General features: G+C 40.0%; 1 protein-coding gene across 1 annotated transcript; it reads right to left on the reverse strand.

Moving 5' to 3' along the window:
- Positions 1 to 7,054: 7,054 nt before the first annotated feature.
- On the reverse strand, positions 7,055 to 32,222 carry ptpn5 (protein tyrosine phosphatase non-receptor type 5). Its single transcript, XM_060838438.1, has 10 exons — positions 32,161 to 32,222; positions 25,293 to 25,591; positions 19,976 to 20,162; positions 18,165 to 18,249; positions 17,009 to 17,088; positions 15,792 to 15,929; positions 12,393 to 12,503; positions 11,127 to 11,290; positions 10,616 to 10,729; positions 7,055 to 7,251 (listed from the first exon to the last, which is right to left on the reverse strand). Exons 2-10 carry the CDS (start codon positions 25,529 to 25,531, stop codon positions 7,158 to 7,160), a joined length of 1,212 nt encoding a protein of 403 aa, XP_060694421.1. The 5' UTR covers positions 25,532 to 25,591; positions 32,161 to 32,222; the 3' UTR covers positions 7,055 to 7,157.
- Between the last annotated feature and the right edge of the window lie 39,867 nt (positions 32,223 to 72,089).

The raw sequence follows: 72,089 nt of genomic DNA on the forward strand, positions 1-72,089 counted from the left end.
AACTGGAAATTAATCTGTTCAGACTAAATTTTCTGCTCACATTTAATTACAAACACACCATAGGAATGACAAGCAGGATACAGCAAATACAAGAATTAACATGTGAACAGGGTTCAGTAGTAACAATACATCTGAATAAACTACAGCAGAGTACAAAAATAATTTGCTACAATGTAAAATAGTTTCTCAAGTCCTTTGTTATTGTGAAAATTGTAATATGCAGTTTCAACAGCTTTAGGAATAGGAGTTCAAAACCGTTCAAATTCTTGAAGTGAAGATTTCAGCAAGTGAGTTCATACACAACCTGGACAACATAACAAATGGTAGGGAGGCTTAGGAACAGCTAGGACAATACAACTAACATCGGTCTCCGGTTACCTGTCGGTAATCAGAATCCACATTCTCCTTCAACCCCCAGCAAAGGAAAGATAGACTTAACATATTATTACATAAGCAAAAGTCATGCATTTATTTAACATTTGTCATCATCTTGAAGTGTTTCAATGAATGACACAACCAACTAGTTTAGAGTTTTGAAGTGTAACAGCAATTCTATGCATCTCGAGATGCCACACAGTAAACACGACAAATGGTTACTTAATCTGATTTTGCCCCAATGAAAAAATGTTAGCATTCAGGACAACTCCCTACTCTTCTTCAGGAAAAATGTTCTCTGTGTAAATTCTTTTCTAGAAACTGTGTAACTTAGTACTGCACTGAGTAGTGTTTTTACATTTAATGTCAGTTTTTAAGCTGCTGGAGATGACTGGCACAGGTTTATAGATAAAGGCTGTAAGTGATGCTGTGCAGGTAATTATGTCATTATTGCAGATATGTAGCAAGTATGAATGGCATTGATTGGTGCTGGTGTAAATGCACTGGCTGGGCCAGTCTATAAACAAATCAATGCTGATTGTTTATGATGCCACCAGTGGCTGGAACAAGATGGATGTGGGTGGCACAAACTGATGGAACAAGATGTAAGTATTGTGACTGATGTACAGTAGGTGTGAATGGCAGAGGTTAATATATGGGGGTGCATGACCCAAAACTGTCAAATGATGAGTTTGCTCTTTTTCTTCTTTAGTGGAAGTCCACACCAGCAATGTGGACTTCACCAGTTTCCTCATTTCCCCTCCCCCCAACCCCATCTTACCCCAGTTTCAACCTGCCAGCTCAGCACCATCCTCATGACCTGTCTTACCTGCCAATCTTCCTTCCCACCTATCCACTCCATCCACCTTTCTGACCTATCACCTTCATCCCCACCTCCAACCACCTATAGTACTCTTAGCCACCTTCTCCCCAGCCCCACCCCCTCCCATTTCTCTCTCCACCTCGGAGGCTCCCTGCCTCATTCCTGATGAAGGGCTTTTGCCCAAAACATCGATTTTCCTGCTCCTCGGATGCTGCCTGACCTGCTGTGCTTTTCCAGCACCACTCTAATCAGCACACCAGCAATACCAGCACTTTTTAAAAATCAATCCCACTGGCATTTTCTAGAGCAAGAGTGGATGTCACGGGTTGGATTATTGTTTCCTTTCTTAGAGGTCATCTTGAATTCCACTTGAACATCTCATGAGGTATCTACTAAAAATCTAAACATATCTGGGAAAGAAACCTCTAATTGCTTCCCTGAGCTAACTCTTGCTGGGCTACAGTTGCAAATGGAATTAGACGCTCGATGTTCAGGTGATTTTGTTTGAAGTTGGACTCAGTAGCTCTTTTAATCATCAGAGTTGGCTCAGCACAGTTTAATCATTAGATCCTATCTTCACCCAATATCCATAGGAATTCTTGCCTTCAGGGATTGTTGATGTTTTAGATGACTTCATAAGCTTACAAACCTATTTGACAGACTCGAACTCCTGCTATCTGTTACTCTCTCAAATAAGAAAGAGTGAACAAGAAACAGAAGGGCAGAGACAATGATCAGAAAGAGTTACAGAGTAAGAAATAAGCAGACTGTTACAGGCTAGAGACAGAGTTAACACAAAACAGATAATTATATGGGGTGGATCTACTGAGTTTTCAATCTATAGCAGCTTGGTAGGCCTCTGCAAGTGTAAATCAGAAAATTCTAGATGCATTGCCTATAATTTTCCAAACTATTTTTGTTTGGTTTATTAATTTTATATTAAGTATTATTTTTCTGGTGAACTGTTTACAAAAATTGGTTCTGCAAGTTCCTAACAAAAAAAGTGTATCCTGCTATGAAAAGACTGGAAATAAGGAGATGAGATTGCAACACAACATTTCTATCTTTCATTCTTTCTTAACTTAGGCATTATCATCATTGTCATTGTAGTTGAGTTTGGCAAACTCTGTACAGATTAGTAACTGAAATGGGGATCATGTGGTCAATGTTATCAATTTACAGTGAAGCCAAAGTTGTCTAGTGAATTTTTATCTGTCCTGGGGATTACAGCGTGTGTTGTGAGGAAGTGTGACAGTAGTAATAATGTTTACAGCATCACTCACCCAGGACCTCTAAATGTGATATCTGTAAAACGTTCTGTGCAGATTAGTATTAATATTGAATGATTCAGGAATGGAAAGATTGGATTATAGGAAGTGATCAAAGAAAAGACACATTAGGAGATGTGACTGCTATTTTTAGGACTCAGAAGGAATTAGATAAATTGATTATGACGATCTTTTTCATTTATTCAGGTCAGTAAAACTGGATGGCATGCCCATCCTTGAAGGAAGGTCGGTTGATAACTAATTTGTGGAAACATCATTTTAGTGAGCAAATAGTTAATCCATGGAAGTACTTACCAGGGAAATTTTAATTTCCTTTTACCTACAAATATATTTTAAAAATTATAAGGCGAGCATTTAGCACAGGTGGAAGCAGAAAATGGAGATTCATAGAAATGCAAAGTTAATTCTGCAAAGGCTGACATGATAGAAATTAAAGTCAGACTTTACATAGATGCAATTATCAGACACTGAAAACTTTAAGATGCTGAATTTTTCTAAAGATTTTATAGTCATAATGGTAACTCAAAATACACACTTTATTTGGTTATAGTTTATTCAAAGATATATCTGTTGCAATTAACATTGTAATCGTTGCCAAACACCTTTGTAAACTTTTTTTATTTGTCTGTCAAATATTTGATAGAGTAGCATTATTCAAACTGAGAAACATGATTTTTTTTCATCAAATTGCCACAAACATATATTTACAACTAATTGTTTTGGTTCCTCTGTTCGTGCTAGTGGTTGCCTTGCCTAATTACATGCTGGCACATGAGCAGAACTGAAGTCAGTGGGAATTGGAGGAAGTCAAGAGTACGGTGCTGGAAAAACACAGCAGGTCAGGCAGCATCCGAGGAGCAGGAGAATCAACGTTTTGGGCAAAGCCCTTCATCAGGAAGGGCCTAGCCTACAGAAGTGGAAGAAACCTCTCCATAGTTTGCTAATACAAAGGAAGATATTTCTAGCTGTTGAAGATAAGTCTCAGCCCCAGATCTTTACTTACAGACGTTCCTCAGGATGGTTTCCTAGACCTAACCATTCTCAGCTGCTTCATCAACGATCTTCTTTCCAACATAAGGTCAGAAGTGGAGACATTTGCTGATGATTGCACAATGTTCAGCATCATGCACAACTCCTCAGAGACTGAAGCAGCTCATTTTCATATGGAGCAAGACCTGGACAACATCCAGGCTGACAAGTGGCTAGGAACATTCATGCCACAAAAGTGCCAGGCAATGTCTAGCTCCAACAAGAGAGAATCTAGCCAATGCACCAAATCATTACTGTCACTGAGTTCTTCCCTGTTAACATTCTGGGGCTTACCATTGTCCAAAAACTGAACTGGATCTGCCATACACAAACTGTCACTTCAAGAGCAGGTAAAAGGCTAGAATTCTGCAGTGAGTAACTCACCTCCAGATTCTCCATTGCCTTGACCACCATACACAAGGTACAAGCCAGACGTGTGATGGAATACTCTCCAATTGCTTGGAGAGATGCAGCTGTATCAATTCTCAAAAATACAAAAATGTCACCATACAGGACAAAAAAGCTCTTACCACATTCTCTTCCTTCACCACCACCAGCACAGTGTACCATCAACAACAGCTCAACATGGCTCCTTAGACAGCATCTTTGAAACCTGTGACCTCTACCACCAAAAAGACAAAGGCAGTAGATGCATAAACATCAGTCATCTGCAGGTTGTCCTCCATGCTGCACATCATCCTGCCTTGCAACTAAAATGCTATCCCTTCACTGTTGTTGCATCAAAAACCTGAACTCCCTCCCTAACAGTACTGTGGATGCATCTACACACCAAGGATGCCAGCTCACCAGCATCTTCTCAAGGTCAGTTTAACATGGGCTTTGGCAACTATGCCCATATCCCAAGAATGAATAAGAAAAAGTGAATCTTTTCACTGAAAACTGCCTAATATTAGCTAAGATGGCAATTCTTCACATCAGCTTCATCTCTAGGAGATAATTATCTGAAGAGATTGCTGCATATTTAGCATGAAGGCTACTTATCTATTCCTTTTATCGTAAGTTTTCTTGCTAAAGTTCAAGATGGTGGCCCTGAATGTTGATAATTGAATTACTGTTGAACTCATACCAAGAATCAACATCAACTATTCCCAGCTCAGATACAGCATGGGTAAAATCAGATTAAAAGTTCTTGTATTGAAAACTAAAAATGCTGGAAATCACAGCAGGTCAAGCAGCATCTGTGGACTGAGTCTGATCTGCACAAGATGACTCTTCATCAGCCTAATTATCATCCAATGATTCATCATCAGAGTCTTCATCAGCTTAAAGCTTCTTGTATATTATCCAAAAATACATCCGATTCTCAACTTGATACGAATGCCATACACTGCACCAATATCGTTTTTCCATTTCCCATATCAACCCTCCTAGGGGTTTCACTTAATGACATTTCCAATTTTTATTAATGAAGAACAGTTGTGCTTAAGCATTTTGACTTGTTTTCCTGTAGGAGCCTCCTGCAGTGAGTAGCTCACCTCCTGATTCTCCAATGCCTTGATCACCAGACTCAAGGTCCAAGCTTTCAATCTTTCAATCTTTTATTCTGGCCTGAATTTGAACCATAATCATACAAATGAAATAACAATGGGCCATACTTTTGAAACCTTATTGTAACAAATGCAAAGTTATATTTCAGAATTACTACCGATAATAACCCTGACACTGCTCCAGTCATGCAGTACAACCTGTATTATTGATGGATTGGATCACAAGTTAATTTCTCAAAAATTCAGTAAATACATCCCTATTGTTAATTTCAGTGTGACCTTCATATTTTGACACAAAGGACATTGGAAACTCATATTTGTTTTGTAAGTTTAAAGTCAACACAAAAGGGGGATTGAACAGAATATCCCTTCCTCAAACTTTATTTTGGCATCTCAATTCTCTAAAATTGTTGAAACATTGCTATGTCAAAGTTGAACTTTCACCTCAGGTTTTTAAGCAAACAAATAGCTGGAGTTTTGTTGTCATGTGCAGTGGCCATCAAGTTGAGACATGAGTCTCATCACTTATCAAACTGAAATGTTGTACTTTCCCTGGTGATAAGCTATAAACACTTCCCAATTACTGCAGTATAAAGTTACTCTCTGAGGAATATATCTACAGATCTCTAGTAATGAGTTATTTCTCTTTGTCCACCATAACAGGGCTACAGAGCTCACCCCACATTAAAAGGCAACATACTCATGTATTTGTGATACGTTTATTATTTTAGCTGTATTCTACTCAGTTTGAATGTTTTGACCTATCTTTTATCGGAACCCCAAATCACCCAGAATAATTGCAGGCAAGCCAACACCAACAATAAAACAAATCACTTCCCTTCAAAATTCCCTTCACCTTCAATGGTTTTAGTGGATGGCCATGTCTTCCAACATTGCTTTGGTTATCTGTGATTCTTCCTCCAGACTAACACAACCTCATGTATGTGTCTGGGATTGGGAATGGGATCAAAGCTATAGTTCAAAGCATATCATCCTGCAATAATTTTTAATACGATTTCAGTTTGGACTAAAATCATAATATGGGTGCCTATAGAAGATATTTAGTTTACTTTCTACAAACTTCCACATGTTTCAACTTGATAAAATGACAGAAGAGTCATTGCACTCTGAACAGATAGTTCCAAAATAACATGTGGAGAATGTAATAATTTGGATAAAACAACAACAAATAACAAGACTCTGATATGTATAACTCAACCATTCCCTTAGCCAAAAGTGGTGCTTAGCTCAAAGAGAAAACAGTTACCCTGACAACAAAATACACAAGCATTTAGAACTTCTATGTACGTAAAAATGCCATTCAATCAATTTTCTGGCATACAATGTGTAATAAAATAGATTGAATTAAAATCCTTTTCATAATTATACTCTCAAAAGTAAAAGTTATTTCCTCTCATTAGAGATTTCAGAATCTGTTTTACCAAAGTAAGTGAAGTCGAAAGAAAAGAATTTAAACTTACATAACACCTCATCCTGATTTTCATAAACAACCCAAACATACACGGCAATTACATACACAACAATTTCCCACAACATGCTGAGTTGAAAATGCAGTTTGTTTCTGGTGGAGTTTGTGGAAGGAAGCTGGGATGGAAGAACTCCCTGATCTTCGGACAGTGTATTGGGAATTCAACATCTAACTGAATGCCTCACGTTGCACGTAATATAATCCCCACATGTACTGCGTGGGCTAAATGGCCTATTTCTGTGCTGTATGTCATATGTAAACTGATATACGTGATCCAATGGAGGGAGAATATCAGTGATCTTGGCAATGTAAATGTTGCTTTAGAAACTGAAGTGAATTACTTGCAACTCCTGAGAGAGTGACAGATATCTATCTATTCAGGCATGAACACAGATATACACATTTATGATTGTTTAACTTCTCCACAATCGCATGAATTGAAAAGTTGTTCTTTAAAAATGAAATGACTCAAACACTAACATTCATGATGTCCACTTCAGTGACAATGAACCATTCTGTTTGTAAACCACATACCCACACAGTTAGCATCAGCTTGTTTGACAAATGACATGAAAACATATTGGTAGAGAGTCAACATTTTTGTGCCACTTTGGTCCATGGCTGCTTGGTTGGCAGGCTGTCAGTTATTCCTCTGCTTGTTGAGATAGCTGTCTCTCACACAGACTCAGGGCATGGTGCACAAACTGGTACTGCTCACAGGTCTGGATCATGCCTCCCCTGAGAAACAACACAACATTCACGTCATGTCAGATTCCTGTCAGCATCCACAATCCATCTAATTTATTTGAAAAAATAAACTCAGATATCCAGGCTGAACGAGGCTGAAAAGGTGACCTGACATCATGGTCATCAGCCTTGTAAGAGATTAAGGTCGCAGTTTTCCTCGCCTGAAGAGACTGCTCTCCTTCCTGCCAGCCATTCAGATAGGCAGCAGCCATCTAGTCTCAACTGTGTTACTGGGAATGGGGGCCACCATAGGACTGCACCAAAGTGAGGACTGCAGATGCTGGAGATTAGACTCGAGACTGTGGTGCTGGAAAAGCACAGCAGGTCAGGCAGCATCAAGGGAGCAGGAAAATCAATGTTTTGGGCAAAAGCCCTTCCAAAACATCGATTATCCTGCTCCTCGAATGCTGCTTGACCTAATGTGCTTTTCCAGCACCACAGTTTCGCCATCATAGGACTGCACCTGTGAGTTGGAGTGGTTTTGGTGGGATCGCTTAAGCAGGCCCTGGCAAGTGGAGTAGAGTGTCCATGATCACCAAATCAGGGGTGGAGATGAAGATAGCAATCATAAGTGATGCCTTCTGATATGTCATCTGATTTTAAGCCCCATGCTCATACTGCTAGCTCACTCCCAGAAGATCAGAATAATGTGGATCCTGTTACAGTATGAGAAAACACTAAAGGATCATAATATGATCTAGAAGATTGTCATCAGTCAGGGATAATGTAGAGTAATAGGTAGAGGGGAATGTGTCTGGGTGGGATAATCGTCAGAGGTTCAGTGTGGACTTGTTGGGCCAAATGGCCTGTTTTCACACTGTAGGGATTCTAATTGTGTAGGCTGCAACTCAGAATAGACCATTTTGGAGATATTGCCCAAAGTGCTGGGTAACTCATTTCAGCTGACAGAATGATCCTTTGGGAATTTAAAAAGGCATATTCAAACTGGCACTTCCTAGCATTAGGCCTTTTGTTCACCCTGAGCCTTCTGCAGCCAGTTTGGCCATGAACGAGGTCATAACACAATGGGAATGTCACTGAACCTGGAATCCAGACTCACTCAGGCTAATATTATGGAGTTAAAAATCACAACACCAGGTTATGGTCCAACAGATTTAATTGGAAGCACACTAGCTTTCGGAGCGACGCTCCTTCATCAGGTGATAGATTACTATCACCTGATGAAGGAGCGTCGCTCCGAAAGCTAGTGTGCTTCCAATTAAACCTGTTGGACTATAACCTGGTGTTGTGTGATTTTTACCTTTGTACACCCCAGTCCAACACCGGCATCTCCAAATCATAGTATTATGGAGACATTCATTCAGATCACACTACAGCAGCTGGTGGAATTTATGTTAATAAATACATTTGGAATATAACACTAATCTCATGGCCATGAAACTGTCATTGAAAGTTACAAAAACATCCTTTCAGGAAGGAAAACTGCTATCCTTTATTAGCTTACATATGTGACTCTAGCAATGTGGTAGTGGCAAGTTACTCAGTCTCAAAGGTCAAAGGGACAGTAATAAATTTTGGCCATGACTCATGATGTTCTTTTTAAGTCACTTCCTGATCTCAATCTTGAACTCCTTGTTTTATTCATTTTCAGCACAACAAAAAAAATACAGAAGGACACAAATTTATCAGGGATCAATTGTGTCTTGCTTCTGTCTGGTGTTAATAGCATTATTATCTGGCATTAAAGTCAATGTAGATAAATGCATTTTGAAAGGGGACTCAAAGTAGGTGTTGGTTTCATGTTAAAACAAACGGGAAAATTGGGAGGCCTATGGCGTTTACAAGATCTTGATTGCATTTTAATTTGGGACTGGTTGGTGCATTTACAAGAAACAGTGACCCACCGACTGTGCGACTGGCTTACTTTAGTAAGCCCCGGAAGAGCAGAGGACCAGTTGTGAGTGTAGTGGACCAGGAGTGAGTAAGCAATCAGGAAGGAGGTTATAACTAGGAAAAAGATGGTTTAGCAATCAGGAGAAAGAGGGGGTGTTAATTGAGCGAGTAATAAGTGCTGGTTGATAGCAGCTCTTGCTTACAAAGAAAAACAATGTTGCAAAATTTGTCTTTAATGGCACCCTGTAGTGATAAAGACCCCCTGGGGTGGTAGAATGCATACCTTGATTTCTAGGCATCTGTGATCAAACCAGTTCAATCTAACATGAGTCTCAAACAGCTTATTCGTATTAAGGGATGTTATGCTGCCATCAGGCTTTGTTTGCATATGATTTGGTGTTTAAGACAAATGGTGCATTTCTGGCTTAGTGTCTACAAGTATATTATCAGAATGTTGGATATTCTTGTGTTAGCTTTACACTTGCAAGGTGGGCACAGCATCATCCATTTTCTAGGCTCAAACTTTATGAAATGAATGAAATAATTTTTATTTCTCTAATCCACTGCACTTGATAAATCTGTGTATAAACATTTACTATTTATAAAGGCTTGAAAGTCCGAGTAACAAGAATGTAATAAATTGTTTCTGACTCTGTTTGATTCTGAGATCATGTTTCTTTAAAATAAAATATAAAACGACTGATAACAGCTACACTATGGAACTTTCGCCCTATATAAGTTCTTTATATTTACCTTCCAGCTTGTTTCACAAAATGAAATAATTGTTACACAAAACAAAACATACCTCCTACTGAGAAATTGAGCCACCTATAAGCCATAACTGTTGTACATTTTCACATGAACAAATGTTGTTATTCTAATTACTCATACCTGTCTCTGTTGGCAACTGTGTCTCTATGCAGAACTCTTACCAATTAAGTACTTGTTAACATAGAAATTCTTTCGAAGTTTATTTATTTATGACTTTTAAATCATTTTGAGAAATGAAGTAATGAGACATTTTGTCACATCATGAGGAAAGTTACAATTCCCCCAGACAGAATTGTACAGATGGACGAAGGGACTTTCAATACACTATCAGTTATGCTGTGCCTGACAGTCACAGCATGCTGCAATCTCCAAAAGTGTGAAATATGGTTCTTATAATACTAAGTCACACATGTTTCCATTCGATTTACTGTAGAGCGCAGACTTGATATTGTGGGAACATGCATCTTGTTATAGAGACTCAGACACATTAGCCTCTGTACAAATGTAAATTTTCTTTTACAGCTTGAGGGAATGTTGTTGTGTATCTTGCCTTTCAGAGCATTTCCCTGTAAAGATCTCCAATGCAATGTGTACATAATATTGTGACTCTGCCTGTCAGTTTGTCTGCTGTGCGTCTGTAATCTGCACACGCCAATCAGTCGGCTTGTTGTAATGTCTGCTTTATAACATGGAATGCGTTTTACAGCTTTAAATGAATGAGTCCACTGACCTGTCTATCCTTAGCTGACAGGTTGTCCTCAGTATATCAACTACACCAGCATACTTCAGCTCTCTGTAACAGATGCTGGTGGCAATGAAACAGCCTGTCCTTCCAATGCCGGCACTGCAATATAATAGCAAGAGAATGATGTAAACATCTGTATTCACAAGAAACCAAAAGAGTCTAGAATTTACATGACTATAAGACCAAATAGATGAAATGAAAAAAAAACCAAGAATATGGTTGAGAATCTTCTCTTCTCAGGGAATCCAACTGAATAAACATTGCTAGAGATCTCTTCTGACTTGGAGAAAAGCAGGTAAAGGCCAAAGTACATGAAAAACACAGAAGATGGTACAAATGAGAAAGTAGTGACTGACTCACCATCTTGATTATTAAATGCTGGGGAATGCAGGGGAGAAGATCTATGGTTTTAAGACCAGAAGACGGGATGATTTAGAGTTGTAAATGGTGCAATGACTTTTGAATCTAAAATTATCGCATAAAATTGTCTTTGTACCTGCAGTGAACTATCACTGGTCCACTATTGTCCTTCTTAGCTTGCAGTCTGGCCTCTTCCACCTCCTGAACCAGCTGTAAAAGTGGACGAGCATTATCTGGTGTCTTCTGATCAGGCCATGATGTGTACCAGTAGTGCTTTAAATGTCTTTCCTCTGAACCATCCTGAAATTGGAAACATGTGCAATGCAAACTTATGTATGGTGGGGTAACAAACCTGCAGACCTTAATACATAACTTAAATGCGATCATCCACCTCACCTGAGCTAATGCTATTGTTAGTCCTCAGGCTGCAGATAGATGCTGTCTGTAGCTACAACTTTCTCCCTCTCTCATCCTTATCAGACCCTAACACCTGAGAGAGTGAGGCTGTTAACACATGGCTGCAATCTTCGAGGAGAAAGTGAGTACTGCAGATGCTGGAGATCAGAGCTGAAAATGTGTTGCTGGAAAAGGCAGCAGGTCAGGCAGCATCCAAGGAACAGGAGATTTGACGTTTCGGGCATAAGCCCGTCTTCAGGAATCCTTTTACAGCAACACTTTTTCAACACATGGCTGTACTCCATTTCCAGTCCTCCTCTCCCATATATTGCTAACAACATTCTCTCCACTTCCAACAGCCTCTGCCAATGCCCATACCAATGGCCCCTCCCTGCCAATAGCTGCTGCTAAGAGCCAGCGTTGACCTTTCTGTAATTCACCATCTTGTTATACCTGAAAAGGCTCTAACGTTTGTAGTTCCCATGCACACTTTGCAAAATCTGAAAGCTCCAGTAAGATTGCAGTTATTTGCATGCTTAACAGGTTTAATTATTTTCCTGCCACTTCTGTGAAGCACATCCACTTTTCCAATGAGATTTCACATCCAATCGCATTGTAAAGACTGAGCCTTTGACCTGAGGCCTTCAGTTTCAATATTGCATTTTCTGTCACTCAGCCACCTTTATATACATCCCACCACTGTTGTTTTATTCTGTGAGCTTTAACATTACTACAAGCCTGTTGTATGCAATTTTATCAAATCCCTTTTGGAATTCCAAGCATACCAATCTCTCTGGCTTTTCTTCATTACTTAAAACCTTAAATCCTAATATCCACAATTGTCACAATGTGAAGACAAAGGCAAATACGTTTGGGTGTGAAACAATGACAAATAATTTTTTAACAGTCAGAGAAAGAAGTTAATCTTACTGGTATAAAAAAAATGGAAAATGTTTTCATCAATACTATTGATCCAACAATGAAGTCAGAAATGAATATTTTTCACCTTTAGGGTGATGTTTCTCAAACTGTAGTCATCTGCATGTTGAACGCTGTTTACGATCACTTCGATCCCTTGATAATTGGCTTTAACCTCAGGCCAATACACCGTACATTTCTGAAACGGGGAATGAATTTTAGAAATATCAGTTGACTCAGAAGGCCATGAAGAGTTAAGAACTCAGATTTGAAATCTGAAAGCTTTGTCAAATACATATGTTTTTTCCTCCCTGAATAGGGGATTTCTCATCCATATTCAGTGATCAGGAAGGTCTAGTCATCACCTCAATGTATTGAATTATTAATTTGTGGTAAGGGAGAAGTGGGATCTTAGTACAGGAAAAGAACAGAGGCTTGGCTGGGTTATTAGTGAGATCATTTGGCTTGAAGTGGTTTCCACTCATTGACTCAGGTTGAATTGCTGGTCTGTGCTAAGTCAGCATTACCAGGAAGAGAGTAAGTAAGTAAAACTCCATACCATTGATTAATGTGATAATAAAGTGGAGAAAAAAATCAGGCTTTCCATTCCTGTTAGTTGTTAACTAATGGCTCTTGCTGGGAAGTACATTTGTTTAGATAAATATGGATTTGAACACAGGTATAATACTGCCTCCATGGAGTACTGCAGCAACATTAATTGTGTGGACTCAACTCTTCAAGAATGCCTAATGAGTGTTATACAGGGAGATGGTTGCAAACATGGATAGCAGACTACTGAGTCATCAAAGAAGTACCACACTTATATGCATCTCATTTGATATCCACATGCATACACTGTATAATGTTCAAATCTGTCAACAAACTTATAATGCATGAAAATGAAGAACATAGCTAATTGTCTGAAGTTAATAAAAATTGCTACCAGAAATCTGCAGAGTGCCCAGGAGAGAAATAGATTGGGATGAGAAATTTTAATGTCAAAAACAGGGTTGAATTTGGGAGGCAGTTAATACATTAGAAACATGATTCTCACCCTGACTTACCTTGACCCTACCCACTTCCAATTGTAATGAGTGGGAGAATGGGATAGAATGCAGGCATACAGCCACTCCTGGGAAGTGGGTGAGCACTTTAAAGATTGTAATGAGGAAAAGAGTATCATTTGTACGTCCAATTTAAAATTTAACTCTGACCAGCAAGATTTCAAATGCTTCTGGAATTCTGTCAGCTAAATTGAGGCAATGCCTCAAGGAAGTAAATGCCGTTGCACTTAGCTGCTTGGTACAGTATGCACTTGAAAGTACACCAGCTCCTCCAATTTCTCCACAAGGCCTTTGATCTCCATTTAAGATCACATTTCTTCTCCTGAGACCTCCAATCACTTCTTTTCTCCAGAGACTTCGAACTTTGTGACTCCAAACCTCTGATGCTCCAATTTCTCATCCCAAGTCTTATGAGCTGTCCACCAAAGTCTCCAGTACCCCTCAATCCTCCCACTAAGACCTTGTTTCTCTAATTACCTCTCTCAGAGCTCATCCACCTTCTGCCCAGAGCTTTTAAATTTCTATCTTAACTTCAAGACCGGCCATGCATCTCGTAGAAGATCCCATCCGAGTGGCTCACTAAGATCCAGATTCTCCCCTACTCTGACTACTCTGATTGGAAACCCCTCATCCAAAAGTTGCATTCAAAAACAGCAGATTTCAGAGGGACACCACTCACAAGACTTCAATCGGTTCGTGAAGTTAAAATTCTCGCCACTTTTCCTTCCCTTAAACCTGACTGTAAAGGTATGAAGGTTGAAGATGGAGAGATCAATGTAAGGAGAGAAGTTGAAATTTAAATGGGAACTCATAGAAAGCTGGGAACTGTTGCCAATAGACAGAATGTTTTCAGCAATGCAGTTTCTCAGGATGTACTTTGTTTCTATATGATATAAAGATCACAACTTGAAAAGTCTGCGCTCAGGTTTTCAATGAATTATTGAAATATTATTCTTTTTTTTAGATTATTTCTCAACATCTTAGCTGTTTTCAACTTCTGTATCATTGTTGCTGTCTTCTCAGGCAATGTTTCGCATCCTCTTAGCAATTTCCATCACTTAGTTCAAGTGGATTGCAGGTCATTTAAATCTCCCCAATTTCTCTCCCTTCTTCTCCTAATTGTAAGAAGATGCTGCTTGATCATTCAATCTTTCTTTGAAAAGAGCCAACAAGTGATTATTTGTCAGATTTCTCATTCACTGAAAAAGGTCTTTAGGTCTCTGTAGAGACCTTAAGCTCACATGTCAGTGAGGTACATATTTGGGTTACCACAGCTAACAAATATTCAGATTTTTAGCTATTTGTGAACAATGCAGGCTTGTTCCCTCTGTCATCATCTTGAGTCAATAGCATTGCAGAGTCTTGGTGGCAGAGGCTTGTAACTAGCACTCTACCTGTACACTTTTGGAGAGTGTAGCTTAGGAGAGGGGAAAGGAAACTAATAAAAAATGAAGTCGACTGTATTCCCTCCCAGGAATGTACCATGAATGAAAAATATAGCAGTTGATTTATAAGGTTTTCTTGCACTTAGGTGAGGAGGGGGAATTTAAACTCACCCACCTGGTAGAAATTGCATTTCTATAAGCCAATAAAATCATCCATGGAACTTAATGAAGACCCCCAATTTTAACCTACTCCCCTGAAAAGAGAGGAAAGGACATGTAAATTGGGTCCATGGTCATTTACCTGATATGGCTTTCCCGCCAGGACATGAAAGGAAAACTCAGGATCAGCGAAAGTTCAAGTAGGAAAATTATTTTACATTTATCGAGTTCTATTGTGGAGCCAGGCATTGCACCTGCTCTAGATAAAACTCACCTGATTGTCAGAGATAGTTTCTGTGGTCTCTGCTATACAACATGCCATGCCCACTTGCTGCCCAACTGCTTCTTCCCTTCAGCTTTGGGTGGCTGGTTAACTAAGGGCATGCAGGTAAGTCCCACCAGTTAAATCTTTTGGGTGTCATGTTGTTAAGGCTGGGACTGTTGCCAGTATTGCAGCCCCTGTCACTGTCAAAGAATCTCAAACATAACTCTCATCACCAATCATAGTTGGATGCTAAGTACACTGAGATATAACAGTTAGGAAGGAACAATCCCTGTTCATTTGGAAGTGGTAATCATGGGCAGTGCTGAAATTGTGCATCTATAGCTCCTTTCAGTAGAAGTTGCATGATCTTCACATTTGAACACTGATTTAATTTTGCTCTTGAAATAATACTTGAACACATAGATGAGACTGGAAGGCAACCAAGACTTGTAGGATGACAATAAGAACGACTTCAAAATAAGATGATTGTGAATAGAAAGTAAACACAAATTTGGACAATTATATGTGCAAATTAATGTTTTCTCATCAAAAAATCACATTCCTCTATTTGAAAATAATGTCCAAGTCTATGGTGCTGATTGTGGTAATAATACCTCATTCTTCTCCTCTAGGTTTGTGATCATGACAACAATGGTTGACCGCTCCTGCCAAATCATTGTCCAAAAGTCTGACACTGTGTTCACAGTTGGTCCCTGAGTGGCAATGTACACTTTTTCCTCCCCTCCATAGCCCTGCAACATACAAAGTTATCAACTCAATACCAGTGTTAGAGAAGCAGAAACATGACAACATAGTTGCACTATGCTCCTGCAGTGATGCAGTGAGGAGAATCGTTGATACTCTTACTGTCAAAAGGAGTGGTGGAAGAAAACACAGTTGCTTGAGCTGTACTTTGAGTCGAAGGAAGCAGAAACTGAAGCACGGGATCAGTTGTGCAAATAATAGAGTTCAGTTGTTGTGCAGGTATTTTACATACCAAATCAAAGAAAACAATTTGTTCTGGTGGCTCGGTTTTGTCTCACTGTCAGCTCTTGCACAACTGTGCTGCTGAGAAAGCCTATATTCTGTAAGGCTGACAACAATGTTGCTACACAACGCAGCTGACTTAGGCAGTGCACACGCGGGATGAACAAAATACTTATTTACACAATATACTTGTGCCACCAATCATAACGCAAAAGGAATCCCAGTGCCTGATTTTCAACAGCAACAGCCAGTGAAGGATTGTTTGGTGCCCAATGGCTATTGCAGGAGGATTAGTGTTGTGACAGTGTCTAGGTTGGAATGGTAGCCAGTTTAGAGGGAGCCACTTGGTTGAGAGGCTAAATTCCTTTGTATAATGGGACCCCCTTCAGCACTCATTCTTCATGACTACAGATGCAGTCCCTGTTTTGATCATTTTTAAGGGTCCTATGTAGCCCGCCCACAACATCTTGTCATTGAGGCATACTAATGTCATGACACATAATGCAGGCCATGTGCTAATATAGAGCACCTGCTGTCAGCATAATAGTATCTATAAAACAGACAGTATGTAACAGTGCTGCATAAACTGCAACTCTGAAAATCGCACAGAGGGACAAATACTTACCCTGCCCATCAATCATAAATGACTCAGCAAATAACCTCATCCTGTTTTAAAGAAAATAACTTCATAACTTACACAGAAGGTAGCCCAGGGTCTGCTGAATAAATGGAAATTCTATAACGCAACACAATAATTGTTATACTTGTATTATAACTGTTACATTCATTTTTAAGATTGGCCCAGCCAGCCCCTTCAAGCTGTGCCTCTAAATATTGCACTTACCCGAATGTAATTAGCATTAATGTATGAACTAAGCGGATCCTCTGTTTTGTTAATGGTAAGGCACACTCTGCTGTGAGGATCTGAAAATGAAATGGCAAAATAAAAAAGAACAGAACGTCTTTGCATTAACTGAAGTTGATCACTCAAATTTACAAACAAGTGCCTTAGTAGCGTTACCCTTTGGGCTACATCTTAACCAAGAGATAGTTTCATGAACAATTCCTGCATATTCCACTTCCTAACATTCCTTAACATAAAAAGTACCTATTCTATCATTCGTATGCAGTCTCATTGTAAAATAAATTAGCGAGATAGCCTGAGTAAGCAGGATCTGATGGGACATTATGGTACTTATGCAAGTCTCCCTAGAAGCGCATCTGGATCAATTTCAAAACTGATGTTAACACATTGAAGTGAGGATAATACAGAGGAATTGGTTGCACACTACTGAGGCTATTATTTGCATTTCTTATAGCCCATAGTCTAGTGTTTCATCAATTAATAACTATCGTAACTGGAAACTCACCCAAACTTCAGTTTCCTGTGTTCCAACTAACACCAAATGTAGTTCACTGATCACCCTAGACTTTGCTGACTTACTTCAATTCCTCGTTAAGTAATGCCTCAATTTGAACATTCTTACTCTCACTTTCAAGTCCTTCCATAGATTCACCCTTCTCTCTCTCTCTCTCTCTAATCTTCAGTTTCATAACCCTCCAAGGTACCTACTCTGCTGTAATTCTGGTCTCTTGAGAAGTCCCCAATTTTAATTACTTCACTAGATTTGCCTTCAGCTACCTTGGCTCGAAGTTCCAGGATTCCATCCCTATTTCTCTCTGCTGCTCTAAATTGCTTCCCTTGTTTAAGAAATTCCTTAAAACCTATTTCTTTGACAGGCTTTTGGCCATCTGCCATAGTGTCTCTATATGTGGTTCAGGGTCTTAAAACTGCCCCCTTCACTGCTTACCCCCTGCACCCCCACCCCCCCCAAGGCCCATGTATTGGGGGGGCTGTTAAAAGCACTGTACATACTACAAGTTGACGTTATGGTTGTTGTGAGGGAATTGGGGCTCTTTTTGGCAAAAAAAACAAACAAAAGAGATCATGTTCTGACTTGGCAATGCATTTAATGCTGGCATTTTGGCAATCTACTTACTTGGGAGGATTGTCTTATAGCGATTCTTCAGTCCAAAACCTGGAATATCAAATTCCTTTGGATCAACAAAATTCATTGGTATTTCCTACAGTCGAGAGAATTAAAGCATGAAGATCAAGATTATACTAATATTGTATAAATATTATAATTGCAATATCCTGAAAAAAAGGCAAGTTCATATATTTGCCACGATTGACTATAATGTGATTACTTCTGACATCTGAGGATCTGAACTCCATAAGATACAGCAGCTTACAAAAAAACATGGATTAAAAAAATCAAACAATAATCTGCTTGGATACACAAATCAAACAAACTCTCTTTCCCATTCAGAGTGTTTATAGACTGCATTGCAATGTCATCTTAACCCAGGAACTGAGAATTCCAGATATGGTGCTGCCACACTTCCCAGGAAAACGATGGCATAGGGAAACACAGTGTGAAAACAAGTCACTTTACCATGGGCTGGAGAGAGAAAGAACAAAAACTAAAGAAGGCTGTTATACTCCAAGATGCCAGATGTTCATTGCATTTAACAACAATAAATTAAGTGGCTGTCTGCTTGGTTTAGTTTTGCAGCCAATGAAAACCATATGGGGAAGGTTTAAAGTGGGCAGAACAAGGAATGGTGAGATCGTGAGTCGAAAACATGTACTTAGCTCTCAAAATGTTTCTGCTGAAGCATGATTTAACAAATAATGAATTGATAGATCAGAACTTGAGTATTGCTAAAGACATTCAGTCAAAGCTTTTCATTTGGTATTCATTACAATAGAACAGTTTCACAAGAATACTAAATCTCAAAGGGAACAATAATTTATACTCTGTGAGAAGAGAGAATTGATAGATTCTTCTAGGAGAAAGTGAGGACTGCAGATGCTGGAGATCAGAGCTGAAAATGTGTTGCTGGAAAAGCGCAGCAGGTCAGGCAGTATCCAAGGAGCAGGAGAATCGACGTTTTGGGCATGAGCCCTTCTTCAGGAAGGCTCCTTCTTCAGGATTCCTGAAGGGCTCATGCCCGAAATGTCGATTCTCCTGCTCCTTGGATGCTGCCTGAGCTGCTGTGCTTTTCCAGCAACACATTTTCAGAATTGATATCTGGATATCAAACCTACAGCTCAGTGAGCAAACCTACACCCTAAACCTCATCCTGAGCTACAAACCTTCACAAACCTTACAAAAACATAACAAAATAATACATGTAGAAGTTATTTGGTCCACTATACTGTACCAGATCTTTGAAACATGGAGTCCATTCCTTCCCATTGTAGTGTCATTTTTCCAAAGCCTAGCAAATTATTCCCCTTAAATAATTTATTTAAAACCATTTCAAAAGATTTCTGTTGTTACCAGACTTGAAGACAGTGCACTAAAGATCACAGCAAATCACATTAGAATAAAAAACTTACTCTTGTTTTGGTTCTTTTGCCAACCACTTTGATATCTTTGCTCTCTGAGTACTGACCCTTCACCATTAGAAATAGCTTCTCTTTATTTATCAAAAACTCTCTATTGATTTTTAACACGTCGATTAAATTTCTTTGAACTTAATCTAAATTGAGTTAGTCCTCTGCATGGCAGGGCAATTAAAAAATGGGAAAAATAGTGAGTTGAGCAAGGTTAGTTTTTGAGTGGAGACTGGGTACTGATCATAGGCCAGGTACTGAGTGCAGGTTGGGTGCTAAGAAGGCGGATCACTTGACACCATGCAAACATATGATTGAATGAATTCGCTCCCAGTCAGACTGGCTACACATAGTGAACATTCCTTTGCATTACACACTTATCCCACATTTCTTAATGCTACTTACAAGGAACTCTCTCTGGAGTGAGAAGGAATCCATAGCCCGTTCATGCAGTATCTCTGAAGTGAGTAGATTAGATGCTGTTTGCAAGTATTCCCATGCAGACTGCTCCCTGGGTGATAGCACCTGCCCATCAGCTTCTTCACTTCCTGGTGTACACATGTCCAGAGTAAGGGATACATTGGAGCCTCTCCTTTAAGGTTAAAGCAGAAGATAAAATTTCACAAAAACAATTTGACAGCTGTCACTTATTTCCAGAAGCTTTGTATACTTTACTGTGATGTATTCAGTGGAGATCCCCTAGACTTAACATATTTTTTTCTCTGGTACATTTTGGAGCATTTAGTTGTATGCAGCTGATTGTCAACGCAACCTAATGAATAAGGTGCAGCAAGGAATTTATGAGGCAAGAGGCATTGCCAGCTGGGCCAGCATTTATTCCCCATTTCGAGTTGCCCTTGAGAAGGCGGTGGTGAGCTGCGTTCTTAAATTGCTGCAATCCACTTTGTGTAGGCAGACATGAGGCCATTACAGAAGGAGTTCGAGGATTTTGACCTAGTAACACTGAGGGAAAAACAACATATTTCCAAGATAGGTTGGTATGTAACTTGCAGGGAACTTGCAACTGATGTTCCCATGTATATGCTGCTCTTGTCCTTCTAGGTGGTAGTGCTTATGGTTTTGGAAGGTGCTGTCTCAGGAACTTTGGTGACGATCTGCAGGGCATTCTGTAAATGGATCACACTGCTGTGATTGTGTCTTGGTGGTGGAGGAAGTGAATGGATGTGGTGCCAGTCAAGTAAATTGCTCTGTCCTGGATGGTATCATGCTTCTTGAATGTTAATGAAACCACTCCCATCCAGGCAAATGGGGAGTATTCCATCACAGTTCAGGCTTGTGCCTTGTAGATGGGGGATGGGCTTTGGGGAGTCAGGATATGAGCTACAAACTATAGGATTCCCAGCCTTTGACCTACTCTTGTAGCCATACTAATTATATAGCACAACATTTTCTGCTTGGGAACTATATAGCCTTCTGGACTTCATATCAAAGATTTTAGAGCTTGATGCACCTTCTCCCATGTCCTTACCCCAACACCCACACACCAGGGCTTGTCATCACTTGGCCTGTTACCACACCCAATCCATTTTCAGCTACTAATGGTCAGCATTAGTAGCTATCCATTCCCACAGACTGACCTTTCCTCATTCCTTTGTCTGTCCAACTGTTTCTCTCTCTTTGATCTCTATCTTCACCTATCATTTACTCTCCCAACTCCACGCACCTCCCCCCCCCAACCCCACCCCCCACCTCACCTTCTGCATTAATACCAATCATTTCCAAGCTACCACCTTTTCTGAAGAAGCATCACTGGACCTGAAATGTTAACTCTGATTTTTTTCTGTTGAGTTTTTCCATCAATTTCTGTCTTTGTTTTTACATTTTTACAGCTAGGCTGATTCAGTTTCTGGTGAATGGTAACCCACAGGAAGTTCATGATGGGGCAGTCAGCGATGATAATGTCATTGAATGTCAAATGTAGATCATTAGATTCTTTCTGGTTGGAGATGGACACTGTCTGGAACTGTATGGTGAAAATGTTACTTGCCACTTTTAGATATGGACAGTATCAGATGTGTTGCAAATAGCTAATATCATACAACCCTTAGCAAACATTCCCACTTCTGGCCTTATGATAGAGAGAAGATCATTGGCAAAAGAGCTGAAGATGATTAGGTCAAGGATAGACCTCTGATGAACACCTGTAGCAATCGTTACAGCCTCCAACAGCCACAAACATCTTCCTTTATGCCTTCTACTACTATTAACTCTAATTTTGTCAGGACTCTTTGATGCCATACTTGGTCAAATGCACCCTTGATGCCAAGGAATGTCACTCTCACCTCACCTCGAGATTCAACTCTTTTGTCCTTGTTTGAATCCAGGCTGTATTGTGGTCAGGACCTGATTGTCCTTGGTGGAACTCAAGCTGGACACCAGTGAATAGTTTGCAAAGCAAGTGCTGCTTGGTAACATTGTTGAGAATACTGTCCATCGCTTTACTGATGATTGAGAGCAAACTAGTAGGGCTGTAATTAGACATTTTGAATTTTTCCTGTTTTTTTTGTACAGGTCATCCATGGGCAACATTTGACTTGGTCAGCTAGATACCTGTGTTGTAGCTATACTGGAGCAGCTTAGCTGGGGGAGTGGCAAATTCTAGAGTGCAAGTCTCCAGTACTATTTCCAGAATGTTGTCAAGGCTTTTGATTATCTAGTGCTTGATATCACAGTGAATTAAATTGTCTGAAACATCTGAGGTGTTGGGAACGTCTGGAGGATACAGAGATGGATGTACTTAGCACCCCTGGTTGGAAACCTTTGCAAATGCTTCAGCCTTATCTTTTACACTGATGTGCTAACATCCCCTATCATTGTGGTTAAAGACATTTCTGGAGCTTCCTCCTTCAGAGACTTGTTTAATTGGTCACTCCATTCATGACTGGACATGGCAAGACTCCAAAGCTTAGATCTGATCCATTGGTTGTGGAATCACTTAGCGCTGTCTATCACTTGCTTATTGCTGTTAGATGTGCAAATAGTCCTGTTTGGTAGCTTTAGCATGTTAATACTTCATTCATCGTATGCCTGGTGCTGCTCCTGGCATGTCCTCCTGCCTCTTCCACTGAACCAGGGATAGATACCTGGCTTGATGTTAATAATTTAATGGGGGATTGGCTGAGCAATGAGATTGCAGATTGTTTTGGAGTGCAATTCTGCTGATGCTATGGCACACAGCATCTCATGGATGCCCAGTATTAAAATGCTAGATCTGTCCTATCCAACTTAACAAGGTGATAGTGCCACAAAATGTGATACAGCATATCCTCAACACGAAGAGAAGACTTTGTCTCCACTGTGCAGTGGTCACTCTTACCAATACTGTCATGAACAGATACATTAGCGAAAACTCGAATAGTTCTCTGTCGCAGATCTGTTCTAGCAACTTTGTCCTTTAGGACTCAACCAATTCAGACATAGTGGTGCTGCAAAGCCACTCATTGATGGATATTGGAGGCTCCCACCCAGAATACATTCTACCGCCCTTGTCACTCTCAGTGTTTTGTCTAAGTGATGTTTAACATGGAGGAACACTGCGTCATCAGCTGAGGGTGAAGCAATACATAATCATTAACAGGATGTCTTCTTGCCTTTGGTAAATTTGATGCCATGAAACTTAATGGAATCCAGGTTAATGGTGATGACTCCGACAGAAATTCCCTTCAGACTGTATATCACTCAACAATAGTTTAATCGTTCTCATTAGCCTTTCTCCCCCTCTATTGAATTTAAATCCTACCCTCTGCCGTGGTGGGATTCAAATCTGGGTCACTGGAGCATGACCTAGGAATCTGACTACTAATCCAGTGAAAATACCATTTCACCTTCACCTGAATTATTGCAAAAGAATTTCGATATAGGAGGAAAGAACGCTTACTTTATTTGTATAAGGCACTGATGAGACTGCACGTGGAATACTGTGTGCAGTTCTGGTCCTCTCTCCTAAGAAGGGAGTGCAGCAGTGATTCACCAGACTGATCCTTTGGATGGTTGGACTGTTCTATCAGGAGAGATTGAGAAGGCTGAGTTTACATTTTCTGGAGTTTAGAAGAATGAGGGGCAACCGAAGAGTCTAAAGAGTGAGATAGTTTGGACGCAGAAATGATTTTTCCCCTTGCTTTGGTGTTGAGAACCAAGGTACATAATTGCAGAATGTAAGACATGTCATTTATGACATCAGAGGGTGGTGAACCTTTGGACCTCTCTATCCCAGACAGTGGGAATCTAAGTTAATAAGCAAGTTCAAGACAAAAATGAACAGATGTAGAGTCTTAGAGATGGACAGCACAGAAAAAAAGCCCTTTGACCCTCATGTTTGTACCAGGAAAAAAAAATGCACCTAGCTATTCTAATCCCATTTTCCAGTACTTGGTCTATAGTCTTGTATGCCGTGGCATTGTAGGTGCACATCTAAATACGACTGAAATATTAACAGGCAGTAGTTGATTTAAGAGTTACTCATAACATCAAGGGATATGGTATTAGCATGACAATATGGTATTGAGATTGATAAGTAGCTTTGGACGGCAGAATAAGTTTGAGGGGCTGAACAGCCTATACTTGCTTCAATGTTCTCACCCCACCACATCCTAGTCTCTGTTGCTCTGGGTTCTCAGTCAAGATTGATTTTGAAGGATGCACCAATAATTGAGCCCCAATTTTCTATAAACCATCACACATGTGTAACTAACTAACTAAGATGAATGAAGATGCTTAATTTTCATGACTGACTGCTATGTAGGGCAAAAGTAATTTACATCAGGTTTCATCATGAATAGGAAAATAACAATCTAATGTAAACAAACTTATTCTTTAACAAATGGCAAGTAAGAAAAAGTTGATTACTGGTTATGACTTAGGCCTTTACAATCCCAAACATACACATATTCATATGACAGACAAAAGCAGATGGTTTGACAAAAAATATGAGTGGAAAAATGTACACAGGGAGAAACCAATTCTGCAGTACAAGAGTCCAGACTACAAACACAGAGTTGTTTCTCATGGTTTTGACTTTACAGTATCTGTAGAGCAATGGTTGATCATCCATGCAGTAGCAGATTTCATAGACTCCAGGCTTTTCTTGTATGGAAATTCCTTCTTTCAAAGTCTTTAGGCTTGTTGTTTTCACTCGGAGAGAGAGAGAGATACTCCCTGTTTACAGGCTTCTGGATGTCTCTGAGTACACTGCCTCACAGATTTGTAATAAATACAGCAATGCCAATCCACCAGACCTCAGTCGGCAGTTCTTCCTTAGGTGATGCCACTCTGTCTCTTAAAGAATCCATCTCGCTGATCAAAGGTCTTCTGCAGCTGAAGGACACAATCCTACTTGATCTTTAAGATGCAAAAGCCCTCCTGGTACATCTTCCAGTTTATATTTCAACAGGGGGGTAAACAAAAAGTGATTCCCTACATTGCTCATTCCTGTGCATGCCATTCTCAGTTGATTTGACAACTCCAGAGTGCCCAGTCTGGGCACAAGACTCAAGAAGGTGATGGAGTTAGTGGTAGAAGAGGACATGGGATGGGGGAAGGTCTTCTTTCCTGTAGAATTCAAAATATCTGAAGTAGCATCTGATTCCAGCAGGCTACGTGGACTGAGGCTTAATTTTGTTGATATATTTATAGCACAAAGGTTTAGCATTTACTAAGCCAGATATTTAATATTCTTTCATAAACAGAACCATTGAACGCTTACCTCTCCTGAAGTCCAACTGGTTTAACAGCAAGTGTAGACTGATCCACTGACTCTGATGCTGAATCAGTGGAGCTCTCAAGGCCCTGAACCAGGCTTTCCACCTGTTCCGGACTCTCAGACTGTAAAAAGACTTGACCCTCAATATCATCCTGCTCATGGTCTTGAGGTACTGCATCAATGATTTCATCCATCTTTTCTTCAGACCATTCTGAATAGGTAAAGGAGGGTTGTCGACTCATTGACTGACGCCTTGCCTCTGATGAGAATTGGCGGATGACTGTTTTCAGACAATAAAGGATCTGAGAATGAAGAATAGTTTCTTTTTTAGGCAATTTGTTGAGGTATGACTGCTTTAAAAACAACAGCATCATCTAAACTTTATTTCCTTTGCTCTTGATGTACATTGTGATGACCCCAGCTGATTGGAGTACCAGACAAGTTACAGCTTAAAATGAAACCTGGCTTGATCAATCACAAGCGTTATTTTTGCAGCTTGGTTACCATGGTGATCAGTCACTGAACATATTCATACAAGGCCGTCAATGATCTTTTCACAAAAGAATGTGTGTGTACTACACAGAAAATAAATCAAGCCACATATATTTTTGTGACAACTTAAAAATATCTTAATATAAACAATAAAAGGAAGATTCAAACCTTTTTCCAGAAATATCCTATAGTCACTCAATCCCAGTAAAGAATCTTAACTCCTCATGATTCAAATTATTCTTTCCAGCCCTTCTCTTTCAACTGCTAAAGCAAGTTAACACTTCTTTCTATCTCTGGTGGACTGAACACTCATTTGCAATTCTGACAGCCCAGAAATTTCTACCAACCCTCGCCCCCTGGAGACTTACATAATTTTTTTTAAAACTCGACTTCTCTTCTTCTGAACTCAACCTATGCAGGATGTATCATAAATCCAACATTCAGCAATTCATTACCCAAGTAGCTAAACCAGTCATTTAAACTTACATCACATGCTTTCTTGAAAACAAGTCAAATATTAACAAGATTCTAAAACCAATATCACCATGACAATGAGGAATCATTATGATAGATAAGTTACACAGTTTTTAACTATTAAAAGTGATATTATATAGCTGAAGCACCATACAATTACAATGTCCTTCATTCTACTACGTGATGGAGTTTTGAATACAAGCATTTATGAGTGGAAAATAAGGTTAATTTTGCTGAAACTAAGTCTGTCAGAGATTGGAATTCTTTCCAATACTTCATCTAAGTGAGGAACAGATTATATTCTCTGTCTGAGCAGAAATCTAGAAGTCAAAAGCCAGTGTATCCAATTCATGTTGTACATGTGCTAACGGTTCCCAATGCCAATATGAGGCTCAATCAATAATAATTCACATTTAGAAGGGACTATACTGTATCCCTATTTATCCCCATCTCCATTCATCTGATATCAGGGACCTGAATTGTAAAATGCTTGCTTTGATGAGCACAATATCAGCATTGACCTGATTTTATGCTTATTGTAAAATGACAAAACTTCCCTGATTTCACCCTCCAACTTTGAAGTGTTTCTTTGACTTGACAGTGCATGAAATTAGTTAGGTTGGCTGTCAGTAAATAAGGAGAAAATGAGGACTGCAGATGCTGGGGATCAGGGTCGAGAGTGTGGTGCTTGAAAAGCACAGCAGGTCAGGCAGCATCCAAAGAGCAGGAAAATTGACGTTTCAAGTATAAGCCTTCATCAGAAATTAACATGGTCTTAAAATTCTATGGAAGTCTTCTGTCTTGGTGTAACTTGGATGGAAGATCCAAATAAACTTTGAAGAAATACAATTTTCAGATCTTGTTCTTGGGGGTGGGGCTGTGGTTGAATCTTCTGCCGAAATATGAGTACACATCAGGAGAAGCATCATATATTATCTTCTGTTGTCATTTGGTAATACAGATCTTGAGTATTAGTGAGAAATGACACAATTTGTTGAAGCATGTCTCCTCATACTTCTCAGGACACTCCTAACAATACCAGTGTGAAGGAGAAACAACATATTGTACTGTATCAGAAAAGAGTTTATGTTAGTTGGCAATGGACTCCGGTTGTTAGAAGCAGTTGTAGTAAAGAAAGTACTACTTGTATCAAGGCCACTCAGCTCCTGAGCTTATTAGTGAAGTCACCCTAATCCCAGAGGACCTTAGGACTGTCTCTCATCAGAGAGAGAGAGAGAGAGAGAGAAAGAGAGAGAGAGAGAGAGAACTGGTGTGGTCTAACCTGAGCGTCCCCATGCCTTAGGTGAGAGGCAAGGTATGAGAAGGAATAAATGTTATGGTAACCTTGGCCAGAGTGGAAATTGAACCCGTGCTGTAGTAGTAGACCATGTGATAACAAAGTCTGGTGTGTGGGGGTTGGGAGAAAGACATGGGAGAAGTTGTCTCAAGCCCTAAACTTGTTGAACTTGATAATGAGTTCAGAAGGCTACAGAGGTGCCAAGCAGAAAATGAAGTGCTATTCTTCCAGCTTGCGTTGACCCACACACCAGGCCTTGATATCACATGGTCTGCTACTACACACCACCCATCGTTAACCACTAATTGTCCACGTACAACTATTCATTTTCCTAAGCTGTTCATTATCCAATCCGTTGACTGCCCCACTGTTCTTCTCTCACTTCGGACTCTATCTCCACTATTGTTCACTCCTTACCCTGTCTCCTCACCCAATCTTCTGCAAAAAAAACTCAACTTTTTCCAAGCTACCATCAGTTCTGAGGAAGGGTCTCTGAACTTGAAATGTTAACTTTGATTTCATTCCATAGCTACTACCAGACCTGCTGAAGCTTTTCAGCAATTGCTGTTTTTGTTTCTGATTTCCAGCATCTGAAGTTCATTTAGTTGAAATGTAAACAAAACCTGTAAACAAAAGTCTTTGTTCTTTGATAGGTTTCAGATTTGGAAGATGATAAGAAGCCTTGGCAGGTTGTTGTAGATTGTATAACCAACAGCCATGGTGTATCTATGATGGAAGGAGTGAATGTTCAAATGTGGTGTCAGTCAAATAGGTTGTCTTTTCCTGGCTGGTGAGACATTCTTTAGTGAAACAAATAATCATGAGAAATAAGAACAAAATGATGGTATTTGACCCTTTTAAACTCACTTCTCCATCCTACAATATCATGGTGAATCTTCTCCCTCAAGTCCACCTTTCTGAACTTTCTCCATATCCCTCACTTTCCTTAGTAGCCAAAAACCTATCACCCTCCATCCTGAAAATATTTAATGACTGAACATCCTATGGTCTCTGTATTCACAACACTTTGATTCGAGATATTTCTCCTAATCTTAGTCCAACAGGACTGATCCCTTACTATGAAACTGTGAACTCAAGCTCCAGATTTCTCATCCAGGGAAAACATTTTCTTTAACCTATGAAATTCCTTAAGAATTTTATGTTTCAATTGAAACACCTCTCATTCTTCTAAACTACAAAGAATATGGATCTTGTCTGCTCAATGTCTCCTAAAAGGACAAATTCTCAGGAACTGGTCTGATAAGTTTGCACTGCAATCCCTCTGGGTCAAGTATGTCCTTTCTTAGGCAAGGAGTTCAAAATGGTACTCACCAATGCCCTCTATAATTATGAAAAGACTTCTTTAATGTGCTTATGACAAAAACTAACAAACGTCTTTCTTACCCATTTACTAGTAGTACCTGCATGTTAAATTTCTTTGACAGATGTCCAATATTATTCAGGTTACCCCATAAGCAAGTATCTCCCAACTTTTCACAACGTAAAAAAAAAATTAATTTTTTCCCTATTGTTTGCTTACTGAAAATGGATGACTTCACATTTCATCATGTTGCTTTCCACATGACAGGCTTTTCCCTCCTCATTCAAATTGGCCATAATCTATTGCAGCTCTGTATTCTCCTCATTATTTACTTTGCTAACTTTGTTTCAGCAGCAAACGTGGACACATTACTCAGTCCACTAAAGTAAATCTTTGATGTAAGTTGTAAATAGCCATGGTCCGAGAACTGATTTGGGTTGCTGTCTGTCCGTGAACTAATCCTTAATCCATGATAATTATAGTGCCACTCCATCCCAACCCATTCTATGAGTCCTAATCCTGTGTGGATAACCTTTTATGGGCACTTCAATGAGTGCATTTAATAATCCAACTACACCACAGCCACTGTGCCTCTCTTACCCAGCTAACTAGTTACACCCTCAAGCTAAACATTTGTCAAACACAGTTACCCTTTCACTAAACCATATTAATGATTTTTTGAAGTATTCTTTTACCAAGTCTGAATATTAAATTCTAATTTTTTACCGATGAATGCTGTTAGACTAACTGACCTATGATTTCCTGTTTTCCCTCTTCCCCTCTCTCTTAAAAGCCAGGTATGTATGCACACTGCCAAACTTATGGAATTTTTAAAGTGTCTAATGAATTGGAAAAACCAAACTCAATGCATCCATTATTTCTGTAACTGCCTCTTTTAAAACATTAGGATATCAGTAGATTTTGTGCCATTTAGTCCCATTAATATTCCCAGGACTAGATTTAAAATAAATACTTTACATTCCTCATTTTCATTAGACACTCAGTTCCCAATTATGATCAGGAAGATTGTAAAGGGGGAGCAATGTTGAGAAAGAGTAAGCATTCATGGGAGTGCAGGGATATGATTATTGTCAAGAGGGAGAATGAGAGGATGAGAAGTGTCGAGGGTGTAGGAGAATGTGTGATGTCAGGATGGTAAGCAACGTGAGGTGGATGCCAAGCAAGCTTCAGGGAATAGTGGGGTAAGCAGTGTTATGTGTTGTGCTCAGGTACAGCAGTGAACAATCTTGTGTGTTGGGTTGCAGCTCATGTAAGCATTGTAACAAGATGTAAGTTTAGTTGGCCTTTCTGATACATTACCACTGTAATGTTCAGTTCAGATCCTGTACCTTTGATTCATACCAGGAGAGTCCTGGCAAAAATTTGTGTGACTACAAGCCATTGAACCCATGTCCATGTCAGAATGGTGAGTGGCTTGAAGGGGACCTTGAACATGGTAGTGTTCCATGTAGCTCCCGCACTTACCCTTCCAGATGATAGTAGTCATGAATTTGGAAAATATTGTTTAAAACAGTCACTCTCACCTTACCTCTTAAATTCCTCTCTTTGTCCATGTTTGAATGAAGGTTATAATGGAGGTCAGGAGCTGAGTGACCCTGGGGGTGTCGGTGAACAGGTTATTGCTAAGAAAGTGTTGATTGACAGGATTGGGAGGATGGGTTGGTGACACCTTCTATCACTTTGCTGATGATCATGAGTAGACTGATGTTCAGTAACTAGCTGGGTTAGATTTGTCCTGCGTTTATGTTCAGGACATACTTGGGCAACCGGTGTTGTAGCTGACTAGAACTGGCCTGGTTACTAGCACGCTCTGTAGCACAAATCTTCAGTCTTATTGCCGAAATATTGTCAGGTCAGTAGCATTTACAATATCTCAGGATTCCAGCTGTTTCTTGTTTTCACGTGGATTAAAGTGAATTGAATTGGCTGAAGAGTGGCATCTGTGATGCTCTTTGAGGGAGGTAGAGATTGGCACTTAGCACTTCTGGCTGTAGATTATTGCCTAATGTGTTGCATTGATTTGCTGAGCTCTTCCATTATTGAGGATGGGGATACTTGTGAAACTTCTGTTGTTTAATTGTCCACTGTCATTCATGAGTAGTCTTGTTTTACAGCTTTACTATGTTGAGACCTGATTTTTGTCTTCCTGGTGCAGCTCCAGGCATGCCTTCCTGCACGTTCCACTGAACAAGGATTGATCCTCTGGCTTAATGGTAATGGTAGAGTGGGGGATATGCCGGGCTATGATGTGTTGGAGTACAATTCTGCTGTTGAAGAATTTAGATTTAGCACCCTCGTTGTGGACTTAACCAAATTGCTATCAATCTCATGAAAAAAAATCACATTATGTCACTCTTGTCTCAAGGCACATTTTCCTCCAGGATTGAATTGGTTCGTCAACGTAACAATTGAGACAAATCTTGCATATCTTCAATGAAGTCATCCTCCCAATTGTTATTGCAAATTTGGTTTATCCAATCAATACGATGATTAAAGTTTCTCATGATTGCTGTACTAGACTGATGATATGCTACTCCAATTTCCTAATTTATACTCTGCCTTGTTAAATGTATATTAGTTGTGCTTAATCATATGTGATGGGAATCAAATGGGATTCACCTAAACCGCAAAAAAAGTGAATTTGGGGCTCTTGTGGTAGTATCTATATCTCTGGTCCAGAAGTACAGTTTCAAATCCTACCTGCCCAGAAGTTGTGCCACAACACGTCTATGCAGTTTGATCGAAAATAGGTAATGTGTCTTGTAAGTTAAATCATGTAATCTTAAATTGGTGTCAATTTAAGCACAATTCTTAGCACACAGCACCCTTGTAGCACCCTTTCAGAAAGGGTAGTAGGGACAGAAACCTTCATTACAGTCAGAAAACACTTGAACATGCCATATATCTGAAGTCCTGAAATTTGCAGAACCGCAAGTCAAGAACTGGAAAGTAGGAATAGTCAGGAGAGCAGCAGTGAAGTGAGGGACCAAGTAGATTCGTTCATTCTGCAGAACACAGAAGGAAGTCTCTCAATGCATTGTGCCTATGTCACCTGCAAAAGAACTATCCATTAGGTTCACTTCCTTGTGATTCTCTCTTTCAAATATTTATACACTTCTGCTTTGAAAGTTACAACTGAATCTTCTTTTTTAAGAAAATTTTCTTTGTAGGTGCTGCAATCTTTTGTAATTTTTGCAACACGAACTAACATCAAAGTTAGTAGCACCATAGATTCATACAGTTTTGTTAGAGAATGTTAAACTCACCCCGGAGCCTGTCAGCACAGTTCCCAGTATAGCTGTTGCCAGGAGAGGGCAGCAACTCTCTGTATCCCAAAATCCTTGCTGCAGAGGCAAGAGATCCTGGAGGAAATAAAAGTTCATTGAGCATAAAAATGAACAGCGGCCAAATAGTGATATTCACACATATTTTCATTTTCTTACCTGAGTCTTCTGATTTTACCAATAAAAATACCTAGAAAGATTGTTGTGCTTGAATGTGAAGGGAGACAAACTATATGGAAGAGAAAACAGGTGCATTTTTCATGACAAGTTTCTTTATTACCATGTTAGGAAATTACTTCAGTTTTAGTCTTTGTAGTAATAAGGCCCATCATCCATTCAGTCATAGGAATGTCAGCAACAGCAGGAGTAGGAGACTATTTGGACCTTTGAGGCAGTTATGCTATTTAATGTGATCATGGTTGACCCTCTACCTTAGCACCATTTTCCTGCACTATTCCAAAGCCCTTAATACCCATAGAGCTTTCAACTTTTTTGATTAGATTACTTACAGTGTGGAAACAGGCCCTTTGGCCCAACAAGTCCACACCGACCCGCCGAAGCGCAACCCACCCATACCCCTACATTTACCCCTTACCTAACACTATGGGCAATTTAGCATGGCCAGTTCACCTGACCCGCACATCTTTGGACTGTGGGAGGAAACCGGAGCACCCGGAGGAAACCCACGCAGACACGGGGAGAACATGCAAATTCCACACAGTCAGTCGCCTGAGTCGGGAATTGAACCCGGGTCTCAGGCGCTGTGAGGCAGCAGTGCTAACCACTGTGCCACCGTGCCGCCCACAAATGAATGAATATTGAATGAATCACCACAGCTCTCTAGGCTAAAGAATTCCTAACATTCATAACTTTGTGTCAGGAAATGTCTGCTCATCTCCATTCTCCATTGCACACGCCTTTTTCTGAGGGTGTCATCCCTAAAGGGGAGGCAATGGCCTAGTGGTATTATCATTAGACAATCAATCCAGAAACTCATTTAATATTCTGGGGACCGAGGTTCAAATCCTGTTACAATAGATGGTTGGAATTTGAATTTAATAAAGAATCTGAAATGAAGGGTCTAGTGATAACCATGAAACCACTGTCGATTGTCAGGAAAAACCCATCTGGTTCACTAGTGTCCTTTAAGGAAGGAAACTACCATCCCTACTTGGTCTGGCCTACATGTGACTCCAGATCCACAGCAATCTGGTTGACTCTTAACTGACCTCTGAGCAAATAAGGATGGGTGATAAATGTTGGCATAGCCAGTGACACCCATAGTCCGTGACTGAATTAAAAACAAATTCCTTGTTCTATTCTCTGTAGCCAGGGAAATATTTTCTTAGCATTTACCATCAAGACACCTATAAATAGACAGTAGACAATAGACAATAGGTGCAGGAGTAAGCCATTCTGCCCTTCGAGCCTGCACCACCATTCATTATGATCATGCCTGATCATCCTCAATCAGTATCCTGTTCCTGCTTTATCTCCATAACCCTTGATTCCACTATCCTTGAGAGCTCTATCCAACTCTTTCTTAAACAAATCCAGAGACTGGGCCTCCACTGCCCTCTGGGGCAGAGCATTCCACACCCACCACTCTCTGAGTGAAGAAGTTTCTCCTTATCTCTGTCCTAAATGGCCTACCCCATATTTTTAAGCTGCGTTCTCTGGTTCGGCACTCACCCATCAGCGGAAACATGTTTCCTGCCTCCAGAGTGTCCAATCCTTTAATAATCTTATACATCTCAATCAGATCCCCTCTCAGTCTTCTAAGCTCAAGGGTATACAAGCCCAGTCGCTCCAATCTTTCAACATAAGATAGTCCCGCCATTCCGGGAATTGACCTTGTGAACCTAAGCTGCACTCCCTCAATAGCCAGAATGTCTTTCCTCAAATTTGGAGACCAGAACTGCACACAATATTCCAGGTGCAGTCTCACCAGGGCCCTGTACAGCTGCAGAAGAACTTCTTTGCTTCTATACTCAATCCCTCTTGTTATGAAGGCCAGCATGCTATTAGCTTTCTTCACTACCTGCTGTACCTGCATGCTTGCCTTCTTTGACTGGTGTACAAGAACACCCAGATCTCTTTGTACTGCCCCTTTACCTAACTTGACTCCATTTAGGTAGTAATCTGCCTTCCTGTTCTTGCCACCAAAGTGGATAACCATACATTTATCCACATTAAAGTGCATCTGCCATGCATCTGTCCACTCACCTAACCTGCCCAGGTCACCGTGTAATCTCCTAACATTGTCCTCACATTTCACCCTGCCACCCCAGCTTTGTATCATCAGCAAATTTCCTAATGTTACTCTTAATACCATCTTCTATATCACTAATATATATTGTAAAACGCTGTGGTCCCAGCACTGATCCCTGCGGTACCCAAATGGTCACCGCCTGCCATTCTGAAAGGGGGCCGTCTATCACTACTCTTTGTTTCCTGTCAGCCAACCAACTTTCAATTCAAGTCAGTACTTTGCCCCCAATACCATGCGCCCCAATTTTGCTCACTAACCTCCTATGTGGGACTTTATCAAAGGCTTTCTGAAAGCCCAGGTACACTACATCCACTGGATCTCCCTTGTCCATCTTCAGAGTTACATCCTCAAAAAATTCCAGAAGATTAGTCAAGCATGATTTCCCCTTCATAAATCCATGCTGACTCTGACCTATCTTGGTACTGCTATCCAGATGTGTCGTAATTTCATCCTTTATAATTGACTCCAGCATCTTTCCCACCACTGAGATCAGACTAACTGGTCTAAAATTTCCTGCTTTCTCTCTCGCTCCTTTCTTAAAAAGTGGTATAACATTAGCCACCCTCCAATCTGCAGGAACTGAATCTATCAAACATGTAATTTAAGTTTAGGGGACAAGTGATGGCCTAATATTCCAAAGGCTCAGCATTATGTTATCAACACATGGATTCATGTGTTGAGAACAAATGTGGGTTAACAATAAAGCAAGTGGAATTTAAATTCAGTTAGTAAATCTGAAATTAAGCCTAGTCTCATTAATGTTGACCATGATATAGGTTGCTGTAAAAAACCCAACTATTTCACTAATGTCCTTTAGGAAAGGCAATGTTCTATCATTAACTGATCCGGCTGCAGATGCACAGCAATGTGATGATTCTCAACTGCTCTCTGAAATAGCCATTCCATTGTTTCAAACCATGACAGAATCCTAAAGGGAGTGCTTTAATAGAAATGTGGCTCAAAAAGAGGCAATAATGGCAGTGCAAATCCCCTGCATGCGGAGTCTTCAGGCAGGATGGACAGGAGGATAGAAAAAATGGGGGAGCGTAACATCATTGACTAAAGAAACAGTTCCAGCTATGAGGAGGGATGATGTACTCAATGAATTATCAAATTAGGCGAAATGGATTGAGGTCAGAAATAAGAAAGGGAAGCCACACTATTCAGAGTATATTATAGACCACAAGTAGTGCAAGGAAGATGGAAGAAGGAATGTGCAGGTAGATTTCTGAGTACAAAACAATAGGGCAAAAATAGTTGGGAACTTCAAGCACACCCCATCAACTGGGATATAAGCACTGTGAAACGTACAGAGGACACAAACTCTTAAATTACATTCCAGAGAACTTTCTTAGCCAGCACCTAACAAGTCCAATGGGAGGCATAAAATTCCATATTTAATATTAGGAAATTAAGTTGAAAAAGTGGATGAAGTCGCTCTAAGTGACTGTTTTGAAAATAGTGACTATATTGCAGTTAGATTTAGCATAATTACAGAAAAGTTGAAAGATAGAACATAATTGAAAATTCTAAATTGGGGGAAGACAAGTTTTAAGAAGCTGAAAAGTGATGTGGTGAAGTTGGACGTGATACAGCCACGTGAATGAAAATCCAATTTGAGTCAGTGGAAAGCCGTGAACATCTTGTCCCAGTCTTGAAAAAGGGTAGTGTTGCTAAATCTAGAGTACCTGGTTATCCAGAAAAACACAGTTTAAGGGAAAGCTGCAACATACAAATAATGCATAGGGGCAATTAAAAAGAAAATTAAGAAAGCAAATAGAGGAAATTAGAAAATATTGACAAGGTTAAATCAAGAAAAAGCAATTTTTACAATGTTTAGAACAACATTTTAAGTAAGGTAATGACAGAGTCTATCTAAGAGATGTAATAGATAAATTATGATAATATGAAGAAGATTAATACTTTGTCTCTGTCTTCATAAAGGAGAAGGGTAATGCAGGCATTTAGTTGAAGAGGAGTGTGAAATAGTTAGTACAAGAATGCAAAGCAAGAGGAGGTCTTAGAGAAACTGTTATCCCTTAAGGTGAATAAATTACCAGGACCTGCTGGATTGTATCAGGTTGTTAAAAGGAAGCCAAGGAGGAAATAATGGATACTGTGACGATCCTTTTCCAACTCTCACTAGAAACAGGTGAGGTGTCAGAGGATTACAAGTAACTGAACGTTGTTCCATTGTTTAAAAAAGGTCAGGGTGAGGCCAAATTATATAGGCTGGTCAGGTGGGGGTGGGGGTGGGGGTGGGGGTGGGGGGGGGCGGCGGGGGGGAAATTGCTAGAATCTGTTCTGAGTTACAGAATAAACTGTCACTTTGAAAGGGTAGTCTGGTTTTGTGTAGGAAAAGCCATGTTACACTAAGTTACATAACTGAACTTTTAGAAGTAACAAGGAGGATTGATGAAAGCAATGTCATGGCATGAACAAATAAAATCCCATGGAATACAGGGGAATGGGGCAAGTTGTACCCAAAATTGGTTCAATGACAAGTAACAAGGGATAATGGTTGAAGGATGGTCTTTATGAATGGGAAAGAGTTTTCAGTGATGTTCTATAGGGCTCAGTGTTGGGTCCCTTGCTATTAGTTGTATATATTAACCATTTGGGCCCAAATGTGGGAGACATGATGAGAAAATTTGCAGATGACATAGCAATTGGCCAGATAGTGAAGAAGATAGCTGTTAATTTGAGAAAGAGAGCCATAATTGTTTGGTTGAGCGGGCAGAACAGTGTCAGATTGAATTCAATCTGAAAAAGTGAGAAATAATGTATATGGGCCAATCAAAGCTAGCGAATGTCCAATAAACGGGAGAAAGTTAGGAGGGTAGAGGGAGTGAAGACCCTTGGAGTGCATATTCATAGGTTGTTGAAGGTAACTGAACAGGTGGATAATATGATCAAGGGACCATGTGAAATGTTTTCCTTTGTTGAACGAGGTGTACATTACAAAAGCAGGAATGTACTGTAGAATTGTACAAACACAGGTCAGACCAAGGCTGGAACTCTGTGTACAGCTCGGGTCACCACATTACAGGTCTGACATTATTTGTTGGAGACAATACAAAGGAGATTTACAAGGCTGTTCCCAGGCTTGAAGGTGGAACAAAGAGGAAAGATTGGATAGGCTGTGGCTGCCAAGTTTAGAATGGAGGAGGCTGAGGTGATGGCTTAATTAAAGTATACAGTACAAAGGTATGAGGAGCATAGATAGAGTAGACAAGATTTGGCTCCCCTTAGTGGGAAGGCCTGTTAACAGGGGACACACTTTTAAGCTGATCTATATGAGGATTAAAGGGCATAAGGAACCCCCAGAGGGTGGTGGATGTCTAGAATTTGCATTTTGGTGAGAAAGGCACAAAATCTCAACTCGTTTAGGCGATACCTGGATCTCTACCTGAAGCGTTGTCGCCTGCAAAGCTATACAGCAGGTGCTTGAAGATGGGATGAGAATGGGTGCTTTTCAGCTGATTCAGACACACAATCAGCTGAATGACTTCTTTTTGTGTTGCAACGTTCCAATGCTAGATCACCCAGCATTAAATCAGGCAATGGAAATTGTCTGAAATTGTGAGGAATAATGATAATAAATTAACAGAGCGCGAGGGAAAAGAGGCAGTAGAGGGATTAGCAGCTTTAAAAGTGGATAGATCTACAGGCCCGTAAGAAATGTATCCCAATAGGTTAATGGAGGCACAGAGGAGATACCAGGGGTGTTGCATTAACTTTGAAAATCTTCTATAGTCACAAGTGAGGGATCAGAGGACTGGAGGACAACTAATGTTATCACATTGTTCAAGTCCGAGAGATAAAAATTACAGGTCAGATAGTCTAACCTTAATTGTGGGAAAGTTATGAGTAAGAATCTGAGGGATAGAATATATCTGCACTTGGAGAGATAGAGATTAATCAGGGATATCCCTGACTTGTCAAAGGAGAATCGTGTTTCATAAGTTCAATCAATGTTTTGAGAAGGTAACTAGGAGTGTTTTTGCAGGTCGATGTGGTCTATATGGTTTGCTTCTGTGTTGTGAACATCTATGTGACTTGATTAATGTGTTTTAGATCCTGAATGGTCTTGCCAAAGTAGATGTGGAAAGGATGTTTCTTCTTGTTGGCCAGTCCAGAACCTGGGGACTTAAGATTAAGATTCACACTTTTAGAACAGTGATGAGAAACCTTTCTTTCAGAGGCTTGTGTGACTTTGAAATGCTGCTGAAGAAAATAATGGAGGTCATTGTTAGGAATCCAATGTTATCTGTGGCTGATGGGAATGTGAAATTTGAACTGCAAATCAAGTGAGGCTAGAACAAAAAAACTTCAAAACTAGTGCCACCTGACAGTTACAGACTCAGCACTACCCACACAGATTCTACACCTTCTGACTCAATATCACTTCTTGCTATTGATTTAATTTTATTTCTTAATAACAAATCAACCCTGCCCCCTCGGTCCATCTGCCTATCCTTTGAGCACTGAGGTTGTCACAAGGAAGAAGGAAGATAACTAAAGGAATATTTTAAGAGCTAACACAGACAGACTAACAGAAATACAACAGAAAGAAGGCTTTTGAGGCCAGGATAAGAATGAGAGATTCACAATTTTAACTGTAGTTTAAATAGGAAGAATTTATTAAGGATTTATTTAAGAAAGTAGTGAAAAAGGATAGGCATTGTGCATGAGGCCATGAAAGGTGGGAAATCGTCCATCTTGCCCACATATAAAACAAGAGCAAATATACAAACAAAGGAACAGAAGTAGGTCACTTAATTCTTTAAAGTTGCTCCACATTTGATTTGATTGTAACCTCAAATCTGCATTCCAGCCTTTTCCCAGTCACGCCCTTGTTTATCAAGTACCTGTCTACCTCTGTCTTAAAAGTATTCAAGGACTCTCCTTCTAACACCTACTCAAGAAGAGTTTCAAAACTTCACAATCCTTGAAGAGAAAGATAAATCACAGAATCTGCTCTAAATGGATGATTCCTGATTTTTTTTAACCAGTTGGTTTTAATTTTAGAGTCTCCCATAAGAGAAAACATTCTCTCCACAACCACCTTGTCAGAACCACTCTTTGTTTCAGTCAAATCATGTCTTCCCCGTACAACACATACAAGCCCAGTCTGTTGAACATTTCCTCATAAGACAACTTGTTCATTTTAGGTATTAGACTGATAAATCTACTCTGACCTGCTACCAATGCAGTTACATACTTTCTTAAACCAGGTGAAAGATACTTTGCACGATACTCCGCATATTGTCTCACCATTGCTTTGTATAACTGAAGAAAAATGACTTATTTTGCATTCAATTCTGCTTACAATAAACTTTCCATCAGTCTACTCTCAATCATCAGGAAACTGATGAAAGGTGACATCAACAGTGCTATCAAGCAGCACCAGTTCAGAAACAAGCTGCTCAGTGATGCCCAGTTTCCGCCAGAGCCACTCAACTCCTGACCTCATTATTGTCTTGATTCAAACATGGACAAAACAGCTGAATTCCAGAGGTCAGTGACAGTGATAGCCCTTGCTATTTAACCAAGTGTGGCATTAAGGAGCCCCAGCAAAACAGGAATCAATGGGTATCAGGGACACCACTCTCCACTGATTGCAATTGGTCATACCTGACACACAGGAAGATGGTCATGGTTGTTGGAAATCAGTCATCTCAGCTCCAGAACATCTCTGCCGGAGTTCCTCAGGCTGGTGCCCTAGGTGCAATCATCTTCAGCTGTTTCATCAATGACTCTCCCTCCATCATAAGGTCAGAAGTGGGGACGTTAGCCGATGATTGCACAATGTTCAGCACCATTCACAACTCCTCAGATACTGAAGCGGTCTATATCCAAATGCAACAAAACCTGGACAATATCCAGGCTTGGGGTGACAATGGTAAATAACATTTGCACCACACAAATGCCTGGCTATGACCATAACCAACAGGGGACAATCTAACCACTGCCCCTTGACATTCAATGGTGTTACCATCATTGAATCCCCCACTATCAACATCCTGGAGGTTATCATTGACCAGAAAGTCAATTGGACTCAACACAAAAACACAGTGGCTACATGAGCAGGTCAGAGGCTAGGAATACTGCAATAAGTAACTCACATCCTGACTCCCCAGAGCCTGTCCATCATCTACAAGGCACAAGTCAGGAGTGTGATAGGATACTCCCCACTTGCCTGGATGGGTGCAGCTCCAACAACACAAGAAGCTTGACACTATCCAGGATAAAGCAGTCCGTTTCATTGGCACCACATCCACAGGCATCCACACATTCCACCACTGACACTGCTACTACTATCTACAAGATGCACTGCAGAAATTCACAAAAGATCCTTATACAACACTTTCCAAACCAACAACCACTTCCATCAAGAAGGACAAGGGCAGCAGATAATGGGAACGCCACCACCTGCAAGTTTCTCTCCAAACACTCACTATCCTGACTTGGAAATATATTACCATTCTTTCACGGTTGTTGGGTCCAAATCCTTGAATTCCCTCCCTGACGGGAATTTTGGGCCACCTTACAGAACCTGGACTGCAGCGGTTCAAAAAGGTAGTGTACCACCGTCTTCTGAAGAACAGCTAGGAATGGACAATAAAAAGTGATGGCCAGCCAGTGATGTCTACATCCCACAAGTGAATAAAAAATATTTTAACATTCTATTAGCCTTCCTAATTACTTGCTGCATCTGCATACTAACCTGCTGTGATTCATTCACTAGGACAGTCAGATCCCTCTGTATCTCAGAGCTCTGAGATCTCCCACCATTTATACAACCTGCTTCTTCTTTCTTCTTGCTGCCAAAATGAACTATCACACATTTTCCCATAATATACTCAATATAACACACCTCTGCTCACTTAACGTATTTATATCTTTTTGCAACTTCCTTATATTCCCTCAGGAATTTATTTGCCCACCTATCCCATCATCAACAAATTTAGCAATCATATTGTCCACCCACTTATCAGAGTCACTTATATAAACAGTTGATGCCCCAGCACCAGTTCCTGTGGCATACCAGTTGTTACATTCTGCCAACCTGGAAAAATCAATTTATGCCCAATCTCACTTTAAACTAGCCATCCTAATCTTCTATACATTCCAAAACTCCATTTTGCCTGCAAAACGGGAGAAACATCCAATTCGACCACAAAAATGTGAAAGATTTCGCAGGTAGATTTCCAGTCGTGAAACATCACTAATCAATATAATTTAAAACTTCAAAAGGAGGAGAAATAAACATTGATTTATTGAGCAGTATAAACATTTAGGAATATAAAACAGCATTGTTATTTACAGAAGTAAAAGTCTTCAAAGGAAAGAGAAAGGGAAAGAAAAGAAATAATTAAAGTATGTAATACTTAAAAACTTTAAAATATGAATTAAAAATCAAGTCAAAGAAGACATGGTAATCAAAATAGTATCACCTTAAAAATTAAATATCAATATGATCGGATAACTTGGAGAAAACAGTTTTTCAAGCAATAACCGAATTGCTTCACACTTAAATAATATATTGCAAACCGAACAAATAAACACGACATAGTATTCAAAAGGACTGAAAATAAGCAAAATGTGAAAAAGGCACAGATGTTTTTTGAAGTTCCACAACATTTTGATAATTACTTTTATCTGACAATCAGAAAGTTCTTGAAGCAGCAAAATTTAACAGAAAAGTTTAACTTCCAGGCAAACTTGTGGATGTCTTAAATATCTTAACCACAGATTAGTTGAATACTGTGATAGTAGAGTACTGAAATCCAATGTATAAGAGACATAACTGTTATTGAAAGAGTAATGATCCTTCGGCAGAGTTATTTAAAGAGATTTGACTTCAATGTCAGCTGTTCAGATCATTCTAGAATCAGAAACTGGGAAGAGATACAGACAAATCCTGAGAGGAGAAGGTTAACCTTATCACAAGAAAGAGTAACAAAACTAATTAACTTTATAAAGGTATAAAAATTCTAAACTCAAGCTAAAGCTGAGAGTAGGCCACAAACCAGATACTAAGAGACAGTGTCAGCTTTGTGGAGAGAAAAAAAACTGCACACGCATAATCAGTGTGAAACCATTACAAACAACACAGATTTGTAAAGATAAAAGCAAATTACTGTGGATGCTGGAATCTGAAACCAAAAGAGAAAATTCTGGAAAATCTAAGCAGATCTGGCAGCATCTGCAAGGAGAGAAAAAGAGCTGACGTTTCTAGTCTAACTGACCCTCTGTCAGAGCTTTGACAAAGGGTCAGTTAGACTCGAAACATCAGCTCTTTTCTCTCCTTACAGATGCTGCCAGACTTGCTGAGATTTCCCACAAATTTGTAAAGCTATAGGTCCCTTCAGAGGAGTTGCAAAGGTAGGACACAGTTGACCGCTAGATATGAGCACAGAACTGTACCAGTGTAGCCACTGATGCTCAGCAGCAATAGCAGGGCAACATAGCAATAGGGGGCCCAGAGCTTACTTCAGGGATCCCTTCCACTCAAGGAGACCAGGCATTCCCAGTTGGCACCAGACAGAGGAAGAATACATAAGGACATTCTGAAAGTCTCCTCTCAGAAAACCCCAGCTGTGATTGGACTTTCTACCTACACTTTCTCTTCCACCCATAGCTCTGTGGGAGATCAAGCCATACATGGCAAACTAAGTATATCCTCACCCTCTGGACAAAACTGACCACAGAGTTGCCTGACCAAACATTCTAGGTCAATTGAATGGCAGGCTCACTGCAGCCTTGCTACATAACCTGGTACTGCACTGAGATGAAGTGAGAAAGGAAAAAAGGATAGCTTCTGAGGGCACATTGGTGGCATGGGCAATACATCATGGTAAACATGTTATCACATTTGTAAATGTGTTCACTTTTCATCATTGTGTCTGTGTGCAAGTCTATGTGTAGACTCAAATACAACATTGAGGGCACAGATCTAACTCAACCTTAGCACTACAGAATGTCCCATGGTACAAGGTGGAAGTGAGCAACTCCTAGAACAATATGTAGGCTATGGGTAAATTGCAGGTTGACTGTTGCTTTGGTAACTTTGCTTCATCTTTCCAGATAGTCAAACATTTCTATAGTATGATAATCACTAGTTGGATTCATACATTATCTTGCATGTTATGCTCAGGAGTGTTTGGGGCAAGGATGTAGACTGCACACAGTAGGTGCGTGTCTAAGATTCACAAAGTAAAGCGCCCATGGATGTGTTTCAGCATCAGCATCAGAGTGGCTGTATAATGCTGCTGCCATTTGAAAGGCTTGCTGTCCCTCAAATCCTCTACCTAACAGACTGAAACACTTACCCATCACTCTGGGCATGATTGCTACCATTCCCATCGTGCACTTGTTATTGACAACTCGACAGAAGACAACAGTGATTGCTTCTCCAACATTGAGTCTCAGGCTCTGTCTCTATGCTTAGTAAATCCCAAACACAAACATCCCCTTCCTAGTATCCATTTGCATCAACCCCATAGACCTTGCACTTCCCCAAGTCCCCACCCAATCAAGCTATTTAAGTCTCCATTTGCTCACATTACCCTCCTGGCCCACACGCACATTAAGTAAACATGCTAGATCTGGCCATGTACTTTCCCCTATTGGAGTCAGGGTGCTGCTTACCACTGACAGCCTCTCCTCCCATGTAACCCTTTCCCTTCCATGGTCTCTCATTTTCCCCATCCCTTCTATATTGAGTTATCCCTTTCAGTATCATAATTCCTTCTGCATCCTAGCAATCGGATTCCAAACCCGACAACTAAGTTCCCCAATCCCCTAATAACCCTGTCTGACTTTTAATGGATAAATCCTTAAGTCACCTTGGCCAGTCACTTTGAGGGATGAAGCTGGCTGGTCCTGAATGATGAGTGACCAGACACCTGCCCCTGACTGGCTTCCTGAGGATGCCCAGATTGCCTCCACTGAACCTACAGGGGTAGTCATGGCCCATTCAAGGACTGTAGCAGTACAGACACCTTGACCATGACTACCCAATGTGGTTAAATGATCATACCCAAGCCCCTCAATTGATATTGGAGACTGCCTTGACTTATTCTACCAGTGCGCCCTGACTGAAAGGTGGTTATCTTAACTTCACCGAGGACACAAACAAACAATCAGAAAGAACTTGCTACAGAACATGCACTCATAAACACCTCACGGACATTAACCTGTGTTCTTTCTCAAAATGTGACAGTTGAAAACCTATGGGAAGGCATTATCACCACAAGTGGGGCATTCTTAAAACAGAATTTTGAATTAGCACCACTAACTCCGGAAAATGATACTGCAACCAACCATAACTGATCTGGGATTGGCCTCATTGTCACAAGCTTGCATGAAAAGTGTCAAATATGGTTCTGTAGTCAAAATTAAGCTGTACAGAAGTATTTTTTTTCCAAATGTAATGGCTATTTGATCAAAGCACTCAAGATAACCATCTGCGGAGCTTGTGCATCTGAGAGTGGAGAAGATAATTTGGATATATCTGTACATTTTAAACATTGTTAATAATCTTTACTGCTTTGCTAATGTATTTTTAATAAACTAATTCTTTATTTATTCATATAAAGAATCCGTCTAACTTGTTTCTGATATTGAATTATATTCAGTCTAAAATATAACTTGATCACTTTCTTATTAAATTCATAGTTTATTCTGGTCAATGGAGGATTGTGACAATGAAAGGAATCAGTCAAGCTTTCCTAACCGAGTGTTTGCTTTTATCTTCTATCCTTTTGTTTGTCAACTCAAATAACCCATATACATTTTTGTTTATGCCTTCCTGCTCTTCAACATTGTTCAAAATTATAGTCATTGGACTTATGTATGTTATCCTCTCTTAATTAATATTGACTGGACTCATGCATTAAATGAACACCCAAATGGACTTTCTGTTTTTGTTCAGAAGTATTTGCAAAGAAATAAATCTTTATATAATACTGTTAGATACTGCAGTCAATTATTATTGATTTTTAGTCAATTTGAGCAGCTAATTGGCACATTAGCAAGACTTACAAGCAGGAATGAGGAAATTGATTAGTTCATCTGTTCCTGTTGTCAATGATTGAGGGACAAATGTTTGTTCAGTACACCGAGAGAAAGCCACTGCTCTCTCTGTTCAAGCTAGGCTGTCACCTTTAAACATGAATCTGATCTCTCAAATCCCTTTATTCTTCAGGATTTATTTCTAATTAGAATTTAGCTCCTGTTGTTGTTATTTTAAAAACATATATCATGTCATCCAGAAATTCAATTTATCACATGTCTTACAAGAGATTTTTGAATGAGTGCCATTATCTCCAGCAAAAGTTTCTGCGACCAGCCATGACAGCTCCAGGAGTGACCTCACTGTCACTAGCTTGTATGGAAAGTGTCAAATGCTGGTTCTGCAATCATAATTAATCTGGGAGAGATATCCTTTTCAAATGTCATGGTCATTTGAACTGTTGTACTGTTCAGTACTTCGGGTTCATAAAAGACAGATTACTTGATATTGGCTTTTGACTTATTGTGTGAACATGTATTTTCTAAATATATTTTTGTTTGACAACTAAAAAAAGGCTGATTTGATGAGCTGATTTCAATGTATTTTAATCACACATTGGTTGATTCCTACATCAAATATATTGAAATTGAATAAAATATTTGTGGTACATTTTCAGATATGTCAGATACTCAGTAGTGATTCTGAGCTCAGATATGACCTCTGACTTACCTTAACAAAAAAATCAAAATGTTAATGTTCCCTTTCCTGGTTTGCTGGGATTTTACTGTGTCATTTAGAATGAGGGTGGAGCTCATGAAAATGTGGTCAAGATGCATCAGATTGGAAGTCTGATATTGTATCATTATGTATGAATTTTGGAAGGCAGACTTATCATAGTGATGGGGGAATGACGTGAATGAAGTATTTAAGACAGTACTTAACTTGAACTTTATGATGCTGTTACAATTGAAGAGAGGTGCTTCTGTTTAGAGGAGATAATAAAGTGGTGAAATTTCAGTGTTGTCTCTGTTAGTCAGACATACGGACAGGCAACATGCAATGCAAGAGAGGGTGGGGAACAAATCATAACCAGATAATGGGAGAAAAGAAATAAAAGTGGCAGCGCCAAGAGGTGGTGTGGCGATGGCAAGATCAAGAGAGGGTATGTTCTGTAAGTAATGTGGTGTGGCAATGGCACTTGCTCCCATGGGACTTGTCAGGAAAGACTGTTCAGGCCCTGTGTTGAAAAGTGCACACAGAAGGAGAGAACCTACCTAACCTGTTACTGATCCAGCCAACATTCATGATCAGCTGCAAATGTGTTGCTGGTCAAAGCACAGCAGGCCAGGCAGCATCTCAGGAATAGACATTCATGATCATCCCAACCTAACAGAGTTAAAAATCACATAACACCAAGTTATAGTCCATTAGGTTTATTTGGAAGTACTAGCTTTCGGAGCACTGCTCCTTCATCAGGTGTTTGCGAAGCACAACCGTAAGACACAGAATTTATAGCAAAAGATTACAGAGTCATGCAAGTAAAATGATATATTTAACACACCTAGATTGTTGTTAAGTCTTTCATCTTTTAGAATGGGTTACAGGTTTTGGTTCATTAATAGAACTTATTTTAAGTGACATTCTGAGATAACTTAAGGTTTTATAAAACCAAGATGACATCTCAGCTCAGACAAATGTGTGAGGTCAGAGTCTGTCTGTATCTCAATCTTGAGTCAGACTGGTTCTATTTCCAAAGTGGAATTTACAAAATATTACACGGATTGACTGTCTGCATTGACTGCCTGCAGATTGTGCATTTTCTGAGCAAAATAGAATGTGTCTGCAAATACAAATTCACCCCCATAAACTTACGTGTGTGTGCGTGCAGGGTGGGGGTGGAAGAGAGAGAGGGGGAGAGAGTACATGTGAGTGTGAGTGTAGGTGAGAGAGAGAGAGAGAGAAAGAAAGAGAAAGAGAAAGAGCGAGAGAGAGAGAGAGAGAAAGAGAAAGAGAAAGAGAAAGAGAGAGAGAGAGTGAGAGAGAGAGAGAGTGTGTGTGTGTGTGTGTGTGTGTGACGAGGTATAAGACTATGAGAGGATGTGTGCATGGGCATACCTGTAGAAGGAGCAGGGCTCCAAAAGCTAGTGCTTCCAAATAAACCTGTTGGACTACAACCTGTTGTGTGATTTTTAACTTTATTCACCCGAGTCCAACACTGGCTTCTCCACATCATCCTAATCAGAGGAAGAGGAGAAGCACAGAGTGCAGGATATCTTGGTACCAGTGGAGCCACAGCAAGAATGAGAGGGGTAACAAAGGCATCAACAGAGTGGAGCTAGCTCAGAGGAGTGCACCAACAGTCTCCTAGATGGCCGTAAGCCCTTAGCACCTATCAGTAGCTGAGACCTTTTGGAAATATCTGAGCACCAATGTGGAAGGAGTTTCTCCAGGAAGAGTATCGCTGATCTGTGCCATGCTTCAGCAGATGGCGCCATGTCAGACGAGATGCCATGTTCTATGCCGTTCTCATTCAATGTCTTACCCCTCTCAGTGCAAGATTGAACAGAGTACTAAAATTAGAGAGACCTAGGGCATACAGAAGGCCTTCACTCCAGGGTTTAGTGGACAACTAACATCTAAACTCCTGGAAATCACTATGATTCCCAAATTCTATGTCTCATACTCTTTACATGGGATTGACTGGTGACATGCAGCTCTTGTAATTGATCAAAAAGGCAACTAATATCACGTGCAAGAGTACTGAGGACCATCGACACGCTAAAATTGACTCAGACAGACAGACAGACAAGAGCCTTTTTCACAGCTATTGTTGAACTTTCCCAAGTTCAAGGTATCATTCACTACAAATGGTGTCCATTAAGGGTCTCATTGACCAATCAGTTGTTTTCATCAACAGGAACAGCTCCTATTCCATCAATGTAAAACAGGTCTGTGATCAATGAAATGGATCCTTTGGACGTGTACACATGTCCCAGATTACAATGCAGCATATTTATGCAGGTAACTCCAGGCTGCAGAGCTCTTGTGGCTCCCTGTATGTCTTCAAGGAGAGTATCTTAGGGACAAGTGCTCCATTTGAAGACATGATTGGTCACGCCCCTGGAGATCTAAGTACTATAGCAAAGAGGAAATCATAACACCTATCCTGAACCACCATCAAGCATGCCGCTTGGCTGCTGAAAGTTAGGTTCAGGTTTGTAGATTAATGGAAACTTCAGAAAGCCCCTCACCTCACAGATCATGAAAATCTACTGTAAGAAGAAAGAGTGTGAATGCTACATTCAGGTCAGCACTGAATGCTACATCTCATCTAATAAGGAGCATTTGGATGAAGCTGCTGCTCCAGCCCCTGCATTTGGCATTCCGTCACCTTGTGCTGAAGTTCGCAGCATTCAGTATCAAAACTGAGTGACTGAGCAGACACACTCCACTCTGAAATGAAAAGGGAGCAAGGTTGAAGATGAGACATAAGACGTAATAAAGCATCAGAAAGGATGACCAACAGCAATATCACTAATATTTCTTTAAATGGTACTAGAAAGTTTAAACTCCCATCTAAGTGCCCCCAGGTGCTCTCCTTAACTTGCTCCTGTGAACTCCGTCAATGTTACACCTGCACTTACAGCAGAGGTGGGGCCAGGTTCATTGTGCTGCACTGTTGACTCGAATGACCTTGGTGGCCCTTGTCTAGATGCCTGAGCTATTCAGGGTCCCAGTATGTTGAGGGTATTGTGTGTAGGTTTCCCCTGTCACTGGGGCTATTAGTGGAACTGGGGTCACTGACAGAGGAAACTGCCGAGCTCCTAGCCATAATCAGAGCTCAGATTCAGGAGATACCTGCTTTGCTATCCACCCAACACTCCTCACTTCCCTGCAAATGCAACAGAGACTTCCATTGATATCTCTCTACAAGAAGAAAGTCAGTCTCTTCTTCCCATCACTTGGACCTCCTTATATTGCTCTTGCAGCCTGAAAAAGAGAACCTGCAGGAAAACGTCGTGAAACTGTAGGGACACCAAATATCTTCCCTCTGCAAACATTGCAGCAAAGGAGGAGCCACTGTAGGTGTGGCAATCATCTTGAAAAAGGTATGCATGTAGGACTGGTAGCCCTTATGTATAGAGAAACATTGTCATTCAGTCAGTTACTGATATTACTGCTACCTCGTTTGCTGTGTCTATAATGGATGAGTCCCAAGCCACCACAATTTGAGACATTCAAGAGAGCAATTGAATGATTGTTTGGACAGAAATACAGACCGCCGTATCCACAGAATCGTTTTCCACGGTTTCAGTTACCCACAGTTTACTGCAGCCCGAACATATTATAGGAACATTCAAGAACCAGGGACCAGCCGAGAAGGTAAATTTCCCGTTTAAATGAATCAGTTCACTCTTATCCACCGTTTCAGGCTTTTGTGGTAGGTTGTGGAACATATCCTGCGCCCCACCCACCCCCACCCCCCTTGTACAGGGGGACGACTGTAGTGTACACAGGTCTGCGACAAAAGGAGATTAGCACTCGGTAAATTTTGAGGAGCCAGTGAATAACGCCTGTACTGGAACAATTCTCTGAATCTGTGTTGAATGGTCATCCAATGTGTAATCATGTTCAGCCAACTGCATGTCACTTCAGTAGAAGTGGTATCTACTTCTATTGACACAACCAAGACCTATACTTTTATCTTTCATTGTAACTACTTTTCCCACCTTCCTTGTTGCTTCAATGCAGTCTGGCTTAGAATCAGCTCCAATTGTAATAAATAGTCTGTTTACATCTGTTTTATTCCAGCTGTGTTACAAATTTTCTATTCTCAAATTAACATGTTCGATTGGGGGTTATGTTCTCAACTGAAAGGTTTAGCCCATTAGAAGGTTTCACTGGATTTAACACAAATATTTTAAGTTTATATTTAAACCTTCCAGGACAGGAGTTAGCAACCTTAATTAAAATAACCATTTATTTAATCTCAGCCAAAAACCACAATATCTTGAGAGTCACAAAGCTATTAATCCATTGTCGATAGTAATGAAAAACAGTGACACATTTTAACAAATGAAAGCTTTTGCATAAGAGTTGTTCAGTGAATTATACTTTCTCACAAGTACAATTATAGTTTACCAAAAATCAAAATTAGCCACCAATAATTAATATCATCTATTAAAAGACATGAAGGTAGTTATTATACTGTTGCAAGATTGCACCATTTCTTTTGATAGTTTGAGCAATAAATCAAGTAGACAATAGCAAACACAAACAAAAGCAGACAATGGTGGATTCACTCAGCAATCATCCAGTGTTGGAGAGATTGACCAGCATCAAATGTTAGGTACATGGGAGAAAGGGAGATTTCACTACTGAGCATCTTTAATTAGTAGCTAAGATGAAAACTGTTTCTGAGAAATTAGTGGTAATGAATTTGAAACAGATCAGATTAATTAATATGCAATCCAAATATGTTTGAAAAAGAATGGAAATTTAAAAATCTTCATGACTATTTTTAAACCTGTTAATAGAGTTGTGATACCAGAGTGTGACACTAATTATGTTCTGAATGGTGAGGTGATGAAATGAAGGCAAATGAATGAGAGGGGAAATCTTCTCAATGAAATTGTAGAATAATGGATACAGAAGGCTATAAGATCCGGAAACAGAGTTAGGGCTGATACAAGCAATGTTTCAAAATCAAAAATGGAAATTGCTGGAAAATCTCAGTAGGTCTGGAAGCATCTGGTGAGAGCAAGTGGAGATAACTTTTCAGGTCCAGTGAGTCCTTTTTCAGAATTAGTGGTAGTTAGGAAAAGATTGGTATTTATGCAAAAAATGGGGTGGGAGAGTAAACAATTTCTGAGACAAACAAGTTTCTGATTTCCAGTATCCACAGCTCTTTTGGTTTTTTTTGTTTAGTACTATTACAAAACTTCCATGAGTGCTGATTGTTGCCAATAAATTAGAAGAAGATTTGTGCCTGATGTGATATGAGGTATGTGAATTATTTATAATGATCTGATTAATTTTAGGGTTATATTTTGAACTAGAGACATGTGGGTTTTGGTTTATATTTACAAGGGGGATTTCATAGCTAACTTGTCAGCCATGATTTTAAACCAGTGAAAGAGAGATCAGGTCCTCTAATGATATCGGGAATTTGTTTGCATGAGGAGAGTTATACCATTGAAAAGAATTGTGGTTTAAAAGAATCAGGAATTGATTTTGCTTGGGGGAAGGATGCATAGATTAGAAAGCTCTAAGCTTCAGTGTACAGAAGATGGAGCTGAGGTTGGATGTTTCTCCTGGAGAAAGGAATCAGTTCAGAACAACAAGGCTACCTCAGGGTAAGGGTTTTAGTTTGAACATTCTAGCTTAACAGAGTATGATTGGAAACCTGAAGGAGTTATTTGAAGCTAAAAAAGTTTAAGCTCAGTTGTATGACTAATCAAGAAAAGCTTATCAAGCTCTCAAGACTGGGAACTGAAAAAAAGTTAAGTCAGACCTATGGACGTGATAAAAAAACGGAACCCTCTGATAGTTGGGTACTGGACATTGATAGTGTTGGAATATATGTGATTTTGTTTAACCATGTGTTTTAAGATCTTTCAAACTGTGTTACATGTAAATAGTTTGATGTACTTTATTTTCCATTGTATAATCGTTGTTTCATTATTAAAACTACATCCCTACCATTATGTGCTTGTGTTTCAGTGTTGGACCATGTTAAATTAAAAACCATGATTTATCAAACCAGATTTCAGTCTGGGATTTCTTTTGTCCAGTAATAACATTAGCTGGGATCAAAAACGGACAAGACAATCTGAACCAAATGACAAGTGTGCTTCTGAGGTTCTATTAAGGAAGGATGAATAAATGAGAAGGATACAGATAATTTACAATGCTCCTTGAACAGCACCTTCCTAACCTGTAACCTCCACCATTTGGAAGGACAAAGACAGCACCTGCAGTGGAACACTAAAAGATGCTTTGCATCAATGAAGTGTTACAGTGCAGAACAAGGTCATTCAGACCAATGTCTGTGTACCAGCTGTCTGAACATTCTAAGTCAGTGCAAAATTTAATGAATAAGTACAGCATGCTTAAAATGATGCCATTACTTTCAGAAGTTAGTTCTTAAATCAAGCCATCTTATCTACTATGCTTGGAATAACTAAGTTTGTTACCCAAAATATCTATTTCTTCCTCAGAACAGTGCAAAATGGGTTACATTTGGTGAATATGAAACAGCATTGGTCATGGAATCAGAGAATTGAAATAAGAGAGGTTGCTTTGCAAATCAGGCACTGTATACTTTTGAGTATAACACACGACAAAGGAAAAGCATCGTTCAGAACAGTTCTGAAGAAGGGTCATTCAAAACATTAACTCTGGTTTTAAATAAACAAGTCATCGCAGACACATTTAAATTGCTATTATGTTCTGAACAACTTGACCTCAGGATTATTAGGTGACATGGATCCTACTTTTCTTCTCATCCTTTCTGTCCACTTTGCTGTTCCTATACTCCTTGAAGCTCTTCCCATTGTGCAAGCTGACATTGGAATGCGGGCATTTTTGAAGCTGTTGTCTTTCTTGACAGGGTTGTTTAAGACTGCTATTGATTGATTATTAATGTTGTTCTAAAGAATTGAGAATTCCTAAGTTCTAAGCTCTGGTGATCTCCAGGTACTAGCTTTAAAAAAAAACAATTACAAGGGTGTGAAGACAGAATTGTTCAAAGTGGACTGGGAAAATAGGTTAAAAGGTAAGGCAAAAGAGAAGCAGTGACAGACATTTAAGGCACAAAACTCTCAGCAAAGATATATTCGATTGAGAAAGAAAGACTATGAGAAGGATGTACCATCCATGGGTAAATAAGGAAATCAAAGGTCGTGTCAAATCGAAAGAGGATATCTACAAGCCTGAGATTAGTGGTAAGTAAGAAGATTGGATGCATTTTAGAAACCAGCAAAGAATGCCTAAAAAAGCAAAAGAAACATTGAGGATGCAAGCAAGATAATTAGAGACAGAGCTTTTACGCATACATAAAAAAATGGAATAGGTCAAGTGAGTATTGTTCCCTTAGTGGGTGAGACAGGGGAATTAATAATGGGACACAAGGAATGGCAAAAGTGCTGAACAAATATTTTGTATCAGTTTTCATTATAGATGATGTTAAAAGCATCCCAAGGTTTGTTGAAACCAAAGAGAGAATAGGGAGTGCTGCAGATAGAAAAGATTGCTCCAGTAGAAAAAAGTTCATGGTATTGGGGTAATATATTAGCATGGCTAGAGGATTGGTTAGCCAACAGGAAGTAAAGAGTTGCCATTAAGGAGACATGTTGGGATACATGGATCACAAAAAAACTATCCTTTAGATATAGGAGGAGAAAGTGAGGTCTGCAGATGCTGGAGATCAGAGTTGAAAATGTGTTGCTGGAAAAGCGCAGCAGGCCAGGCAGCATCCAAGGAACAGGAAATTCGACGTTTCAGGCATAAGCCCTTCATCAGGAAGGGCTTAAGCCCGAAACATCGAATTTCCTGTTCCTTGGATGCTGCCTGGCCTGCTGCGCTTTTCCAGTATCCTTTAGATATAACAAATGATTGGGAAAGCAAAATAAGTAACATTGCACTGGGAGTGTTGTGTATACAGTTTTGTTATCCTTAATTAAGAAAATATATTCTTGCAGTGGAATCGATTCAGAGAAGATTCTGATTTCTGGGATCTAATGTGGAAATATTGAATAAGTTAGGGCTACTCTCATTAGAGAATAAAGAGGTAATCTTACTGAAATAAGGGATCCTGAGGGGGTTTGTCAGGGTGGACCTGTAAGGTTTTTCCCTGCAGAACAGTCTAGAATTAGGGGACAGGGGTTAATGTGTCTCCATTTATAGTGGCAATGAAACAAAATTTTCTTCACTCTGACGCCATTCCAAAATTCTCTCATTTGCTTATTTCCACTCTCTTGGTGCCTGTCTGATAATCATAGATTTATAGAATGGTAACAAAACAGAAGAATGCCATTCAATGTATTGAATTTCTGCTAACTCTCTACAAGAAGAACGTAGCTAGTTCCGTTCCCCCACTTGTCCCACATAGTCCTAGCTGACTAGACGTGGGTTGATAAATGAGTTTGTTTTGACAAAATACAAGCAAATCATGAAACAATTGCAGCATCTTGAAGAATTTTATTAAATATCCAAGTCTTTGGGACACAGTCCAAAGACTAGCAATTCACTGTGCTAAATGCCTTGATCAGATGGATGGGTGCAGTCGAGTTCATGGCATTGGTTTTGACATTTTTTTAGTTGTTGCCTGGCTACAAAACCCACATTAGAGGTTTCTGTGGAGGTCTTAAGCCACACTGTATCTCCAGTCAAGTTCAGGAGAATGCAGGGTTTTCCCTGTTATGCACAACAGGAAAGAAATTATCATTCAGGATGGTGGGAGGACTTCAGTAAAATCAGAGGAGAATCTCTCCTTAATATTTTCATTAGAGTCAAGAGTCAGGTCAGGGACAAAACTCATAGGCCCAATCCAAGCACAGCAGGGCCTCGATTGGAGCTCAGCAGGACCCCTGATCCAAATAATGGGCTAACTACCCAATACACGTTCAGCAGTCCTGAACCCCTAATCCAAACAAAGTAGGCTGCTTACAGCCCCAGACCCCAGTTTTTGGCCTATGTTGGGCCCTGGATCAGGATATGTGTGATGACAGTGACATATTGGTTACCATTGATGAATGTTTCATGAGATTTTTATATAATATTGTGAAGTTCTGGCAGCATATCCAACAATGTATACCAGATGGCAAATCCAACTTTGTGAACACAAGGGTTACTGTCGGCCATAGCTTTCCAGTCAGGGTATGCCACTGTTTGTTCCTTTAGTTACGCTTCTCCAGGAAGCCATGATTTGGAGGTGATGGTGGTGGACTGGGGTAGGCAAAGTTAAAAATCACATAACATTAGCTTATTGTCCAACAGGTTTAGTTGGAGGTACTAGATTTCAAAGTACTGTCAACCCCCGATGAAGAAGCAGCACTTCAAAAGCTACTGATTCCAAATAAACCTGTTGGACTGTAACCTGGTGTTGTGTGATTTTTAAACTTTTGCCAGGAAGATATGTTACACTAAGGGTGTCAGTTCCAATTTGAAGCCTTGATAGATTGCGTAATATGATTATTGTTCTTCCCACCTCCATCATAACAACACCACTGTATTTCCTTTGATCCTGTCCACTGTATTTGCTGCTCACAATGTGGTCTCCTTTACATTGGTGAGGCCAAACACAGACTGGGGTACCATTTTGTGAAACACTTCTAAAAAGAATGACTCTGACCTCCCAGTTGCTTAGCATTTCCAGAAACCATCTTGCTCCCATGAAAACATGTCCATCCCTGGCCTACTACAGTGTTCAAATGAAGCTGGAAGAGCAATGCCTCACTTTCCTCTTAGGCATTTTCCAGTGTCTAGGACTCAATATGTGTTTCCATGATTTCAGGTAATGATCTCTTCTACTCCGTTTTCTTAGACCTGCCATCCTCCCTGACTGTGTTTTATTGTATTTTGTTGGCTTCGCTCTAAATTGAACATATCCATTTTTCCCTTTTCACTGCTAACATTTACACATCTATCTCTCCTCTGCCATCATCATTGTCTTTGACTTTTGGGCACCCTCAATCTGTTCCACTTGCTCTTCCTCCCTCGTTGTCTACAGCATAAAAATCACCATTTTCCAGCTTCTGTCAGTTCAAAAGAAGAGTTATACCGGACTCCAAATGTTAGCTGTGTTTCTCTCTCCATAGTTGCTGCCAGAATAGAGGTTCTTCAGCATTTTGTTTTTCATATTTCCACATGAAAATTGCACTGCAGTGCAAATACACAAACTCATCTTTACTACTTGAAATGCATGATGCAATCAAGCCCATCAACGATCATAAGTACCTGTACAAAAGTCAATTCAATGCAATCAGCAGTTTTAAAGATAATGCAAATCCATTTATCGATCCTTCAAGGAAGTGAATTATACATGTTCAGGAGAAGCATCAAGTGGAACTGAATGAGTTGGAGCAAATATCGCAGAATTCAGAAAGTCCACTATTGCAGAGATTTGTGTAGCATTTCAACATGCATCTTAAAGTAAGATGCCAGCCATAAGAGTATACCTAGATCCTCACTCAGGAGTCCCTGTCTCTTGTGTCTTTTTTCATTTACCGGATCTGAGTTGCAGCACTTAAACCATGAGGGCACCTCAACCTTTCACTTAAACAAGGTATCCACATAAATAACGGACTCAAAATTCAATCCTCAATTTTCTTAAGCAAGATTTATTTCCAAACTAACCACAAAGGACAAATGCTGGTACGTCCAATTACATGCTCTGCCCATGGAGACTGTCCTAACCCAGTTAAGGTTGAGAAAATACGGCAAACTCTTCTTAAACTGGCAAAGAAAAATATGCCTCAGATATGCCATGAGGTTTACTGTATTGTTCTGTCTGATTATTATAGTTTATAAAATTTATTTACCTCAATGTAAATATACTTGTTGGTCAATTGAATGGCCACTTGAAACATCAATAATTAATTCAATTTGGAGTCGATTTCTCCTCAAATACCATAATACGTGAGTAGTCAGTTAAAGGTGCAAGTGTGAACGCTCTCTGCTGGTAAGTTTTACTTAAGGCAAAGTTGTATTATTTTTGAAGTGATTCTTTTGAAGATTGATGTGTGTATACCCCCTGCATTATGTTTTGATTACTTAATATGTGTTTTTACATTGATTATGTAGACCTCTTGATTATCTAGAATATTTGATCAATTGACATATTCCTTGTCCCATTGGTGTCAGATAATTATTGCAAAATAAATGCTGACCCTAAACAATAATGAGGATTTGTGACAGTACCTCAGATTCTTTTTTTTAAACTTCCTGTCTCCATATATTCTCAGTTCACAGAAAAAATATCACCATTGAGATTATGCTCAAGAAGGACTTATCTGATTTGTGGCCAGATGACCATCAATATATCTTCAATTCTTTCAAACAAGTTTTTCAGCAAAATCTTGACTACTGTATACCATGACTCCAGGAAAGATATGATTCTTGAGGTGGGTGGATGGCAAAAAGGCCAAGGTATGTGTATTTTGCAAGACAAAAATAAAATGACTGCTTTTACTTCAAAAACAACATGGCCTGAATAAGCGCATCTGATTATTTGGCAAAAAATTCACTATTGAAACAGATCATGAGCCATTAGAAATGTTCTGCTGCAAACTGCTGATGAGAACTCTGCCACCATTGCAACGTTTACTTGTCAATGTTTAAGAACACGAGTTTCAGGTAAGATGTAATGCTCGGAACCAATTTGGTGGCATCTGACACACTAAGCATATTGACCAAGGTATTTCCCTTGATTTACACAGTGACTACAAAGTTGAAGGTGTTCTCTAGATGGATACCTTACACTTTGTTCTGAGTCAGTGTGAACAACTACAACCATCATCTGCTGAAGTTGAGGAATTACAATAAGGGGTAGAAGATCCTTACCCAGGATATCTTGACAGTATTGTAGTGCTATAGAAGATGATTAATTAACTGTGACAATACAAAAACAAAGATGACAAAAATGACAAGTCATTTTAAAGGGCAATCAAATCCAAATACCAAAGGCACAAGCCAAATATCATATCCATATTTCAACAGGCGCACATGGGTTTTGATCATACAAAGCGGCTAAGCACACTCATCTATGTACTAACCAGGGATGAATCATAATATCTAATAACTCATGAGCATGTGGGAAGAATGCAAAATAAAGCAACCATAGCAGCCAAGGGAGCCTCTACATTCATCAATGTCGCATCCACTTTTTGGATGATAGTGGCAGCAGACACAATCACAGCAAATGGACAGGTTCACATCCTTGTGATGGATTACTTCTCCATATTTCCCATTGTTTGCTGACTTAGCCACATAACACATGCAACCGTCATTGACAAGCATCTGCTAACCTCCATGGTGACATTTCTCTTACCTTGGTATCTGGGAAAGCAGTTGCAGGCATCAGTAGGTGTTGCAAGAGGCTGAGGACTTTCTGTCCAGAGGCAACCACGCCATAACCTTGGCATAGATACACAACCCAAAGGACCTGCAATGAAGAAATCAGACCATTCATAGGAGATAAATATAGTACTGTGTTATACAGAATCAATGCATGTAGAAATTATTAAAATTGGTAGAACAATGACAATAACATTTAAATGAGCTAAAAACTATTTATATAGTGCCTTAAACATAATGGAACATCACAAGGCACTTTTGGCTTGATGGATTTGTGCAATCACATCATATCCTATCATTTTTAGAATTTTCTCAGAAACTCACTTTAGTTTAGAGCAAAATGGTAACTTGACTTGGATAAATTCTAATTTGCTTGACGTGCAAGAAGGGAAAAGGTCACACTGATGCAGTGAATGGCAGGCTTCTCAGCTTGGGGTTCAGGCAGAATTGAGAAAGCTTCAGTCCATAAGACCATAAGACATACGAGCAGAAATTAGGCCATTCAGCCCATCGAGTCTGCTCTGCCATTCAATCATAGCTGATAGGCATTTCAACCCCATTTACCCACTTTCTCCCTGTAACCTTTGATCCCCTTGGCAATCAATCTGAACAGGCACTCCAGTGCAGGTACAGCATGAATTCTATCCAGAATGAGGCTCCTTCTATTTGGTCCCATCAGCATTTCTAAAATAATGTAGCACCAATGTAACTCTATAACCTTGAGATGTATTGAATCTGCTCAATGAATGCTTGATGTTGACTAAGGGTTTCCATTTTGAAAAGGCAGTCAACTTGCAAGCAAAGAATTCAACATTTTGTAAGGAACAACTTACTCATATTTAATTGCTAAGTTAGAACATACAAATCAATCAATGCAGCAATGGACATATTTAAAACATTCAGTAGTAAATTGGAAGAAAAATCTGTCTAGAGTAAAAAAGATAAGTAAGAAATGGTCAGATTGAGCCAGAAAATAGGAACTGGATGGTGAGAAAGCCAGGTTAAATTAGTGGGATTGGATGCATGTCTTTTTCTGATTACTACATTATTCTTACTGTCAATTCATTGTGGAATAGAGTGAAATTGTTTCACAGCTCAGTAGGTGAATGCTCCTACTGTGTAACTGAGTTTCACACACCAAAAATGAATCAGCTTTGAATTTCAGTTTATTCTTTGTTAATTGATCTGCTTTTCTACCGGAGGAATCTTAATTTGCAGTTCTCTAGTTAAGGAACGCTACATACTTAAGAGTCTTGTGTCACTAATTAATACACAGAATGATCATTGTCGGCAAAGTTTGCAAACAGTTTATCAGGATTCCCATCTGCCTACCAGTGGCATTTCTCAGTTTAAAAATTTCCAGAGTTGTGCATACATGCAACAAGGGTAACTTTAATCAGCCTATTGCTCTGTTATAATGACTAACTGCTCAGTAACCTCGCAGCTGTTCCATTCACAGCCTTTAATGGATTGTTACTGTGATTTCTTTTCAATCCTTTTAAGCTATAGAGGCATGAAGCTCATGTCCGGGGGGGGGGTGGAATCTAGTTCTGATTCCACAGTGTAATACTTAATTCACACCTTGTCTGAAAATCTTGTGATATGAGAATTAAAATCTTATCTGGAGAGATTACTCTTCAGTCTGCTCCCTTGTCTCAGCTCAGCTGCTGCTGAGTCGTTCATTCAGACCTTCATTATCTCTAGATTTGACTGTTCCAATGTTCTCCCATCTGGCCACTTATCTTCTCTCCCTATAAACCCAAGATCATCAAAACTCTGCTGCCTGTGTCCTAACTCACACCAAGTTCTGTTCTCTCATCACTCACTCTGTCTCCTGCTCCAGTAATGCCTCAATCCCTGATCTCAATCACTAATATGGCCATGCCTTCAGCAACTTAAATTGCTTCCGTAAACTTCTCTTTCCCTCTATCCTCCTTCAAAAGAAAATGTTGAAACCTTTCTCTTTGAAGAAGTTTATGTTATTAACCCAAATATGTCCTTATAATGATCCAATGCCAAATTTTGGATGTTAAAATCCGTCCTTTGGATCATTTCACTATACTAAAGGCTCTATAAAAACACAAATGGTTTTGTTGACTGGATTCTGGTAAATCCCAGCAATGAATGTCACAACCAGAATCCAGCTTACAATGTGTAGAATGTTTTATGGAATTGATGGCAGCAAAGAAACAACTGCACGAATAAAGAGCTAGAATCAAACTAATTGAGACATGTAAAGACTGACTGGGGCCGCTTGTATGATGCGTGCAACATTAGATTACATCTCAAAGGAGTATTATGTGAGAAATTACATCTCACATACATGTTAAGTCTTTTTCATGGCTTAGCTACTTACTTTCTGAGTGATCTCAGGTCATAGGGCGTGGAGCAGGAATGGACTGCCCCAACATCCAATAAGAGCATGGTTGAGCTGACTGTGGCCTTAGCTCCACTTTCCTGTCTATACCTCACAACATGTGATTCCCTTGTCTATCAAAGATCTATGTAACTCAATTTGGCCTGAATAAAATTTAAAAGATACAGCCTTCTGGTGAAGAAAACTCAATATTCCAAGCCTTTGAGGAATAGAAATTCTCCTCAGTTTTGTTGGAAGGGAGACATCTTATTCATAAACTATGTCCCTTGTTTTTAGTCTCCCCGACGAGAGGAAAAGTCCTCCTGGTATCCTATCAAGTCTCCTCAAGAGATTATATGTTTCAGTAAGATCACTTTGCATTCTTTGAAACGCCAATGGAAATTGGCCTAACCTACCGAACCTCTCTTCATAAGATAAACCCTTCATCCCAGGAAAGAGAGTCAAGTGAACATACTTGGAACTGCTTCTAAAGCAACATCTTTTTCAAATAACCAAAACTATACACGGTGCTCCAGATGTGGTTTTGCCAATGCAGCTGTGATAAAACTTCTTCACTTTTATGCCCCATTCCTCTTTCAATAAAAAATACATTCTATTTGCCTTCCTAAATTTGTTGCTGTATCTGCTTACTAACTTCATATAATTCATGTATCAAGACCCCCATCAAATCATTATATACCACTGATTTCTGCAATGTCTTTAGATTTAAATAGAATATTGTTTTTGTTATTCTTACTGCCAAAATGGACAGTTTACATTTACTCATATTACACTCCATCTCCCAAGTTTTTTGCCCATCATTTAACCCACCTATGTCCCTTTGCAGACACTGTCTCCACTTAAGAATTTACTTTCCCACCCACCTTGGTGTCATCAGCAATTTTAGCTAACATACATTCAGACCCTTCATCCAAATCAGTGATCTATTAGTTGAAGATCCACCTTTGATGTGTATTGGACTCTACCTGTTAAAGTCTGTCAACTTTAAAAAGACCAATTTAGCTTCACTTCAATTCCTGTTAGCTAACCAATCCTTTATCTGTTCTCGTATGTTTCCTTCCATCCCATGTGCTGTTATCTCAGATACCGCTACGCCTCTGATTTAGTACTTATCAAATGATTTGGAAAATCCAATTACATCACCAGTCTCCCTCTATCTAATCTGAATATTACTTTGTCAATAAACCTGGGCAAACAGAACTATCACTAGAGTAGAGCAAATTGGGACGAAAACCCTGGGTCCCAGCTGGGCCCATAGACAGTGGTGGATGGTAATCACAGCAAAGTTCAACCTGCAGATTCAGAGACCTTCATTCGGGGAATCGAAGGAAAAGTTGGAGAGCCACACAAGGGGAGATCATTGTGCCCAATGTGATTTGCAATGACAGAGGGAGTTCCCCACACAATATGATTTGCCCAGGCACCACAGCCCCTTTTTTCTTGAGGGGGGAGGGAGGGTTGCCAATATTAAAGGATAACTGGAAACCATTTAAATGCATTTCAGAATGGGGGCTCCCAGGACTAGATGTCCAACTTCACTTAGATTGCAGTTAGCAGGTGGAGGAAATAGGAAGACTTCACTGTGACATGGTACAATGATGCATCGAGCCTCTGAACTGAAACCAAGCATTTCCAAGCTTCATTCAGACCTGGGAGCAAATTGTTTTGCCTCTGAATTGATCCTCTTCACACTCAGCATTGGGCAACACATCCATCCCATACTATGAGAGAACTGGGCATAGATTCAGAGTCAGAAAATAACACACTGGAAGCAGAAAATAAGTCAAGTGAGCACATTCCCTGAGCAAGATGGCAATATCATCTTGAAAGCAAAGTATTACAGGTGCTGTAAATCTCAAATAAAGGGTCACATTAACTAAAATATTCACTAAGGTTTTTCTCCACTGGTGCTGGCTGACCTGTTACTTTGAGCACACCTCATTCTTAGCACTTACCTCATTCTTCTATGGCTGTGTGCAGGCAGGAGTTGAATTTAACCTTTCTTTTTTTTATTTGTTCGTTGGATAAGGGCATCACTGGCTGGACCAGCATTTATTGCACATTCCTAATAACCTAGAGGCAGTCACACGTTGGCCAGACTTCCTTGCTAAAGAAAGGACATTAGTGAACCAGACAAGACACGACAACAATTGACAATTGTTACTTGGTCACCATTAGCCTGAGATTCTGAATTGCTAGCCCAATGAAAGTACCAATACACCACTGGCTCAATTCTGGAGCGACGTCATTTGTTTGAAACAGCCATTTTAAATGCGGCATAGACAGCACAACTGAGCCTGACCATGCTAACAGTACTGTTCCCAACTGAGCACACGACCAACCAAGGGGCTTTTAGATCTTTATTCTCTTTCTCACCTACCATGTGCTGGTGGCAGTAATTCCGGTATCACAAACCACCATGTACCTCTTACTCATACTCCTAGGGGTATGTCCAAAACTAAAGACGAGAGAGGGGTAAAAATATAAAGAGTTGAAGAAGAAAAGATTGAGGAGAGGGAGGTAAATCTATTACATTCTTACATTGATTTGTTTGCTTTGTAGCAATTCTGAGGATAATTGCAATCTATTAGCCTCAAACCTCTGGACAAGGGATAATTGAAGGTGAACAGAAAGCAGAAACTGGCTGACTGCGATGATGTAGCAAGAAGGGGGTGCAGATCGATGCTGTCAGTTTCCTCTGCTTTTGCAGTGTTTTTTATTTGTCCTCTTTCTCTGAAATTCCCAAATAATGTGCAATGCTCTGTTTGCAGCAACTGATGACTGCTTACTTAATACCCAGCTACTTCGGCCTTATTCTCCAATTTTCCATCCATATTGGTTATCACAGTTATTTCTGCTTTACTGGGTGTATCATTAGCGCTTTTACTATCTTATCAGTACTTTTAGAAATATTACTGCCTTGTTACCCGTGATTGCAATAATCCGAATGCTACTAAACCAACAATTATTTATTTCATTCACAATTAATGTAGTGATACACAGACGTCACTCTCCATGACTATCAGCACTATTATCATATGAATAATCCATGTCTTTATGTTTAGTTTTGTCTGACTAGCAATATTTTGCTCTTAAGGTTGCTTGCATCTACTACTCTGGTCTCCATAAAGGTCACCAGGCAACAATGGCACATTGTGGATATGCCCTATGAAGCTAACCTTCATATAAATCTAAAAGATATCACTTGATTATAACCAACATTAATGCTTTTAGCTGCATTTATATCCATTCCTTTGTTCAGTGGACCATATAATGGATATTGGATAAGTTAGGACAGATGTAAAGCAGAAGTACCACTTTGACTGATGTCATGTTTGACATCAAGTGTTTTGACAATACATTTGATGATTTGCATCCCTACCCAAAGACTTACCAGGATCTGGGACAGGACACAGAGGAGGACACTGTAGCTTGCCCTCAGACACACTCTCTTCATCCAACCCCATCGATTCTCCTGGCTGAGCTGCAAAGAATTCTGGGATTTCTCTGGATTGGCCACCTCTTCCCCCTGGGGGCTGCATTGTGTCAGAGTTCCCATCATTCTTCGCTCCTACCAGTGCCTCAAAGCGACCTGCAAATATAAACATGAGCAGGATGAAGGTGAGAGTTAATCAGGATACATCCAGAGTGACCAGCTGTTCTTCCCACTCGATGTAAAGGCTTGATCTATGCGGCTGATTGTGGTGTCTCAATCCCTACTGGCAGATGCAGGACTGCATTCAACAGTCATGGTTTATTCATTGTGAGCTGCTGCTTCTTTCGAAAAAAAAAGTGAACCCACACACGAGTGGGAGGACGAATCACTGTACGCCGTTGAGCAGTAATGGAAAATTTTACAACAAGGTGAAGGCAGGCAGCCAATGACTGGCAGAATTGATGGCAAAATGCAGTGAAAAAAATTATGTGTGTGAGAGAGAGAGAGGGGGAGAGAGAGAGAGAGAGAGAGAGAGAAGCAAACAGAGACCAGGAGAGGAAGCAAATCAAAACTGATGCTAACAACAGACCCTGGGAAAGAAAGAACTGCACAAATGCAGAGAATTGTGAACATGCAGAGGGATGAGAAATACCACCAGAGGAGATGGGTACAGGAAAAAGTGAATGAGAGAAAGAGCCATAGTAAATCAAGATAGCCCATCAGAAGTGTCGACATTGGTAACTAAAAATCTGGAATAAATTGGGTGATGTAATGAAATTATATGATGTAATGTAATTGGGTGATGTAATGACGTAATGATGCACTTACTTGACCATTTGCTCAAAATGCTCAAAATTTGCATACATCATTTATTTGCATACATCATTTATCAGCTATTGTTCTAACAGCAACACAGTGGCTCAGTGGTTAGCACTGCTGCCTTACAGTGCCAGGGACCCAGGTTTGATTCCACCTTCGGGTGACTATCTGTATGGAGTTTACACATTCTGCCCATGTCTGTGTGGGTTTCCTTCGGGTGCTCTAGTTTCCTCCTGCAGTCCAAAGATGTACAGATTAGGTGGTTTGGCCATGCTAAGTTGCCCAAGGTATCCAGGGATGTGCAGGCTAGGTAGATTAGCCAAGGGAAATGCAGAGTGACAGGGATGAGGTGGGTCTGGGTGGGATGCTGTTTGAGAGTCAATGTGGACTTGATTGGCTGAATAGCCTGCTACCACACTGTAGGGATTCTATGATATACAGCAGCTTGACAAAACATTCAGACCAGGATTCTCAGTTACTGTTAACGTAAAGAGCCCCAATAGTAATTTGAATGGGTGCATTGTCACATATATTGTAAAGGCACGGTGACCTCGGGGTGACACACTGATAGATTCACTGAGCTCATGTACAAGTGGAGGAAAAAAATGCATTCTTAAAAAAAATGCCAAGCCTCATGGGAAGGATGACAATGCTGAGTGCTATCAATAACAATTGCACAATCTGAAACAAAAAGGACAATGTGGTGAACTTGAAGAGACTGCTAAAATAGGTCTACACAATACCTCACTATCCAAAATAGCTACCCAGTTATGTTACTGATAATGTGTCATTTAAAGTCATTCCCACCACACACCAATATTATTGCCCTGTCCAGAGAGTTGACACAATTTTCTAAAATTCAAATGTTTCCAATGTGTGGCCATGTTGGAACAACTAACAAGTGACACCATCATATTAAAATGTTAAAGTACTTCACACAGAAAATCCTCCAATACAACCTTCCTATATCATGCTGTAATGGAACAGACTAGATCCCCTTAAAATATTTTAAGAAGGTAGCCTAGACCCTGTCTGTTTCTTGTTTGTGTGAGGTGCCGTGTTCCCGATGCAATCCAATAAGTCAAATTATTTAAGCAAAACACACTTTATCCCAACACAACAATTAAAATATAACAAAAGAAAGAAGAACTTGGACTAACTTAACTCTTCTGGAAAGCTTAATAGAATAATAGATACATCAACTAATACTAATTAACTATTCCAATATAGTAACTTCCCATAAACACAATCCTTGGGAAAAAGGCAAATTCAGAAGACAAATTTTCTCACATACAATGCCAGCAATAGGGGAGAGAAACCCCAGGTTTGAACAGTAACAAAGAGGGGAAAAAATAGCTTCTACTTTTTCATGACTCCAGCAGCTTCTGCTGAATCTAAAAGCTAAAACAAAAAGAAATCCTGAAGTGTAAGAGCTGGCCACACTCATCCAGACTTCTTCTATTGTTCCAACTTAAAAAAAACAAGACCCCACAAGTTATGTTACCACAAACTGTTCAGTACCTCTCATTTAATCGCTTTCTAAATAGAAACCAAGACAAAAACTTAACTGGCTCAAAGGTAGAAGACAGAGGGTGGTGATGGAGGGTTGTTTTTCAGACTTGAGGCCTGTGACCAGTGGAGTGCCACAAGGATCAGTGCTGGGTTCTCTGCTTTTCATCATTTATATAAATGATTTGGATGTGAGCATAAGAGGTACAGTTAGTAAGTTTGCAGATGACACCAAAATTGGACGTGTAGTGGACAGCGAAGAGGGTTACCTCAGATTACAACAGGATCTTGATGAGATGGGCCAATGGGCTGAGAATTGCCAGATGGAGTTTGATTCAGATAAATGTGGGGTGCTGCATTTTGGGAAAGTCAATCTTATACATATAATGGTAAGGTCCTAGGGAGTGTTGCTGAACAAAGAGACCTTGGAGTGCAGGCTCATAGCTCTTTGAAAGTGGAGTTGCAGGTGGATAAGGTAGTGAAGAAGGCGTTTGGTATGCTTTTCTTTATTGCTCAGATTATTGAGTACAGGAGTTGGGAGGTCATGTTGTGGCTGTACAGGACATTGGTTAGGCCACTGTTGGATTATTACATGCAATTCTGGTCTCCTTCCTATCGGAAAGATGTTGTGAAACATGAAAGGGTTCAGAATGTTGACAGGGTTGGAGGATTTGAGCTATAGTTAGAGGCTGAACAGCTGGGGCTGTTCTCCCTGGAGCATTGGAGGCTAAGGAGTGAATTTATAGAGGTTTACAAAATTATAAATGAACTTGATTACAGATTACTTACAGTGTGGAAACAGGCTCTTCGGCCCAACAAGTCCACACCGACCCGCCGAAGCGCAACCCACCCAGACCCATTTCCCTACATTTACCCCTCATCTAGCACTACGGGCAATTTAGCATGGCCAATTCACCTAACCTGCACATTTTTGGATTGTGGGAGGAAACCGGAGCACCCGGAGGAAACCCATGCAGACACAGGGAGAATGTACAAACCCCACACAGTGAGTCGCCTGAGGTGGGAATTGAACCCAGGTCTCTCGCGCTGTGAGGCAGCAGTGCTAACCACTATGCCCACAGTGTCACTGTTCCACCCACTTGGATAGGGTAAATAGACAAAATCTTTTCCCTGGGGTGGGGGAGTCCAGAACTAGAGGGCATAGGTTTAGAGTGAGAGAGGAAGATATAAAAAAGACCTAAGGGGCAATTTTTTCACGCAGAGGGTGATCAGTATATGGAATAGCTGCCAGAGGAAGTGGTGGAAGCTGGTATAATTGCAACATTTAAAAGGCATTTGGATGGGTACATGAATAGGAAGGGTTTGGAGGGATATGGGCCTGGTGCTGGCAGGTGGGACTAGATTGGGATATCTGGTCGGTATGGACGGGTTGAACTGAAGGGTCTGTTCCCGTGCTGTACATCTCTATGACAACTCTTAAAGGCACAGCGTCGTCACAATACATATACACTTACTAACAGTCAGAAGAGGCAGGTGTATTTCATTGCATGAGCTCTTAAAACTGCAACATTTCAAAATTACTCTTCTTGCTGTTATCATGATGGTATGAAGTAAAAGGAAGTTGTTTCAAATTGCAAAAGGTCCATGTACATCAAACCTACATCTCCTTTCACTTACACAAGATAAGTGAAAAGTTAGGATTGTAGTAAACTAGACTGGTAGGTGCCAGGTAAAAGGGTGCCAGCTGGGTAGGGTGTCAGATGGCAAATAGACCAGATAGGTGATGCAGTGTTTCAGGTAGGTTGAGGTGAACAGGAGAAATTGGTTCCAGTTGGGGTAGCAGATGGGGAGTGTTTGAATCAGGTGTACTGAGGTTGGATCCAATGAATGGGTTGGGGGGGGGAATGGGTGAATTAGATCCCAGGATGGGAGATGGTGTGGAGGCAGATCAGGTCCAGAGCAGGCGAGGTGTGATAACTCCAGGAAGAAACAATCTGCAGCTCCTGTCTAAAGGTTGATGTCCCAAGTGTCTGAAAATGACAAGGTGTTAAATGCAAGGATACAGGGTGAGTATTGCAGAAGTGGTATTTTGAGAACTGCGTGTTTTGAATACCATACAAAAGCTATTTTGTTTCTTTTCAATGTACACAATGTTTTGAGTATTATTGAGAATATTTTTAATATGCATTTAAAAATCTTTGTTTTAAAATTTCACTTCTTTTGTAATAAACATCTATTTTACTGTTAAAACAAAATCTGCAACATTGCCTACTTATTTTTGTTTCAATGAGAAACCCCTTCATCAAAACCAAATCAACTAAGAACATGATCTATCAAGTCAGGTTCCTGTCTGAGATTTGACTTGTCAAGTAATGTTATCAACTGGGATTGCAACAATCTATATTTGCTGTGTTACACATATAATTAACAGGTTAACAGAAACCTGCACATTCTTAGTAACATGAATGAAAATTGCAATCAAAAGTTCATTTGATATTTATGCAGTATGCAGCAGGTTATCACAATCCTTGATATCCTCACAAGCATTAGAATGTTCTTCCCGTGTCTGCAGCCAGAAAAGCAAATCAACTCCCCCTCACTAATAAATCCCCATCACTTTTGCCCGACCATACTTTTTCATATCTCCCTACCATGAGCAGCTGGACCATCCATGCTGCCATGATCACGGTTCTGGCTTGTCTCCACAGAGGAACGGTCATTCTCTGTGTTTTCAAAGCTGAGGAATGATTTGCAAGAAATGCACTCAGGGGATTCCCTCACTGCCTGCTTGTTCCTCTCCTTCTTTCTGGTGGTCGCTTCTCTTCCTCCTACACATTCTTAAGCTGTAGAGTTCCCATGTCTTGAAACATGCTAACCACAGACCACTCAGTCTTACGAAAGCATGATAGCATGTTCTCTCCCAATATGTGGGCAGCTTTAGCTTCCTTACCTAAGAAAAGACATACCCACCACCGAGAGAATATAGTTCGACTTCACTCATTCCCAGGATGAAAGATTGCTGTCTGAGGAGTGAATAGTTACCTAGGCTTGTATTCACTGGTGCTTCAAAGAATGAATGAGAGGGGATGTGTTACATAACATTCTGACTGGGCTGGATAAAATGAACGCAGGGATGATATTCCTGCCTGCTTTGGGGTTCAGCACCAGGAGCCATGGTCTCAGGATATTGGGTAAACCATGTCAGACTGAGATGAGGAGAAATCTGTTCACTCAGAGGGCAGTGCACCTGTGCATTTCTCTAAAACAAATGCTGTGGAGACCAAGTCACTGAATATTATTAAGAAAGATATAGTTGGATTTTCTAGAAATGAAAGGTGTCAAAAAGGTATGGGAAGAGAGTTCCCACTCTCTCTAAGCATTTTAGAGCATTTTAGAGAGATATGAGTTGAGACAGAGGATTACATTGAATGCTGCAGCAGACTCAAAGGGCAGAATGGCCTACACTTGTTCTTATTTACTGTGTTTCCATGAAAAAGGCAACAAGAGCACTTCAATGGTTGTGGGATTGTTGAACAATCGGGATCTGTGGTTTTACTTGCAAGAGCTGGAGTTGGATGTATGATGACTAATAGACAACCTGTGCAGATTGTGGATGTGCCAACTGCCTCCTACCTCTTCCCTCCAACTCATCCAGGACAGTGGGCATTCACCAGCGTGATGTCACATACCAACTCCACACTGAACGGGTCAGAACTTTTGTGGTTTCATTACCCTTCATCATTGCAATTCAGCATCCACAAAGCCATGGGAGTTATGAGTGGCACCCTGTAACATGGGGAGGTCCACTATCAAAACAAAGCCTTATGTTTATGCTTCTGCCTACTTCTATCCATACAGAGAGAAGGCCATTCTGACAAACAGAACGCCTATTAACTCTGATGCAGAAATGGACAATGGACTGGAAAATTGTACCTATACTGCATGTTCCAACCTGGAAGGATCCAGTCACCTTCACAGACACAAAGAGTGTCGTACCCACCCCTGCAGTAGGTCTGAATCAAAGAGGTGATGGGCTTTTGAATTGCAGATGCATCCTGCAAAGAGACCTTCCTCCTCTTTCTCCTGCTTTGTCTGTATTTTCTATAGATATGTAAACTGTGTGGGCAAAAATTTGGCAGATGGAGTACAATGTGGGAATATCAGGTCATCCACTTGGCAAGAGAAATAACAAGTGGAATATTATATAAAATAAAGAGAGATGTACTGCAAAATGCTGCAGCCCAGATGGACCTAATGTCCTTGTACATCAATCAGAAAAACGCACCAAAAAAAGCAGGTAATTAGGGAGGAAGATGGAATGTTGTCTTTATTGCAAGGGAATGAAGTATAAAGGTAGGCATGCCTTGTTCTAACAGTTCAGGACACTGGTGAGACCACACCCAGATTACTCTGTATAGTTTTGGGCTCCTTAAAAGGAAGATCTTACTTGCATGGAAGCAGGTGAGAGAAGATTCATGAGGTTAAATCTTGTGTTGAAGGCGTTATTTTTTGAAGAGCAATTGAGCAAGTTTGGCTTTTACTTCTTGGAGTTTCGCACAATGAAAGGCACTATTGCTTAATCAGCTTTGGGGAGGATTAACAGGATAGATACTGAGAGAAGGTTTCCCCTTCTGGGAGAATCTATAACTGGTGACATATTGAGAATAAAAAAATCTCTCATTTAAAACAATGAGAAATACTATTAAAAACTGATCTACTAAGGAGTCAAGGATAATGGGGGACTGGTGGAAAAGTTGAGTTAAGGCTGCAATCAGATCAGCAATGGTGTTATTGAATGGTGCAACAGGCTTGATGGGCTGAATGGCCTACATACGCTAATGTTTCTTAAGTTGATACTTGCTGCAAGTGCAACATCTTCTTCTTGTACTGCAGACTAAGATGTCCTGTTACAATAACCATGACTGAAAGCAAAATGTCTTTTCACTCTTGCGTTCAGTCACAAGCAATGCCTTCCTCATGTGTAACACCAGTACCAGCAGATTTTAATGACAGTAATCTGTCTGAGTTAGAAACGTAAATCCTTTCCAAAGGTTCAAACAGAAAGTATATCCTTAATATCGACCTGTTCAAGAATGCTATGCTGCATCCCTCAAGTTGAACCTAGGCCTCCTGGCTCAGAGGTAGGAACATTACCACTGTACCACAATAACACCTAGGATCAAACAGCATTTTAGACATTATCCAACCAACCTGTTCAGAGATGTTATGACACATCTCTAGAGCAGGTGAAAACTGAACCTGAGCCTCCTGAGATAGGGACATTATCACTGCACCACAAAAGCCCTTACAAACAGGACAGCTTCAGAGTTGATTAGGAGCAGGTGATGCTCATTGTTCTTCTTATTGACAAAGAAACATGAAGGGACATTTGTGGTGCAGTAGTAGTGTCTCTACATTTGGACCAGTGGGTATGTCT

The sequence above is a fragment of the Hemiscyllium ocellatum genome, chromosome 18 (assembly GCF_020745735.1).
Source record: "Hemiscyllium ocellatum isolate sHemOce1 chromosome 18, sHemOce1.pat.X.cur, whole genome shotgun sequence".
Taxonomy (NCBI): Eukaryota; Metazoa; Chordata; class Chondrichthyes; order Orectolobiformes; family Hemiscylliidae; genus Hemiscyllium; species Hemiscyllium ocellatum.

Coding starts and splice junctions, on each gene's coding strand:
- ptpn5 (XM_060838438.1), bottom strand. CDS start 25,531: ATGAGTCGACAACCCTCCTTTACCTATTCAGAATGGTCTGAAGAAAAG. Junction 11,291..12,392: donor TGAGAAACATCACCCTAAAG/GTGAAAAATATT, acceptor TTCCAATTTCAG/GATGGTTCAGAGGAAAGACA. Junction 10,730..11,126: donor CCAGTGATAGTTCACTGCAG/GTACAAAGACAA, acceptor ATTATATTGCAG/TGCCGGCATTGGAAGGACAG.